The sequence below is a fragment of the Beta vulgaris genome, chromosome 3 (assembly GCF_026745355.1).
Source record: "Beta vulgaris subsp. vulgaris cultivar EL10 chromosome 3, EL10.2, whole genome shotgun sequence".
Lineage (NCBI taxonomy): Eukaryota > Viridiplantae > Streptophyta > Magnoliopsida > Caryophyllales > Amaranthaceae > Beta > Beta vulgaris.
In genome coordinates this window covers 49,839,457-49,911,545 of record NC_079204.1, presented here as the reverse complement: position 1 = coordinate 49,911,545, position 72,089 = coordinate 49,839,457, and the positions used below count along the sequence as shown (strand labels likewise).

Sequence of the window (72,089 nt, the reverse complement as noted above, 5' to 3'; positions counted from 1 at the left end):
GTGTCCCGACCACAAACTAACGGCCAAGCTGAAGCGGCTAATAAGATAGTGCTCAAGGGGATCAAAAAATCCCTTGACGCAGCGAAAGGGGCTTGGGTAGACGACCTGCCTGGAGTTTTGTGGTCTGCTCGGACAACGGTAAAGGAAGCAACGGGACACTCCCCGTTCGGACTAGTCTACGGTAGTGAGGCAGTACTACCCATAGAGGTCGGTATCCCATCACCTCGGATCACCTTCTATGACTTCGAGCAAAATGAAGAAGAAAAGCCTGTCAACCTCGACCTGCTGCCAGAAACAAGGGGCAACTCATTGTTAAGGTCGATCCGCTACAAGCAAAGAGTAACTCGGCAGTTCAACCGTCGAGTCAAGTCAAGGCCGATCCAGCTCGGAGATTGGGTGGTCAGGAAGGTCGAAGCTACGGGGCTATCCCATCTGAAAGGCAAACTAGGGGCCAACTGGGACGGTCCTTACAAGGTAACCAAAGTCATCAAGCCTGGTACATTTCAGCTCGAGAATCCTGAAGGCATACCACTTGCTCGGCCATGGAATCTGGATAATCTAAAGAAATACTATGTATAGTCAATTGCAATTAGGGGCATATAGCCGAGATACTGGCCAGACGTGGCATGTAGTCACTCGGTTTGTAAGACTTAACCAGTCAATCTTCTATGTTATAAAAAGACTTAACCAGTCAATCTCTAAGTTATAAAAACTTACCAGTCATTTCAATTGTTCAAAAACTTAACCAGTTTTAATTGCTCGAATTTAGCCGACAACTATATTCTTCGAAACTTAACCAGTTTCAATCACAAGTTGTTCGAGTTAAATCCGACCAGTACTATCAAGCAAAACTTAACCAGTTCGAGAATCTATACTTGAAGCAAAAATTGCAATTGACAATCATAAAAGGTGCTCGGATAAAATAAAAGAGACTTTTTCATTAAAGTTAGAAAAATATTACATCCTAAAACCTTGGTACTACCAAGGTTAAAAGCAAAAAGAAAAACAATACAAGGCAAAGCAAAGCCTAAACTACAGGGGGGTCGGTCTGATCATTAGTACTCCCTGATGCTCCTCAGACCTGGCCACCCCTTGGCCCTGATACCTCAGCCGCCTCCGCATCTTCATCATCATCATATCATCGTCATCATCCGAGAGGGCGATGCGCAGCTCGGAGAGTATGGCCTGATCCTCCTCCTTAAAAGAGCTTCGTAGCTCCCCATGACCTCGGACCAAGGAAGAGAAGGATGCGATCTCCCAGGGCCGCTTTCATCCTCTTGAGGGCGTCATCTACCCCCATTTCTGGGCAGTAGAGCCGACCTCGTTGACGAACGTTCGCAGGCCTTGGTCTCCTTCCAACCCGCAAACCATTGGTCCTCGGTCTTGGGAGCCTTTTCGCTCGGCAGTTGGAACGCAGCTCGGTATCTTCCCTCGCCTCTCAACTCGGGCTCAGCAGCCGTCTTGGCAATCACGCCTCGTCCCTCTCCTTGATGAGCTCTGCTTGGCCAAGTCCCATGGCCCGCTCGGCCTTAAATCTTCCTGGTCCCGATCAATGCAGCGTTGGCGTTGACGAGGTCGGCCTCGCTATCCTTTGGCCCTCCTTGGCAGCGCGGAGCTCCTCGTAGTGCTTTTACTCGAGCCTCCAAGTCAGATACCTTGTCGGCCAGGTTCACCTTGTTCCGAGCCACATTGACCAGCCGAGCAGAGAACTACAATAACAAAAGATCAGTACTTGGCAAAGAAAAACGGCGAAGTTAAAAGCGAGAGGGCTCACCTCAACCCAGCTCGGAAGAGGTCGTTCGTCTCCTCCGGGCCGCTGGACTGCGCAATGTATTCCCGGTCGGTGGGACTGTACAGGCACTCGACCGCATTCATCCAACGGGTGTCGAGCCCGTGGGCATCCAATTCGGCGAACGGTTTGGCCAAGCAAGGTTGAGCTCCTCCGGGTCGTCATGAGGGCGAGAGTGGCCGGCGTATATTGAGGACTCTGAACCGGTCGGAAATCCTCAGAATGGACCGAAATCCGAGTCCTCTCAGACCTGTCTGCCCGCTCCTCCGGTCGGGGGCTATTGACTTCGACAGATTTGGCCTTTTTAGCCTTTTCGTCCTGGGACTTGGCCAACGCCTTCTCAGTCTTGGCCACTTTCTGAGGATCCCGCTCTTTCCTCTTCTTGGAAGCCTTGGGCTTCGACGGATCCTGCAAAGTTTCAAGATCAGCTCGGAACTAACAAGAAAAAGTACTCGGCCAAAACCCGAGACATACCTTTGGAGGGTTGGGAACTCCGATTTTCTTTGCCTTCAACTCGGCTTTGAGCTGGGCCGCCCTCATTGCTGCATAGTTCAACTTCTCAGCCATTTCAGGGTCGGATTCCAGGAGACGCGTCAAAGGAACAAGCTGCAAAGAGAACAATTGTTATGAAGTTGCAATATAAACATAAACAAACATGCAAAATGACCCCCTCGGCCGATTACCCCTGGGGAATGTCCGGCTAAGCCCGACCGCCGACAGCAATTGCTCGCTCTTGAACAAGCGGCAGCTCGGTATCCAGTTGCTGGCTACATAAACCTCCCCCCTTGAACAATTTGGGCCTCGGTTTGTAGGTAAATGGCCGCAATGGCTTCCTCCTCGGACATCTCCGGAACCCTGAAGTTAAGCTCGTGGTTGGGTTCGACATCCGGTCGGACTGTGGGGATCCCCCAGTCCCCTCCAAAATAGACGAAGGCAAACTCCCTCCTAACCCTTTCTGAGAATGGGCAAGTCGAGACTACCTTATAACCCTGTCGGGCTGGAAATACCACCAACCCGGACCATTATCCCCCGCTGACATCTCGACCAATTTAAACATGTTGCGCCATAAGGTGATGGTCGGTCGGACACTCAGCATGGCACATACTGTCTGAACCGCAACAATTCCTCCCCAGGAGTTCGGAGAGATTTGACTTATACACAGATTATATGCATTGAGGAGGTCCTTCACAAAGGAAGTCAGCGGAAACCGGAGCCCCATCTCCATAGACTTGTAATAACGCGGTACAGCCCGGAGGGGGGTGAGAACAGTGTGATGGGCCCTGGTCGGACAAGCATATAGGGTCCCTTATCTGAAACCTTGCAGCCTGCCCCCTCGGTCATCAAATAGGGCCTTCATCAGTGCAGGGAGCGGAAACTTAGACCCCGGTCCTCCTTTCGGATCCGGATCCGGAAACTCCGGTCGGCCAGAGGTTGACACTTCTTCGCTATCCGACATCGTCACCCTCACTACACCATCAGCAAGGTATTTATCTAAGTAACTGGCTTTAGAAGAAAAGGCCAGGGACACTTCCCAAGGGAAGGGAACAGCGCCCCGGCCTCTTCCTCTAGTGACGATGAGGGGCTCGGAAGCAGAACCGCGTCGGGAACGGCCGAGGGGTCGGGGCAACTTATTAAGGTCGACACCAACGTTATTCCCATCCCCCTCACCTCCTCGAACCGATTATAGGGAGGTGAGGTCGGAGGTATCACCGACTCGGACGATTCTCCCATTTTGTATTGACAAGGGAGTCGGCCGAGGTTATTGAAAAGAAAAGCGAAATAAAACTAAAAAGCAAGAGCGTACTGGTCGGACGACGGAAACCGGAGAAATTGCAGAAACTTAGAGAGAAGCGAGAGCTTTTAGAGAGAGAAAGTGAAGAATTTTTGAGAAGATTTTGCACAAATGATTTCTCTCTCCTCTCCGTACATATATATAGGCGTGCCTCGGGACGCGTCTCTCCATAAACCTATCAATGGCCTCACATGGCCAATGGAAGATGAAATCAAAATTTCCAGAAAGTCCATCCAGCTCAACTACCCAGCTAAAAAGCCATGTGGCAAGCACTGGTTTCCAATCAAAGCTATCCGGTCGGCCTCTCCAGGGCATGTTAGCCCCTGTCCGAGCAGCGCCCGTCAATCCAGCACCCGGTCGGTCAAGATGGGGCACCCTCACCCTTTGCCCGACCAGGTCTCTGCTTGCCTTCTTCACTTAGCCAAATTTGCTAAGTGCTAGGGAGCATCCGGTCGCCTCTCCAGGGCATGTTAGCCCTGTCCGAGCAGCGCCCGTCAATCCAGCACCCGGTCGGTCAAGTTGGGTCCCTCACCCTTTGCCCGCCAGGTTCTGCTTGCCTTCTTCACTTAGCCAAATCTGCTAAGTGCTAGGGAGCATCCGGTCGGCCTCTCCAGGGATGTTAGCCCTGTCCGAGCAGCGCCCTCACTCAGCACCGGTCGGTCAAGTTGGGGCTCCCTCACCCTTTGCCCGACCAGGTCCCCGCTCGCCTCCTTCACTTAGCCAAATTTGCTAAGTGCTAGGGAGTAACAGCCCGGATTTTCCCGACCAGCTTACAAAGGATTAAGCACAGCGAAAGAGACTCTAGTCGAGATAACCCGAACTATTACCATCACACTCACCGAACTACATCGGAGAGTGTGGAATTCAATTCCCAACTCTATTCAAATAATATATATAACTATGCTCTGATTCTCAGACTCTATTCTATGAATTTCTACAGAAAATCGACAGAGTTTCCTTTAATTGAAAATAGGACAACGCTAAAGCGAAAAATAATGAACCTGTTACAATTTTAATAAATAAAATATTTTCAAATCCAAAGCTCAACATCTCAACGCTTTCGGGGCACAACCGCAGAGAATCAGGAGCACTTGCTAGCGATTCTTAAATAAAGAAAATATATTATAGAAATTAAACGATAACTATTACAGTGGAGCGTCCTCACTTCAATAACAAATATAATACTGCACGATCTCGTATCCGCTTCAGCTTGCAAAAGAATAACTCACGCTTCAACTGAAATATAAGATACTGCACACCCAGTGACAGGCCACAGAATGACAAAACAACGTACACACATCAGCAAAGCTGAGTACTAACCCATAAACAAGAGTAACACATGCTTTGGTGGCTTTTACTTAAAACGACTCAACAGTCAACATAAGTTCAACAATCACATTCATCATAGCATGCTTAGCAGCAATAATCTTGTTGAACATACATATTATATTTCTAGTTCCACATTTCATATACTTCATTAATCATATGGTAGCAAACACGCTGAGGTGACTCCTAACAATGATACGTTTCATATGTTCTCATTTAATCAACCTTTTAACTTACCACGATATGATTCCTTATCGGGAATCCATTATCGATATAACTTTCATACTTTGAAATGACATTCCTTTTTAACCATGGGGAAAGAGAACCGGCGGAGGAGACAAAGCTTGCACTCCGACAGTGGGGGTCGTCACCCAACCATTCACTTTACTTTTGGCAATAACGGACTAGTCCGGAGTATATTTTCCGCTGATTTCATCAGCCATCCACAGGTTTCACATTACCTGATATATCGCCGATTATCGCCCACAGAGTAATGGGCAGGTTTCCCTATGGGGCCCCCAAGGTTACAGTCCATGGGGCACTGTTCATGTCACCTCATCCGTCGACTCAGACGAGGCTACTTTCCCCTTTCAGATTCCTTTATGTATCGTTCATAACTCAATCGTCATTCTTAGAACTATTTCATAGTTATAGTAATCCTTGACAATCCTTGCAACAACAAGCAAGGCTTTCTCTTAGAGAGTTATAATCACTTAAGTATTTCGAGGCCAATATAGTTATGCATTTCGATTCAACTCAATTACAATTACAAAACATACTTACCACACAAGTAACCAATCATATTCTGTAAAATACTAACCATAGTGACAATAGGTCTCTCAGCTAGAATTAACTAGCGAGAGTTACTAACCCGATTCCACACATCACATACTTTGCATATAGATAGTTACATCTACTTCTCTGTTACTTCACTGATATCTATGTAGATTATCTCAATAATGATAATAATTGTTATCAAACACCATCGATAATTACAATAAGTCTCTCTCTTAGAATTAACTAAGGAGAGTTAGCGTAGATTCCACAACTCGAGATTCATGAAACAAAGGTCGATTAGACCTAATCAATCATGGGCCATGTTATCTCGTAAGTTCGATTCCAATACCATTATAAATGTCACAATTAATGGATCATATTCTTACTTAGCATAGCGAGTCAAGCTCCCTTCTAATTAGAAGCATTTAATTATGTAACTCAAACTACTTTAAAGTAATGCACAAACTTGCACTTACTTAAGTAATCTCATAAACCAACTTAGTCCTCCGAATTCTAATCAATCAACATCACTTTATTATATTATTCTATTTATAGCTATCCAACTAAAATACTTTATCATACACATCTTCACCAATCTACTCCATAGTTAAGTAATCTAACTTTCATACTCTTCATATTATTATAGTAATTAGTTAATCCTTTCTTTGACTTCATGTGAGGTTATTAATGAGGTTGACCCATTTAAACAGTCTACTCAAACTATTCTTCCCCATAGTATCATTGATAACTCTAATCAGATTTTCATATAACTAATCTTTTATTTATAGAATTACCCCCAACCAATTCTAAAACATCATTCTAGTATAAGTAGAACACTTATCACAAACTTACCACATCAATCAACTTATTAATATGTATATACTTTAACAAAATGATAACGTACAATTAGAATTCTAATTATACATTAGGTATGCCACCTTCCACAATTCAGTGAACTTCCATCAACAACGTAGAAGCAACTTTCATGTATCGTATAAACAAAATCAATAACATAATTTCATTACTATATCAATCTGGTACTCAAGTCGCCTTTAAACGCTAATAAAGACTATTTAAGCCAAAACCAGAACTTCTATATCATATTAACAATGAATCGAACAACGTACTATTCTAATTGATATCATGAATATTATTTAAGGATTAACAACTTTCTATTATCATTAGAACCAAGCAATATAGATTAACTCTTGATAGCTCACAACATTCCAATACTTTAACCATTAACAATATTTCTCATCTAGTTCATTATATAAAACTAACTCAAATAAACCATTTTCTTAAATAAAGAAATCATCCCTCATGAATAATCTAATTACAACTCATTGATTAGCAGACAACTAAACTGACATGTTCACCCTTATGCTAATAACCTTCTAAGAACAATCATGGCTCTTCAAATAACTCTTCGCTTCATAACTCAATTCATGATTTCACTTTAATACTATTAAGTAATATCAATTATCCTTTCTCACTAATTAACGAATCAAATAAACCAATCCAAGTAATATCAGTAATCATATCTTGTCACTCTTACTGTAAACGATCCTACGAATTTAAATTACAAACTCTAGTAAATAAACAATTCAATAGATTACTTACTATCCAACGTGGCGAGAGTAAAACTTCAGTCACTCAAACAGTCAAACTAAACCAACCCTTCTAAGTAAACTGATTTAGGAACTTATAATTACAAATCCTCTCAGAAATCAACATTACACCAATTTAATTTATTACTTAAGTAAAAGAGCTTCCTCAATCTCAATTTACCACCAACAATTCACGAAAAGACATTAGAACCCCATTTATGAAATCAACTAGCACAAACACAAATCAATTTTGATATATTGATTCATAACCAATTCACAATAATTCATCATCATATCAACAATAATTCAATATTATCAACTACATCAAACATCAACAACTCATAATCAATTCACTAATCTTCAATTAGAATTAAAGAAAAAAAAACAGAATTAGTATCGAAGAAAGGAGAACACGGTGTAGTACCTTTGGTACTTCGCCGACCACCGACACGCCGCTACCACTGTAGGTGGCAGCACCAACAAATCGACGCGGCAGGGAGATAACACAACTGCAGCAACAAAACAATGAAAGGAGAGGGAAACACGAGCAGGGCCCCTTTCACAGTCGCACCACCAACGAGGGTTGTGCGACCAACCTCCGGCAATCAATAGCAACAGTCGCGACATCACCGACCAACCGCGAGCAAGCAAAGCACTGGCAAACCGACACACCGACAACCAAGAGGAGGGAGAAAACTGCAAGCAGAGGAAATAGAGAAGGGAGAAGTGTCGCGGGATCTCCGGCAACCTCAGAAAACGCCGACGAAGGCGCGTTGCAGAAGAGCGTGAGAGAAACGGTGGGTTTGACGGGGAGGAGAGAGAGAAACGATTTTGGGGTTTTCGGGATTTTCACGTTGGGGTTTATGTTTCTGAGTTTCTCCAACCGTAAGAAAAAGATTGTTAGTTTTACTTGACTTTCCAAACCGACAAAGGGACGAAAAAGAAAACAAGGATAAAAACCGACTTTGGTTTTATAATTGGTCAAACACTACTTGAGTAGTTGCATAAGACCCAAAATGTAAACTAATAATAAGAAATAATAACCTCATAAAATTAAACAAATAAATATATTACAACACGACAAAATAATTCATACTCCAACTCAAATAAAATAAGATTTTAGGAATGTAATTAACTTAATAATTATGATTAGCCTTTAAATAAACGCTCTTAAAAACAGGGCTATTACATAGGGAGCGCCCGGTCGGCCTCTCCAGGGCATGTTGGCCCCTGTCCGAGCAGTGCCCGTTAATCTAGAACCTGGTCGGTCACATGGGGCTGCTTTACCCATCGTCCGACCAGGTCTCCACCACTCCCCTCTACGTGGCCAATACAACCAAGTACTCGGGGGCACCTGGTCGGTATCTCCAGGGCTCATTAGCCCTTGTTCGAGCTGCACTCGTCATCTGGAACCCGGTCGATCACATGGGGCTACATTACCCTTTGTCCGACCAGGTCTCTACAACTCCCCATACTCGGTCGGTAAAACCAAATATTAGAGGGTATCTGGTCGGCTTCTCAAGGGTCATTAACCCCTGTCCGAGTCACGCCTGCCTATCCGGATGTGGTCGGTCTAGCAATGGGCTCCTTGGCCCCTGTCCGAGCCAGCTCCCTCTCCAAGGACCTGATCGGTCACGAGCTGCTTGGGGCTAAGAGCACCCGGTCGGTACCTTCCCGACCTGGTCTCCTTCCGATCTCCCTTCATGGAGGTCGACCTAATTGGAACTACGAATATCATAGACCTGGTCGGCGCCTTCCCGACCTGGTCTCCTTCTGATCTAACTTCATGGAGGTCGGACCAACTGATCCTTCGGATCTCACTTCATGGAGGTCGGACCAACTGAACCCGCGAATCAGACCTGGTCGGCGCCTTCCCGACCCGGTCTCCTTCTGATCTCCCTTCATGGAGGTCGGACCAACTGATCCTTCTGATCTCACTTCATGGAGGTCGGACCAACTGAACCAGCGTATCAGACCTGGTCGGCGCCTTCCCGACCTGGTCTCCTTCTGATCTCCCTTCATGGAGGTCGGACCAACTGATCCTTCTGATCTCACTTCATGGAGGTCGGACCAACTGAACTTGCGAATCAGACCTCGTCGGCACCTTCCCGACCTGGTCTCCTTCTGGCTTTTCCTTACTGAGGTCGGTCAGATGAGAAAACTTTACGCCACCAAGAGGCTTCACCCGGTCGGACGGCTCTTCTGCCTCTTCCTGGCGTGGGGCTAAATGTTTGGTCCCATTAAATCCTTCCAAGGAAATCATGCTGCGTGGCGCCGCCACCTAAGGATCGTGGGCCCCACCAGAATCACCCTTTGAAAAGGTATCACCAATCCCCAAGTGAGCTGTCATGTCCAGCACACCACTTTATGGAAACTCTCACCACTATAAATACCTCTTGTCCCATCAATGCAAAGGTATTGAATACTCACCTAACTAACTTGAGTTTCTCACTCTAGACTCTCTCTCTACCTCAATCATCAACTGACTTGAGCGTCGGAGGGGCGATCCCGGAGCAACCCCCGGGGTAGTTTTTCTGTGTTTTGCAGGTTCCCGGTGAACTGATAACCAGCCCTGCTCGGATCTAAGGACTTGTTCAGCACAGACTATTAACCTTAATTTCTAGACAGAAACACTATCATTCCTCCTCTTATCATTGTCGTCGTTCTGTCGTATGAAGTTAACTATAAGTATCAATTTACCTATTTCACGTGTTTGGGGCCACTCTTCAACTGACATCGCTGCCTGCTATTATTGTGACTAGTGAGCTCGAGTATCAATTTATGAACATCATTAAATATAGAAGAAATAATGCAAAGCAAAGCAAGTTTTGTTGCATTCTTATGGAATCAAATCGACTAAACAATATCAAATATAAATATACATGCAGCAATAATGTATGAGTGAGGCTATATTGATAAAATCTGATGCCCATGCAAAAATGTACAGGCCCCGCAAATCTACTTTTTCAATTTCAAAAATTGCAAAGTATCGGTTATGTAATCCCCCGTAAATTTATGAATTTTATAAATATATTTAATGTATAGATATTTATATTTAAACATAATTTAGTATTGAAATGATTTATTTCTTCAAAGGTTGACTATTTGAAAGTCAAAGGAATTATTTTAATGATTTAAAAAAGTTAAAAAAAATTTTTTAGGCATGCTTTGAAAAATATTTGAAATACTTTTTAAATTTGGAAAAGGATTCTAAGTGGACTTGAGGAACCCAAATACTATTTAGATTAGAAAAAGGACTCTTAGTTGGGTATGGGGACCCAAACCTAATTTCATTAATCATTAAACTCTATTTGAGCCCAATCCCCTTTTCGTAAGCCCATACATATATCAATAAACAAATAACATGCTATTTTTAAAAGCCTTTATTTAAAAGCTAATTATTACTATTGAGTTAATTATGTATTGAATATTCTTATTTTATTTGAGTTGAAGTATTAATTTTACGAGTATATATATATATATATATATATATATATATATATATATTATATATAATATTATATATTATATATATATATATATATATAATATATATATAATATATATATATATATATATATATATATATCATAATATTGTGATCCATCAAATGGATGTCAAGACAGCATTCTTGAATGGAGAGTTAGATGAGGAGGTTTACATGAGACAACCGGTTGGGTTTGTTGTCAAAGGTCAAGAATAAAAAGTTTGAAAATTAATTAAATCTTTGTATGGGCTAAAACAAGCACCTAAGCAATGGCATCAAAAGTTTGATGAGGTAGTGTTGTCTAACGGTTTCAAATTGAACGATTCAGACAAGTGTGTATATAGCAAATTCGTTGACAATGGTCATGGTGTAATGATTTGCTTATATGTAGATGACATGTTAATATTTGGAACTGATTTATCTCAAGTTGAGTTGACTAAATCTTTTCTTTCGTCTAAGTTCTCAATGAAAGATTTGGGGGAGGCGGATGTCATTCTAGGAATTAGAATTAAAAGAAGCAAAGGTAAATTGAGTTTGTCTCAAACTCACTACATCAAAAAGGTTCTTAAGAAATTTGATGTTAGTGGTTGCTCTTTTGTATCAACACCCATGGATCCTAGTAAGAAGTTACTACCTAACGAAGGTAGTGCCGTGCCTCAACTAGAGTACGCGAGGGTGATTGGATGTTTGATGTATGCTATGACGAGTACTAGGCCGGATATCGCATTTGTGGTAGGCAAACTCAGTAGGAATACTAGTAATCCTAGTATGCAACATTGGCAAGTTATTCGTCGTGCCTAAAGGTATTTGGGGAAAACCAAGGACTATGGTTTATCCTACAGTGGATATCCTTCGGTTTTAGAAGGGTATTCGGATGCAAGTTGGATCTCTAATAAAGAGGATCACTCTTCTACAAGTGGATGGTTATTTCTACTTGGGGGAAGTGTTATTTCTTGGGCTTCCAAGAAACAAACTTGCATAGCGGATTCCTCCATGACTAGACTTCGGAGTTTGTCGCTTTATCATCCGCAAGTAAAGAGGCGGAGTGGTTAAAAAAATCCCATGATTGAGATTCCTTTGTTGCCAAAAATGATATCGCCGATAGTGATAATTCATTGTGACAATGATGCTGCTTTGGCAAGGGCATATAGTCAAATATATAATGGTAAGTCAAGACACATTGGTGTGCGGCATAGTTACATCGAAGGACTTATCAAGGATAGTGTTATCACTGTTGACTATGTATGTACAACGTATAATCTAGCAGATTGTTTTACAAAGGCCTTGGCTAGAGATAATGTAAAGAGGATGGCAATCGGTTTAGGATTGGAGCCCCTCGAGAATCACAAATGAGGGAATCTTAACTTAACGCCTAATATAACGTTGGGTCTTAAGTTCAATAAGATTAATTCCTTCATTTAGATGATTGTAGAACTTTTATTCATCCTAAGTTGTAGTTCTATCATTGTGTTGTATAAGGAGGTTGTATATATAGCTTAATAGGTCTCTTGTTTATGCTTTTCACAGTAGCATTAATTTTAGAGATCTACCTATGTAAGTGTGAAGTTTAGCCGCTTCAAGGAGATATTGGGGCATAGCTTTGATACACTTATGAATAGATATGGACACAAGGCTTTATCTGTCGGTTTATAATGAGTTTAAGTCATTTATCTTGTGTGTATAGTATCTTCGAGTTTCCATTGTATGTGACACCAATTGTATATGGATACTTGAAATGTGTACTGTACTATATGGAAGTTCAAGTTTTATACACTTTCATTAATGCATGAGATGTATTTGTTTGTAATGATGTATGTGCTAATTATACAATTAGATACTCTAAATGGGGGAGGATTGTTGGATATTTAGAGTATCGGAGTGTTGGTTTTCATGGTTCGTTGCGTTAAGTCACATAGAATAAGGTGTCGTGACTTGAAGTAACGTGTCGATTAGAGTTGACTAATGTACGTAATACATTAGTGAAAGAGCGCTCGCTCGGGCTCCGAGAGTTCGCACGAAATCGGCAGGGAATCGAGGAAAAATGCAAAGTGAAGAACGGGGAGAAGGAGCGCACGCTCCTCCTTGGAGCGCTCGCTCCTTTGAGGAGCGCAAGCTCTCATGTTTCGTTCTTGGTTTTTGCGGTTTCTCGAGTGACGGTTATTGCTATGTTTTGCTTCTATTAAAACGTTGCAAAGGCTCTAATAAGTCATATGAGATATATGTGAATGAAAAGAAACCAGAGAAACTCTCTCAAAGTTCCATAAGCACAAGTTTCCTTCATTGCAACACATTCTTACTCTCTTACTCTCATTTGACGAATTTCATAACGAGCGTGATCTTCGTTGTTCTTCTTTGTATCTCGAAAGTGAATTCCTTGTAACCCGTGCTCAGTGTAGGGTAGGAATATTGCTTTTGGAAAAGTGTCCCAACACGACTAGAAGATTCATTGTTCATCTTGTAATCATCTTTGTCACCCTCATTCTACTTTATAGTTATGTCATCTTTACCCAATTTGTACTTATTGTTCTTTTTTGTGTTAATTTCGCTTTATCATTGCTTGCGAATACATAATTGAGTATGCCACCAATCCTAACAGTTCCAACAGGTTTTAGGATCGATTCTCATTTCTCACCCTAGGCAAGTTGGGATCTCATTTATTCCCCCAACTTGTCAAAGTTTCTCCATACCTTATAGAAAAAAGAGTTTGTCTTCTAAGAGACCGCCTACTTTTAAATTGAAATTAGGCAATGGTAAACACCAATATTAAAAAGAGAATCAGTCCAATAATGACTAGGATAATTTCTTTCGGTGACTAGTGTAATCCATTTAGTTACTGGATTTACTTTTATATTAAAATTAGACCGTCTCTTTTAATAATTTTTGTAGAAAAAAAATCCTACAATATTATAACCCTAAAAGTACCATAACTCTATAAAAAACGGGACCCGGTAGCATTAGCTACGAATAGCAGTGGGTTCACCCAGAACCTGACCCTGTTAGGACTTACCTAGAGCAAAAAAAAAAAAATCGGGTCGGGCCGATCGAGGGAGTAAAAATTCAGCCAAAACCCACCCAAAAATCGAGCGGAATGGAGTTGATCAGCTCTAGACTTACCCCATTTTTAAGGGTTTGGGTCCAAGTTTTTCAGACCAATGGGTCTGGATCGGATTTAGGTCTATACATTGTCGGATTAACTCTGCGATCGGGTGCAATGGTACCGGACTCAGATTTGACCCATTCATAATTTTTTCCAAAATTGCAGAAGTACAATTAATATGCTCACATTCTCTAAAAAATGAAATTAATTATGAAATGCAAGAAGATTAGAAAATAAATAATTTTGATATCATTGTTCGCAATGAAGTATATGATACTTAGGTTCCCATCTTTGATATTATATTTTTTTAATAGTATTGTGTACTAGAATTTTATATCGAAAAAGGTTTAAATAGTGTTTTTTTGAGTTATAATTTTATTACTTCATTATTAACTACTTCCTCTGTTTTTTTTTTTATAGATGGTACATTTTCTTTATATAATAGATGTTACATATCAAAAATGAATCTCCTTTCAGCGTAAAGATCTCAAAATACTATTAAAAAATTGGTGGTCTCCCACCTTTTTCTTTAAAATACCCATATTTTTTTCTTAACAAATGTTTTCTATTCAAAAAGTGGTGGTCCCCTATTTCGTCTTTCTACCTTTCTTGAAAACTCTCTACGCTCTTCATATAACATGTATAAAAAACGGAGGAAGTAAGTATTAATAGTTGTGCTTAGCACTAACATCGCTATATGTAAAAAATAATTGACGACAAAATATATATATTAAAGGATATTGACGATAAATTTTTATTAAGGACCCATTTCAAATCCATTATTATTTTGGACCCGGGACCCGCTAAACCCAACAGGTTTGGGGAACGTCTCCATTTTCTTAGACTAAGTGGGTCCAGGAGGGTTGGGCCTACTTCAAAAAAATTGGGTGTTGTTGATCCACCCCATATATGATTCATGCCATCCCTAGCTAGCATAATTGGTTGTATAATTCGTAGATGTGTTTTTGCATATTCCTTTACATTTCGTCCAACAAGAAGAGCTCCTCTAATTCGATATATTCTTCTTTAAGATATTTTTAAAAAATAGCATTCAAAAAATTTAGCTTTTTTATTTTTTTAAAATCTTAATATGCACGTGCTTATTAGCTAAATTGCCTAAATAGCAATTCTTTTAAGTCTAGAGGAATCTTTTCCATTTTACCGATTTTGATTTTGTTCGATTTTTTTTTTCGAAAAAAAGGGAAGGACAAATGAACCGCAACTTAGACGAAAAGAAATTAAGCAACTTAAACACAAAGAAACAAAGTGACTGACAAAAAAATTGTCCATAACCTCAGAGCAATTAATGGAATATTAAATTCATATGACCCCAAACACGTGAAGTTGGCATGGCAGGTATAATTTAAAAAACAAAGAAAAGGTTTGTAGGACCTCCTTTATGTGGTATCGTCTGTTTTTCTGTTGTTTCCCATTTTCTTCCTTATCTTCTTGCAACAAATAAAAAAGTTGCACTAGAGAAAATAACAAAAAAAGAAACAAAAAAAAAACAAAAAAAATTTAAAGGCTGCCGAACCCGAGATTGTTATCGACAAATGATCAAGTGAGTGACACCCCCCGGCCCCCACCCCCCCAACCGCTCCAAGATCAATTTAAGTGATTTGTCGTGCGTGACAATGTATATACACCACGTGGCACTTCTGTTACTTCACTAGAATCGTCCAATGTGTACATAAGTCATGTCAATTAACAAAAATAAAATTAGCTTGTAACAAGATTTGAACCTGTGAGCTCTTGCTATTGTACATGAATCAATTACCATCTCAACCAACTTTTAATCATGATTTAAGTGTCCAAATTATTATAATTGTACTTCTAAATGTTGAGTTTTCCTTAATATATTTTAATAGAACTGGAAATGGAAAAAACTACATATCAAATTCGATAAACAGGTACCAACCCGGAACAATGTTCTAGCCCAAATACTAGTTAATACTTTAAAAATAAAGGTAGAATAAGAGTATACTAGACTAACATACTTTGTTTCCTAACATGATAACCACTTTCACACCTACTTCTAGTTGAAATTTGAAAATGGCTAAAAACTCCTCATAACTCGTTATTAGGATTTCGTCCCTACAACAGCACACATGACCCATCAATGAAAGTGTAGCTCCTTGTAAACTTTGTGCTCCCAATTCCATGGTTTAGTTCGACAATAGCTCTAATACAACTAAGTGCAAAATCAACAAACCTAAAAAAGAAAAAATTAAAAGGGGATTCGAAAAAAGATGAGCTTCAATGTGAAAGAGTCCACCATGGTGTGCCCGCAGAGGAGACTCCAAGACATAGTGTTTGGCTCTCATGTCTAGACTTGATGATCCCCACGCCCTATTCACATACCGCTAGTTTTTTCATCTACAGTCCACAAGAGGTGAATAATGCATCCAAAAGTTTTGACACGCAAATTTTGAAGGAGTCTTTAAGTAGAGTTTTAGTGCCATTTTATCCATTAGCGGGGAGATTAAAGAAGAATGAGGAAAGTAGTCGATTTGAGATCGATTGTAATGCGGCAGGCGTCTCATTTGAAGAGGTTGAAACAACGCACGTTCTTGCTGATTTTGGTGACTTTAAGCCCACTACTGAACTTCGCAAGTTGGTCTTGCCTGTGTGCGACTACTCGGGCGGTCTCTCGTCGTTCCCCCTACATTTGGTGCGGGTCACTCGCTTCGAGTGCGGGGGTGTGTGCATTGGCTTCGGTAACAATCATCTTGTGGCCGATGGAATTGGATATGCATACTTCACCAACTCATGGGCGAGACTTGCAAGGGGGCTTGATCTCGATGTTCAACCCTTCCATAACCGAGCTCTTTACCTAGCTCCTCGTCAACCACCTCTGGTTGACTTCCAGCATTTGGAGTACGAGGCAGCTCCACCAGCCAAGGGCTCTGCTAATCACGGTGAGTTATCAGCTAACTCTGCACTAGATCGTCTCTCCTTGTCTCTTACTATTACACTTGCTCTTTTCTAATAATCCCTCTGTTTTTTATTCTCACACTTCACTATGGAGAGAAACGAAAAAAATTGCAAAACAAGAAAAAAAAAGAATATTTGGTTTTGGAAAATGTAAAAGAAGCATTAAAATATTGCAGGAGATAAAAAATTAAGGTAGGTTAAGGTTTTGGATGGATTATTAAAATAGGTGGTGAGTTATATGAGATAGAAAAGTGTAAAATGTTTATGTGATTGGTTACTATGTAACAAATAATTAAAAGTCTAACAAGCAATTAGATAAAAACGGCCAAAAAAGAGAAGCGTAACAATTAAGAAAACGGAGGGAATTTGTATCAATTATTCATGTTTGCCAATGCATAATTATTAGAAAAACTGATTCACAATAATATGAGTTATGAGTTATGACTGATATGTGTTGAATGATCAATTCGTAACATATTTTTCTTCTTTTTCCGAGATTTAATATGGATTAATGGGTAATTGAATTTACTTATTTGCTATCAAAGCATGAAAGCATAGCCAAATAGTTCTTCATATAGAATATTTTACTATGGCTAAATCTTTGATGTCATTATAAAATTAGGTGATATATCAAGGGAGTGCCTATTCAAACTTTCTAAACATCAAATTGATACCCTAAAGTTAGAAGCAACATTCTCATCCCAAGCAATACAAAACTATAAGCTCAGTACTTACGAGGTGCTAGCCGGGCATGTGTGGAGGTGCGCATGTAAAGCCCGTGGGCTAATAGGGGAACAATGCGTCAAGCTCCATATACCAACCGATGGACGATCGAGATTACGAGATCCCACCCTACCACAAGGATATTTTGGTAACGTAATTTTTTTTACGGCTTGTACTGCAAAAGCATATGATATCACTACCAAGCCACTGTGGTATGCTGCGAGTAAAGTTCACGAGGCACTAAAAAGGGTGGAAAGAACAGAGTACTTAAGATCAGCAATTGATTATCTAGAAATGCAACCTGATATAACCAATCTTGTGCGTGGGTCTCGTGATGAAAACAGTCCATACTTCTCAATAAACTCTTGGGGTAGGCTTCCCTTTAATTTCATGAAGCAGATTTTGGGTGGGGAAAGCCCAAATTTATAGGTCATGGTGGTATTAGATTACAAGGCCAAGCATTCTTCGTTCCAAGCCCAAGCAGGGATGGCAACTTTACACTTTGCATTAATCTTTCCACTATCCATATGCCTTTGTTTGAAAAATACTTGTATGACTTCAAATGTCTTGCCAGCTTATAGATAGGAAAACGGTACATCTATTATGAAACATTTCAATGATGCAGGTATTGAGTAATAATATGGTATATTTATGATTGTGTGTGACTTCCTCATTCTCAAAGAGTAATTGTCAACCATTAGAAAATAAATGTGGTTTGCGCTTTTTGCGCATTTTTCTAACCATGGATTGAAATTTCTAATAATGTGTAATGTTTTCTAACTCAGTTTAGGCTTTCTTGGTATTTTTCTCATCACATATCTTCAACAACATTTTGTTGGGTAAATCAAGTTTATCACAAATTCTTATATGTGGGTAGGCTTGGCAGGCCTATGTATAAAAACTCATCCTCTTCTTCCTATCTGTTTCTTATGATTTTCTTATTTCTTTCTCATGGTTTTTCATTTTCTTCGTCGCTCGAATACTGATGGCTTTGCCAAAAAATCGAGGGAAATACTCCTTATTTACTGCCCAAATACGCACAGAATTGAGGTGAAATTTGAAGCCTCCGTTCTCCTAGCATACTTCTACTTTTTTCGGAGTTTCTTAAGCCTAAACTGTACTAATCTTCGTTTAGTTTAACGTGTTAAAATTTTATAATGTTTCGTATTGGTTTGTTAAAGTTTTGAATCATGAGTTTGAACTTGGTATGAAATCTCTGAAACTTAACCAGATGTAGTTAAATAATAACACTAACGATCTATTGGAATTGTGTTTTTGCGTCAATATTTAGCTAACTGCTTATAACATATGGATCTAGTTTGTGTCAATATTTCACTGCTTATAACGTTGTAAAAAAAAAATTATTGTATGAGTCGCCTTGTTTAAATCATACAAGTAAACTCGTTTATTCATACAAGTAGTGTTATTTAATCTATGAGTAACCTCGTTTAATTTGATGAGTAACCTCGTATAATCTTATGAATAACCCCATTTATTCGTACTAGTAATCTCATTTAATTATATGATTAACCTCATTTAATCATGCGAGTAACCTAATTGTTTAGAAAAGTAACTGCATTTATTCAAATTGATTAGTTTCTCATTGTATTTTCGCATTCAGTCATACAAGTAATATGATGATTTAAGATCTATGAGTAATCTCGTTTAATATTATGAGTAAACACATTAATTCATACTAGTAACCTTATTTATATATACGAGTAACCTTATTGAATCATACGAATAACCGCCCATTGTTAACGAAAGTAACCGAATTTATTGAAACGAGTAACCCCTTTCATTTATAAGAGTTATTAGTTTCTCATTTTCTCGTTTAATCATACAAATAATGTCATTTAATCTATGAGTAACTTCATTTAATCTTATGCGTAAGGATCTTATGAGTAATCTCATTTATTTATTCGAGTAGCCTCATTTAATCATATGAGAAACTCCAATTGTTCACAAAAGTAAGTGCATCGATTCAAACGAGTAAACCTTTTTCATTCATAAAAATAAACTATTTAGTTTCTCATTTTCTCGTTTAGCCGTAAAAGTAATGTCATTCAATCTATGAGTAACCTCGTTTAATTTTATGAGCAACCTCAAAAAAATTTATGAGTAACCCCATTTATTTATACGAGTAACCTCAATTAATCATACAAGTAACCCCAATTGTTCACAAAAAAACCACATTTATTTAAACGAATAACCCCATTCATTCATAAGAGTTAACTGATTAATTTTTCATTCATGAAAATAAAATGATTAGTACAGTAACACCTTTTATTCAAATGAATAATCTCATTCATCGACAAAAGTAACCTCGTTTATTAATATGAGTAACCTTATTTGTTCATAAGAGTAACCTCATTAATCATACAATTACCCAATTTAATCGTACGAGTTACCCCAATTTTTCACAAAAGTAACACCATTTTTTCATACGCGTAATCTCAGTTGTTCATAAGAGTGAACCGATTAGTGATCCTTTTTGTTATAAAAGTAACCACATTTTTTATAAGAGTAACATCCTTCTACTGTTACAAGTAACCACATACTTTTACAAGTAACTTTATTTGTCCAAAAGTGTAACTCCATTTGTTCATATTTGTGCATATAAGGATCAACTTCAAAAGGTTATATCTCACAGCACACTTAATATTTTTAGAAGATTCAAGATGCTGATGAAAATTTGGATCGATAGCTTTCCAATGCCTAATCAAAAGCTCGATTCCAATTAAAAACGAGTGACATATGATCTTTTGAAAATGAGATAACATACTGATATGCACGCGCGCAGCCACACTTAAATTTATAGGTGTGGCCAATGGTACACAAGATGGATTAGAAGTTTATTGCTTACCAAAATTCGAGTACAATCTAACTCTTCTCTTGAGTTAAAGTTTGATATTAACTTTCGAGAATAATTAGATTAAGTACACATATAATTCAGAAAAATTAGATTATTAAGCTAGCGAGTCAAGTTTTGTTGCATTCTTAAATCGTAAGTATACGTACTTTCTTTATCTTTATTTACTTTTTTTTTTTTTTTTTTTGAAAGGAAAAGAGAGCCAAGATTATATTAAATCTAAAGCCACCAAAGTTTGTAAGCTTTGGGGAAAAGAATTCATACAGATTACCTCAGACTCAACAGCTACATCCCATCTAGCTACAGAATGGGCTGCCGTATTACCTGCTCTCTTAACATGGACACACTCAAAACAAGAAAACGAATCTTTCATCTTTTTGATATCATCAAAGAGGAGAAAAATGGGAGCAGCTCCCTCCTTTTGTTCACAAATACTGCGTACCACCGACAATGCATCACACTCCAAGAGCACCTTCTCAAAACCCAATCTTTGCGCAAGTTCAACCCCAAATCTGGCAGCACCTGCCTCTGCCATCGCCGGATCCCAGTTCGCCGACAGCCGCTTCACTCCCGCTGCTTGCAGAACGCCATTTTCATCCCTAATAACACAGCCAAACCTCACGCCATGCCCTGGCAGTACATGAGCATCCACATTTACCTTAACAAATGATGGAAGAGGTGGGAACCACGAGGACACGAGAGCCCTTGTCGGTACAGCAGCCTGCATACACACCTTCTCTTGGTATTGCACATACTCCTCATTGTGCTTTGCAAAACCAGCGGCGACCCGTATAGCATCCAAATTAGTAGCCCCCTCAAAAACCATTTGATTTCTGCAAAACCATACCGCCCACGCAAGCGACGCGAACCGCGCAAGTTCCACCTTACCCAGCCTCGCAGCAAACCACGAGAACCGTGCCGCAAATGATAACACAGGAGCCTCCATTAGCATACCCCGAAATTCACTATGCATCCATACGTCCAGCGCCATCGTACAATCAAAAAGAGTGTGCATTATCGTCTCTTCGCCACCATGACAGATTGGGCAAATGTTCGAGGTACGTATGTGACGTTTAAAGAGCACATCGAGTACTCCAAGACTACCCTTACACGCCCTCCACAGGAAGTGCTTTAACTTAGGCGACCCAGCCACGCTCCACACCACCTTCCATAACTCTCTCTCCCCTTGCCCATGAAATAACTCCCAAGTGCGCAAGTGACCCATTCTTGCTAACCAGTACCCGGATTTCACAGAATAGATGCCATCTAGAGTTGGCCACCAGTACATAGAATCAGCGCCCCAGTAGGAAGAGAGTGGTATATCGAGCACTCTCTGCCGCTCATCCTCTTGGAAAATCGAGTTAACAGCCTCGATGTTCCAGCAACGCTTCTCCGCATCAATTAAATCAATCACCTTCAACTCTGGATCGCTATCCGGCAAAGGTGTAGGCACGAACTGGACACCATCACCCGAAAGCCACGAGTCCTCCCAGACTTTGATTGAGGCCCCATTCCCCACTCTCCATTTCAATCCCTCAAGGAGAAGAGATTTTGCACCCACAATACTACGCCAGCAATAACTCGGATCAAACCCTCTCAGTGCTTCCAAAAATCCCGAGTTTTTAAAGTAACGTGCTTTATAAATCACATGAAGGGGAGAAAACACATTATCATATAATCGCCAACACTGTTTGGCTAATAATGCTTGATTGAAACATGCCAAATCTCTGAAGCCCATTCCCCCCATAGCCTTAGGGAGACAAAGAGACTCCCATTTATGCCAATGAATTTTCCGGGATGTAGTACTAGAGCCCCACCAAAACTTTGCCAACACAGCATGAATTTCAGCAATGAGTCCCTCTGGTATCTGGAATATACTCATCATATAAGTCGGAATTGCCTGAGCAACAGCTTTGATGAGAACTTCCTTGCCGGGTCGAGAAAGTAACTTCTCCTTCCATCCTTGCATTTTCTTCCAGATTCGTTCTTTAAGGCAAGCAAACACTACCTTCTTCGATCGCCCTATAATGGTAGGTAAGCCTAAATATTTCTCATGCCTATCAACCTCCCGAACCCCCAAAGTTGCCACAATATCATGTCTTCTTTCCATACTAACACATTTGCTAAAAGCCACTTCTGTCTTGTTTAGATTAACTTTCTGTCCAGATGCTCTTTCATACGTTCTGATTATATCAGCCACTTTAGAACATTCCTGCAGACTAGCTCTAGCAAAAACAATACTATCGTCAGCAAAGAAAAGATGAGACACTCGCGGTGCACCCCTACACACCAAGGCACCGTGTATATGACCCTCCTGAGTTGCTTTCGTAATCAATCTTGAGAACGCATCTGCCACTATCAAGAATAAATAAGGTGAGATAGGATCTCCTTGGCGGAGACCCCTAGAGGGAGATAAAGCACCAGAGATACCGCCATTGTATTTAAAAGAGAAAGACACACTGGATATACAGTGTATAATACGTTGTATCCAGTGTTGACTAAACCCCAATCTACACATAACTTTCTCCAGAAAACACCACTCCACTCTATCATACGCCTTACTCATATCCAGTTTAAGGGCCACAGTACCATCTTTCCCCTCTCCCCTCCTTTTCATAGCATGAAAAATTTCGAAAGCAATTAAAGCGTTATCAGTGATGAGTCTCTTCGGAACAAAAGCACTCTGGTTTCCAGAAATAATATGACCCAATATAGGTTTCAACTTATTCGCCAACGTTTTGGAAATAATCTTATACAAGACATTACACAAACTAATTGGCCTAAATTCCGTCATACGTTTCGGATCATTAATTTTCGGAATCAGAACAATGCAAGTGCTATTTACCTCCGCGAGATTTACCTCCCCACGCCACCAACTCTTCACGAAGTGGATCACATCAGTCCCTACTATACTCCAGAATTTCTGAAAAAATAACGCATGCATTCCGTCAGGCCCGGGAGCTTTATTAGGGTGCATCTGAAACAACGCCTCCTTGATCTCTTCACCAGTGGGTTCAGTGTCCAGTTTAATGTTCATCTCCTCTGTCACCAGCGTCTCCAACCCCGCCATTGCTGCATCAAATTCCCGCGGATTTTCCGACGTGAAAAGCTCCGAGAAATAAGCAGCAATAATCGAATCCATCTCCTCCTTTTCGACCCTCCAAACATCATCATTATCCAAGAGTCCCTTGATGCAATTTCGCTTTTTACGTTGAGTAGCTTTGTGGTGGAAATAACTTGTATTGTTATCCCCATCACGCATCTCATTCGCTCGTGCTCTAGCATGCCAGTAACTTTCTTCTAACTTACGAAGCTCCTTTAACTCCTCACTAATATTATAACAAAGCTGCAAAAGATGACCATCAAGCTGACCCCTCTGGACTTTTTGAAGCCTAGTCTCCGCATCTTTTATTTTTCGCCTTACATCCCCAAATGTCACCGACGCCCAAGAAGAAAGGGACGACGCCACCTGCGCGATCCGAGAACTAACCGAGTCACCTGCTCCCATCCGCCACGCCTCCGAGACCACCCTACTACACTCATCACTAGACAACCATAAAGCTTCGAAACGAAAAAGTCTCCCTTGCTGCCGTTTCTCAGGTCTCTCCCCAAACTTAAGAAGAATGGCTCCATGATCCGAGTGACAAATGGGAAAATGTATCACCTCCGAATATGGAAATAAGTTACACCAACCATTATCTGCAATGAATCTATCCAACCGTTCGCGAACCAAAGTTTCCACAGAGTTACCCCGTTGCCACGTGTATATGCTGCCCCTATACCCCAAATCTCTGCATTCACAATCCTCCACAGCTTCCCTAAAAGAATCAATCTGCCTTTCCCTTCGAATAGCTCCGCCCTCCTTTTCATTCATACCCAGAATCTCATTAAAATCCCCGAACATCACCATTGGCAACTCACTACTAGCTCGAAGCGTTCTCATTAAAGCCCACGTCAAATGTTTGTTTGTTACCTCCGGCCACCCATAAATACCCCCCACTTTCCACCTCGGGACATTATCTCCATCCACCACCTCTGCCTCCACATGATGGTGAGAGTACGAGCACACATTTACTCCCATATCACGCCACCAAAGCCCCAAACCACCCGATCTACCATTACTACTAATGCACAAACCCTGACTAAAACCACATCGATTTCTAACTAACTCTAATCGCTGAGCATCAATTTTTGTTTCCATCACAAACACCATCTTTATCTTTATTTACTTGCTACATTTGTTTTTGTACAGTTATCAAGACGTCTTAAATCGTGAATATCTCTTATTTCATTCAAGTAAAAATTATTCAGAAAATTGATATTATAAACATACACATCTAACATCAACACACATTACTATATTTTTACTCATATATAAAATCAAAATATATAGTCGTTTAACATCGATGGTTTATTTTTCCAAAATAGAGATCTAGAAAGTAAATATAGACACAGGGAGTAACAAATATTATACTGCCATGCATATATATAAGCAAGTAGAAATCCTACTACAAGAGTTCAGTTACTCAGCTAAAATATACTTTTTCCTATGTTCTTTTATATTTACCATATTAACTTTTGATATTTTTCACATATTATGCTATGAACATTATCTTCTGTTATTTATACATAAAAAATGGTGATGTTAGATCTTGATAGGATTGTTTTATTACATACCCTTTGTCAGTCAATAAATGACACATTTTCTTTATATGAATATGCTATAATAAGTGACACCAAGTTTGAAATGGTAAAAAAAATCATTTTTATTATAAATATGTCACTATATAAAAGCAAGAGGGGGCAACTACTTTTTTCGGGAACATTCCTTCAAATATCTTCCTTTGTTGTAGTCTCAACTTTCTCTCTATAGGTTCCTTGGTTTTCTCTCACTTTCTCTATGTTTCACTTATTGAGAAATGAAGGAAATATTTCATGATATCTAAGCATAACTAGAGATATCAATACTTATTAAAGTTGTGTGTTGGTAAATGTGTAAATGATTATCGGTACAACTTAAAAAAAACAAGAGCTAGGATGAAAATGAGAAAGTTTGGTGAAAGTTATATTATTAACAAGCCAAAGGTTGACTTTAAATAGTACAGCAAGAGATTAGCCTACGCCTATAGTTTGTTACAAAGATTAGTTTACAGAATAATATCTTCCCATATTATAGGGATATGCTAAGAGATAATAAGGAATACAAGATTACATTATAAGAGATAATATAGGAAGGAATCTGTTAGTTGACTTCGTCAACTCTATCATGGCCCCGCAAGACGGACGGCCGGCGGGAAAGTCCGATCTTGGATAGCAACATATGAAGGCGTGGTCGGGCCAGTGGCTTTGTAAGAGCGTCGGCCAGTTGATCATCTTGAGCGACATGGAGAGATACCACCTTGAACTTTTTCGCGAATGAAATGATAATCGACCCCAAGATGTTTCATGCGAGACTGGAAAACAGGATTAGCGCTGAGACGCGTGGCACCAACATTGTCACAGTAGATAGCAGGAGTTGTAGTGAGAGACACACCAAGCTCATGAAGCAAGTTGGTGAGCGAGACAACCTCGGCGGCAGTTTGAGCGACGGAGCGATATTCAGCTTCGGTGGACGAGCGAGCGACTGAACGTTGCTTTTTGGAGCACCAAGAGATGGGGTTGCGGCCAAGATAAACAATGTACGCCCCTGTGGAGATAAAGTCATCACGGTCGCCAGCCCAATCAGCATCCGAGAAGGCATGAAGGTGGAGTGGTGAGTTAGCATGAAGAGTGAGGCCATGGTCTATCGTGCCTTTGAGATACCTGAGCAACCGTTTGAGAGCCTGCCAATGAGCAGTGGTGGGGCGCTGCATGAACTGAGCAAGGCGATTAGTGGCAAAGGCAATGTCGGGGCGCGTTAGCGCAAGATATTGTAGACCGCCAACAAGGGCCCTGTAGTCCGTGGGACAGTCGAGAGTAGTGCCGGAACCCAAGGTGAGCTGGTGATGTGGTTCCATGGGAGTGGAGACGAGCTTGGCATCCACCATGGAAGCTTTTTCAAGTAAGTCCAGGGTGTACTTTCGTTGGTTGAGAAAGAGGCCGTGAGGGCATGGTTGAACTTCCACACCAAGAAAGTAGGAGAGGGACCCAAGATCTTTGAGCGAGAACCGTTGAGCCAAGTGATAAATGAATGTGGAGACATGAGTGGAGTCCGGACCTGTAACAATAATATCGTCAACATACACAAGGACATAAACTTTGTTAGTGGGGTGAAAAAAGAGGGAAGTGTCGGACACGGCGTTGGTGAAGCCACAAGCAATGAGATAGGTACGAAGCTCAGTATACCACGCCCGGGGGGCTTGTTTGAGACCATAGATAGCTTTGCGAAGATGGCAAACATAGTCAGGATACTGAGGATCCTTAAATCCCGGGGGCTGCGCCATGTAGACATCCTCAGTGAGGGTGCCTTGAAGAAAGGCGTCATTAATGTCCAGTTGACAGAGGGACCAACCGCTAGTGACAGCTAGGCTCAGGAGAAGGCGAACGGTGGATAATTTAATTACCGGGCTGAAGGTTTCGGTGTAATCTAAGCCGGGACGTTGATGAAAGCCTTTGGCGACTAACCGAGCCTTGTATTTGTCAATGGTGCCATCGGGTTTGTACTTGGTTCGGAACACCCATTTACAACCAACAATGTTTTGCGTGGGGGTGCGAGGAACAAGATCCCAAGTTTTGTTATTGAGAAGAGCCGTGTATTGGGTGGTCATGGCAGCATGCCACACAGGTAGGGTGAGAGCAAGTTTGACGGAAGTGGGTTCGGGGGAGGTGAGTTGGGCTGAAAGATTGAGTTTGGTAACGGGCTTGTATATGTGGTGGGAGGCTCGAGTGTTGTAAGGATGAGGAGGGAGGGGAGGAGAGGGAGAAGGAAGGTGGGCGGAAGCGGGAGACGTAGCAGGTGGGGGTGAGGGAGGGAAGGCAGGAGGAGAGGATAGGGGGGAGGGAGGCGTGGGTGGAGGGGACTGGGAAGGGGAAGGCGAGGCAGCAGGGGTGGGTGAGGTGTTTGCGGCAGGAGAGACGAGGGTGGGGAGGGAGATGGAGCACCACTCATCAGGGGTGGGGCGCGAGAGGGGTGGGGAAGACGGGTTAGGGGTGGCGAAGGGATAGATGTGCTCGACAAAACGCACATGGCGTGAAGTATAAACACGATTGGTGGCGGGGTCAAGACACCAATATGCATGTTGAGTGGGCGAGTAACCTAGGAAGACACAAGCAATGGATTTGGGATCGAGTTTGTGGGAGGTGTAAGGACGGAGCCAAGGGTAGCAGAGGCACCCAAAGTTATGAAGGTTGTAGTATTTGGGAGGATGGCCGAAGAGTTGAGAGTAAGGGGAGAAATTGCTAAGAGAGGGGGTGGGCAGACGATTTATTAAATACGCAGCCACTAGAAGAGCATGAGACCAGTAGGTAAGGGGCATGGATGCATGATGAAGTAGGGCGAGGCCAGTTTCAACCACATGACGATGGCGACGTTCAGCATAGCCATTATGTTCAGGAGTGTGGGGAGGGGAAGTGAAGTGAGAGATGCCATTTAGAGAGAGATAGGGAGTGAGTTTTTGAAATTCACCACCATTATCGGAGTAGAGAGTGAGAATGGGACGACTAAAGTGTTTTTCGACAAGAGCACGAAAGCGGTGAAAAACGGCCTCCGTGTCGGATTTGTGTTTAATAGGGTAGAGCCATATGAATTTGGTGTAATGATCAACAAAAATAACATAATATTTGTAGCCATCAAATGAGTAGACAGGAGAAGTCCATAAATCACTGAATAAAACTTCTAAAGGAAAAGATGTGGTGAGAGATGAGTCGCCAAATGGCAATTTGTGACTTTTATTGATAAAGCATGAATTACAATGTGAATCGGGACAAGAAGAAATAGATAAATGAGATAACAAGTGCTTTAAAATAGTAGGGGAAGGGTGACCAAGGCGATGATGAAGATCCGAAGACTTGGAGGTGAGGGCGTGGACTTGAGGAGCAGAGGGGAAGGTAGTCGGCCATTCATAAACGCCGTCCTTAGCTGGTCCTAGGAGTAGTGTTTTCCCCGAGGTGGAATCCTTGACACAAAAAACATGAGATGAGAATTGAATAACAACATTGTTATCTTTGCAAAGCTGAGAAACAGATAGGATGTTTTTATGCATAGCAGGCACACATAATACATTAGAAAGTGAAAATGAATGTAGAGGAGAGGAAAGATGAACTGAACCAATGTGAGAGATGGGTAAACCTGAGCCATCACCGATGACTATTTCATCAGTGCCGTCATAGGGATGATGCAGAGAGAGATTAGCGAGGTCGGCTGTGACGTGGTGAGAAGCACCACTATCGAGAAGCCATGGGGACGAGGAAGAGGAGGGTGAGGGAGAGGGGAGAGCCACGGCAGTGTGGGCTTGGGGAGGAGTATGAGTAGTGCGAGGTGGGCGAGGGGGGGTGCGAATAGTGGGATGAAGGGAGCGGAAGGTGGGACAGTATGTGAGAGTGTGACCCTGGACGTTGCACCATTGGCAACGTCCTTTGAAAGGATTGCGAGGGTTCTGATTGGGCGAGGAGGGGTGTTGGGTGAAGGTGGGGGAAGGGCGAGGGTGAGTTGGATTGGCAGTGGCAGGGAAGGCGGAAGAGAGAGAGGGAGTAGTAGTGGTATTGGCAAGCTCCTGTTGAATCAATTTTTCATGAAGTTCCTCGAAGGATATGGAGGTGTCACGAGCGCGAACAGCATCAATAATAGGTTTAAACCCGGGATTGAGACCATCGAGAATTTGATCGGTAATATCTTCGGGATCAAGAGTGGTGCCGAGGAGGGCAAGTTCATCAACAACACGTTTGATGGCTTGCATATAGGTATCAATATCACGAGTGGCTTGTGTGAGATGTTTAAATTTGTGTTTGAGTTGTTTAATATGCCCGCGAGAGGGGAGGGCATAAGTTTTGGAGAGGATATCCCATGCATCTTTAGAAGTAGATGCACGAGTGATTAGAGGTCCAAGAGAGGGAGAAAGGGTTCCGGCGAGGGCACCGAAGAGGAGTTTGTCTTGACGGATCCATGAGACATGGGCGGGATTAAGAGTAAGCGTACCATCAACAGAGATTTTGGCTGGAGGACAGGGAGTAGATCCATCAATAAACTGATGAAGATCATACCCAATAAGAAGAGCAGACACTTGAGCCTTCCATATAAGATAATTGGAAGAAGTAAGTTTCTGAACAGAGTGCACATTCACCATGACAAGGGGTTTGGTGGGATCTTGAGAGTTTGGAATAAGGGAGGTTTCGGGATTCATGGTGAAAAAAAACTCAAGCTCTAGATACCATGAGAAAGTTTGGTGAAAGTTATATTATTAACAAGCCAAAGGTTGACTTTAAATAGTACAGCAAGAGATTAGCCTACGCCTATAGTTTGTTACAAAGATTAGTTTACAGAATAATATCTTCCCATATTATAGGGATATGCTAAAGAGATAAGTAAGGAATACAAGATTACATTATAAGAGATAATATAGGAAGGAATCTGTTAGTTGACTTCGTCAACTCTATCAGAAAAATCTATGATGATCATTGTTATTCTAATATGAACATGAGGCCAACTATAAGAGGGGGATGAATTGTAGTTGAGGAGAAATTTTCGAATTTAAATTGCGGAATATAAATAACTTAGAACAAAAGAAAAAATGCACACGAGATTTTTACAAGGAAAACTTCCTAAGCCTAATAGGAAGAAAAACCTTGACCCTAAGGGTTTTTGACTCAATACTTCTCTCAATTTAATAGCCCAAAAGACTCTCTTTACAACCTATTACTGGACCCTTCTCTGTTCCTCTAAAAACTTGTTCCCAGTCACTCAATTCCCCTTGAACTGATGACACTCACTTGACTTCACTCGAAGTCTTCTCTTTTCTCTCTTTCTTTTTCTCTCTTGATTAAAAGGATAGTCTCATAATTTTTTCTCACTCAAACACTAAAAATATTACAATGATATGTGATTATAGGAGAAGAAGAAAATACTGAAAAACTTTCTAAGTATTAGATTGTTATGCTAGAAACTTGTGTTTTTCTTCGAACAATTCTTCCTTTATAAATAGCTGCAACAGCTTCACTCCACGTTCTCCCTGTTGTATGCTCGCTAAAACTTAGGGATCATCATAACTAGCTGCACTAATCCCAAGATTTTTGCAATGAGTTTTAACCACCTTCCACTAGCAGTTGTACGCAAACAACCATCGAGTTTGTTGAGAAAATCTCGCACCACTTTCCTTATTTGTTGGCACGGATATTTCAACCTATAGCAAAATAACAACAACAAGATCTAATAACCTTCTAATCTCTTTATCCAAAAGATTCTAAGTTACTATAACTCTATTAAACATATCATATAATAAAAATTCAAAGTGTATAAAAATATATCTTGATTAGATTAAAATAATTAATCTTTCTTCACAAGATATAAAAATTAACATGGTAATATTTTTGGAATTTTATATTTTTCAACTTAAAATTATACAAGTCCTAATTATTTGACATCATTAAAACATGTAATACGAACAGTCATAATATATATGACCGTTTGAAATCTCCATCATAATACAAAATTTTAAAAATACAGATCCAAAATCATTATATAAAGCATTAGATTTTCATAGTCATATGTATTATGATCACCATAGAGATGTTGGTAAAATTGTATAGGATATGAGGAATCAAGTGGGTAATTTACGAATTCTATTTTACACCTGGTGTACATCAAACATGGTACATATTTTCTCAAACCTTGGGGGTGGTGGGGAATCAATCTAAGGGAAAGGAGGATAATCCTAATAAGAAAAAGGGGTAAAGGGTTTGAAAAAACACACTAACCAAACACTCACAAAAGGAAACAAGGAACTCAGTTCCCTTTCCCTTTCTTAAAACCCTCCAACCAAACGCCCCCTAAACTAATTATATTTTCTCATTTGAGAAGTAATAATTTAGTAGGAATTTTTGCTATGGAATAACGTTAAGACATCTCATGACAGTTTAAGTTTGTTATAGTACTACTATCTATTTGCACGTATACGGATATTGTGGTAAGAGGAGAGCGAAGTGTTGTGTAGGTAAGCTGGTAAGGTAAGAAAAAGTGGAGGAGACTGATATGATTATATGAGTAAAGTAAGAAATAATAGATACTAAAAGTGACATATTTTTCATGAAAAAAGGGAGAGTTGAGGTGAAGTAGAATAGCTGGAGTAAACTAATAATAAATATTGTTAAAATCGATGAGAGAGAAAGTATTATCAATTTAGAGAGATGATACACATACACCAAGTGTATGTTTTTTTTTTTTTTAAGGTAAGATGAAGTTCCTTGCAAGGAAGGAGGAAAATTGGGGATCCCCATCTGCAAGGGATGCTAAGACTCGATCCCTTGACCTCTAGAATTGGAGGTGATGCCAATACCACTAGGCTATCACCTGCTGCTCTACACCAGGTGTATGTGGATCACACATGCATTGGATGTATGTGTTATTATTAAAATGTATATCTTTTGTATGTGTTACTATTAAAACGTATATTATTTCTAAAGAAAAAAAAAAGTACAAACTCACAATCTTTTGAACTTGTTTTGTTATTCAACGATATTTGAATTTACATAATACATAGATGATTGAAAGACTATATTTGGAATTGAATTTTATTACATGGTAGGGATGAAAATATAACAATATTTTTCTACAAACAAACTAAATAATTGAAAACGACAAGAAAATTTAGTAGAAATCAATAGAAAAATAGTGAAGATGAAAAAGATTAAGCTAATATATGAATAATCTGAAGAAAAAATTACAATTGTTTTTTTTTAGTTTTAAAGAAAGGATTCATACAAATCTAAACAAAGAAGATTTCATAAAATAAATTTTTTATGAAGATAAAGAACAAATCATTAAAAATTATCTGTCGAAACATTGTAAGTTTGTAATATTTTTAGTAATAATATACATTTTAGTAGTAACACATACATCCAGTGTATGTATGTCCCTCATACACCCAATATATGTATAGCCTTTGCGACCAATTTAAAAGAATATATCAAAACTGAAAGTATAACCACTTGAAAAGAACATAGGAGTATAATTGATCATTGTTTTGTTTCTTTTATAGTTCTTATTGTTGTAGAGTTAAGGTAGAGTTGATCAACTTGAGCACCTGAAAAAAGATTGAGCTTTTGGCAGAATTTTTGGGCCCGATTACCGAATCTGTTCCAAAATGTCTCAAATTTTCATAAACTTCTTCAGGCTTTCGTCGGCATAATTCCATGCCAGAATGTAACTTTTAGTCTAACTTATCCTTGTGTCCAAAAAGGCCGACTAGCCCAGCTTGAACTAGCTCATCCGGATTTTCTCAAGTTTGGGCACAAATTTTGGGTTGAAAGTTAGGCCCAACCCAATTGAGCATTTGAATTAACCCCTGGGCCTGATGTGGAATACTTTTGGGGGCAAGAGTGCGGCAAATTTATTTGTTCTATCCGAAATTGAAAATCTTGCATCTCCTCTAGTCTGGCTATTTCAACTCAATCAATGGACCCTATTGATAAAAAATGATAATAAACAGAGTGCAAGCAACAATTTACGAGGAGAAAAAGACAAAAATGTAATTTAATAAAAAAAAAGGCTAAGCGTTTAAATGAAAAAACCAAAAAGCTTGTTTGATAAACAGAGAATTTGGTTTAAATTAGAAGTTTTATCCAATTTAAAAATTGACTAGTCAAATATGCTAATATAGGTATTTTTTTTAATGGGAATGAGGAAATTATCATGAATAAAACGATATACGACATCTACAACCATAATAACCCTTACATAAAAGATAATGTAAAATATAAATCTGAAAGTTGGCATCCGCGCTACTAAAGTAGACGCTTTGGGACCGCTGTCGTGATATGGTAACATTGTAAAGTCTAATTTTCAATGACTCAACATCGTTAAAGCCTGATGTAATAGTAACTTGAAATCTGGCTTTCATCTCGATATTATTGATTTTCAACCAGAGAGTATGATTTCTCATATCTGCAAAACGATGTTTCACCAGTTCCACAAATCTGCAAGACGAAACTTCCAAATCTATATCCTTGGATCCATACACAAAAAAAGGACTAATTGTCCCACCACGAACAAGGTGACTATAAATTTCATGAGGGAACAAAAGCCATCACACAGATAGGACTTATTGAAACCATAAACCTAGAAAAATAAAAAAAAAAACAAAGAAGGAAAAAAGAAAAGGAAGGGGAAGAGGGCTCGACGCCACCAGCGAGGCAACATCTGCCGAGCCCCCCATCACTGGGGTTTTTTGTGGAGATGGGCTCCTTTGAAGAAAGGGTTTGCGAGAGAGAGAAAAGAAGGAAAAGCGGCTAGATCGCTAATATTGGTGTTTGATAAATAGAGAATTAGAAGACTTTTTGGATCAAACCTCTAATTCTTGAAAAGCTAACTAGATAGATGAGCTTTTCAATGAGAGAGAATTGGAAATATATATTGAGGTGAAATGAAACTTAAACTAAATCTCAAACTTTTTTTTAAAATGGTAAGGAGAATTCCCTTACAAGAAAGATTTCTTCTTGCAAGAATTGAGAATCGAACTCCTAACATGGATGAAAGGAAGGCCTTTTAACCAGTAGACCAAGCTTGATCCTCAAACTCAATCTCACTTAGTTATTAGCTAATTGCCAATCACTCTTATACAACACGCTAATATCATAAGTTAGTCAAATTCGCTATTACAATTAACTAAACTTGCTAACACAATCTAGTCAACAGATAACCGATATTCGCTAATTACTAAACAACGCAAAAACTTTATAATACTAAAATTATTAATCACTATCAATCGTAGTACATGGCATCCCCTAAATGATTCACTTGTCATTCTCATATTTTCCACCTTCCAAATTTTTTTAATTAAAGTTTGGCAGTGGTTTCCCCTCTCATTCTCTTCCACACATACTCATCACTACTTGTCAATTTCGTTACACTCTAAAATTCTTTTTACTTCCTGAAATCTCTATACTTTCCACTGCATAACTCATGATAACACCTCATGTGGTTCACAACACTTCATCTTCCCTTGCCCTAATCAAAACCCCATTAAGTTTTAACTAATCATAATCATTATTAATAAATAATCATGCAACTCAATAAACCCTTCCTTTTCTCTCCACTACCCAAACCAAAAACATGTCATCAACCACTATGATCAACTCTCAAACACCAACACCAACCACAAGCACAAGTACACCACCCCATCAAAACAACACCAACGACGACGACGACGACAACGACGATGATTTTCGAGACATCCACGCTTTAACACCACCACAACCGTCGCCTCTCCCTGCGCCTCCTAGTCGACAACGCGTGTTTGATGCTAGTAGTCGTCGATCATCCAACCTTTCGGTGGGAAGCGACATCACCAACTCGAGTGAGAATTTTACAACTATGAGTCGGGAGTTCAACGCTCTTGTCGTAGCAGGTTCTTCTATCACTCACACTGATTACCATAACGGTAATCAAGTTGGTGGGAATGGGTATAACGGGAATGGGAATGATTGGAACAATAATAACAATAATAATATAAACTTGGATAGAATTGGAGAGGATGAAGGGGATATAGAGGAGACTAATCCTTTGGCTATAGTAGCTGATATTAATCCTTTGCCTTCCCCTGGAGAGGATGGGAATGGGAATGGGAATGGAAATGGAAACAATTCGTCATTGAGTTATTTGATGGGATCAAATAGTACTATTAACAATAATAATAGTTACAGTAATAGTAATAGTAATAGTAATAATAATAATACTGGCGGTGGGGAGATCGCCGTACATAGAGTAAAAAAAGAAGAGGTGGAGACTAAGATCGCGTCGTGGCAAACGGCTAAGATTGCCAAGATTAATAATCGGTTTAAGAGGGAAGATGCGGTTATAAGCGGGTGGGAGAATGAACAGGTTCTCAAGGCAACTTCTTGGATGAAGAAAGTTGAGGTATGTTAATTTCTTTTCTCAATTTTTTGGATCTTAAAATGATACAAAGAATAGGTCTATGCTATGAAATTTATGTATGTTTTTTTTTTGTTGGGTATCATAATATGAATTAATTTTGTGTATGATTGAATGATCCTTCACTAAATGAGTAAATTCAAATGTATAGTTGGACGTAAAGTGTGACTAGTCATAGCATCATGATGATTTGTAAAGTTGATTAGTTAAACACGGATAACTGATGTCTGATGATGATCCTAGACAGCTAGACGTGTGGATCAACATGTGGATTAACAAAAGTTACTTTAATTCTAATAGAAACATATCTTATCTATCAAAACTTTCTTCCAAAAAAGTGCAAATTAGTACGTACAATTCTTGCTTCTTTTCCTCCTGATTAGGTTATTGAAAAAATAAATGAAATTTTAACCCAAAATTCTTAGAACTTGACAAATTAGCTAAAAAGGTTGGTTTAACTTAACAAAAAAAATGCTCCATATAGACTCAAAATTAGCTGGCTTACCAATAATCAATGGGTTCAGACTGATTGAATTTTGATAGGTCTTGTTGATTGTTTGTTGATCAAATTAGGAAGCTAAGCGAGGTGTAATAGGCAGAAAATTACTTATTTATCACTGATCAAACCTACTTTAGGAAGCGAGGTGTGATAAGCAGAAAATTACTATATATTCATCCATTTTTATTTAGTTCTTTGAGGCATTGATATTTAAATAACATATAATTATTTATTTATGAGATTTATTACAATACCATACACGAGAGGGTGTATGTTACACTTAAGGTTACTTTTTGTTTATTACTTATTTGGAGCTATGAGCAATGAAAAATGAACAAATAAATAGCTTTAAATGTGCCTGATTGTATAAAGTAAATGCCAGATATAGTTATAAGAATTTAGAAAAAGAGTATATGTCTCAACTCTCAAGTATGTTTATGGGAAATGTAACATATATGGGAATATCCGGTTAGATTTTCACTATGTTACATATGTAAATGTAATATCTATACTAATATATTAAAAGGCGTGCGCAAACAAAAAACGGTGTCACGTGGCGCTCTCCTTAAAGGAGTTTTACTCCATATAATCCACAATAATATAAAAAAGATTAGAAATTGCATAATATAAGATTTGATCTCAAGACCTCAATAACATATACTTAAGTCTTAACCACTAGACCAAATAACATTTAGTGTTATCATCTTAAATTATAATATTAATAAATAAATTTTTTTCTTACCGGGGCGTAGCCCGGGCATAATAACTAGTTATCCCTTGATTAGTTGGTCTTGTTACTCTTATACCATATGTGAAGTCTACCATATATACTATTCTTTCAAAAAAAAGTCTATTATATACTAAAATAGAAGCACCAAAATTTTTGTACCTCCTAAAGTTCCCTTCTAATTCATACGTTAGTTTTCCTTCTAAATTAAAGTTTCTCTTAATTATATCAAATATCAATAAATGCTTGTATTAAAAATATAACTAAGGATCTTATTAGACATTGACTAAAATAATACAAAAATAAAAACTAAGAATTTTTTTTTCATAATTTAATTTTAAAACTGCGCATTAGTGCTCAGGGATTACTAGTGTTGTTATGGGTAATGGACCCTACCCGGATCCGTGGATCTAGATCCATTTTTGACGGATCTGGATCCTCAAAATTTGGACCTTATGGATCTGGGTAGGATCTGGATCCTCCTTGAAAACAACGGATCTAGATCGGGTCCTAAATTATTACCCAGATCCAGATCCGTTTACCCATTTTTATAATATTATTATAATTTAATATTATATTTAGTAATATTATAAATTAGTTATTACATGTAAAACGAATTTTCACTTGATTTTTCGGATTATTATTCTAATTATTGTGTGATTTAGAGGATAATTAAGTTCGAAAATTGGGTTAATAACTAATCTACAATTTGATAATTGAATAGTTGTAAGTAGCTGCAATTGTTATTTTCAAAATTTTAATGTATTTTTTGGTTGATATTAGATGTCTTTATTATTTAAAATCTTTAATTATTGTGAAAATTGGTTAGTTTGAAGACAATAGGCAAAGATCCGTTTAGGACCCGGATCCATAGGATCCATACGGATCTGGATCTGGATTCTCATTCTTATTACCCAGTGGATCCGGGTAGGATATGGATCCTTTCCTAAAAAAACAGATCTAGATCTGGATCCGTTTTTTTAGGACCCTGTCCAGATCCTACCCATTGTCATCTCTAGTTGTTATATCAAGGAACACTTGTTTTCGTCATCACCGTGTTCTGAGGTTTGAGAAGAAGGTTATCAAAATTAGATATGGATTTAATCGGCTTCGTGTTTTGGTTGGCATAAATAAGTCAAAAAAATTTGCGATCCGAACTCAACTTGTTTATATAACGGTTTGAGATGTTTACATGACCTACTAATAAGCCTAAATCTTTTATCTCACGTTTTTGTACTATTAGATTGTTCAAACAAACTTTTTATTTTTGAAAAATAAACAAGGCAAAGAATAATTAATATCACCAATCAACATCAATGAGATTGAGTGGCACAAATAATGATGCAAGCAAGTGGGAGAAGATATATTTTTCCATTTAAGTAGACAATTTTTTTTTAAGAGAGTGAGGGATAGTCCAACTGGTTAGAGTTTCTTTCCCTGTTCCATGAAATATTGGGATCGATTCTCATCACTTATTCTTATGGCTCTCTAAATGACAAAAACAAAAACTTAAGCTCAAACTTCAAACGACATAGCTAGTAGTTAACAGCGAACGTAACCCCAAATCAATCATCAAAATGCCAATCAAAATAACAAAAAATTTGAATTGAGTATAGTCCTCGTAATTTGCATTTTTTTTGAAAGGATTTGCAATTTATTTGCTATATTCAGAATCAACCTTAAGTCAACATATATAATCCAATAGATTAAAATTCTCAAATAACCCGCTAAATTTTGATGGTTCAAGTTAGGTTGGTAGATTGGATTAACTTTTACTCAGTTTTAGGATTTTCTAATTATAACTAGTTGGGGGTCCATACTTACCAAAAAACAAAGAAAATTATGCGAAATGTACGTTATTGAAGTTTTCATTATTTCCTATGAAAATCAAGGACGCAAAATTTTAATTGGTTTAAACTTTGAAAGTAGGAGCATGACATTCTTGTCATAACTCTACAAAAACAAAAAAAAGTATCTTATGTGTTTTATACGCGTTAATGACATATATATGCCGAATTTAATAAATAAGTCCTTTAGTTAGTTTAACAAGTTTTTATCAATCATACTTGTAGAGTTGTAGTTGATGCTGGGGTCAGATTGCCTCGAAAATTAGGTCTAGAAAAGAAAAGAAAAGAAGAGCTACGGTCAGCAATCCACAATGATTCCATAGAAGGTGGTTGATGGGCCTATTTATTCTGGGCCCACTAAATCGACAAATTTATGTCAAAAAATATTACTTATTATCATCAATCAGGACCCCATAAGATGATAGGTGGATGGGAAGGAGTCGTGGCACTTCTTTGTGGCAAGAGACATCGACATTAAGACCTCATTTTTGGCCCAATTCAACCAAAATAACTTTTCTTTTTAGTATCGGTTAATTGTTTTAAAATTTGTAGTAACTATTGGTTATTAAGTGTAAGAAATTACTTGTCAAGCTAGATTATAAAACAAACAATATTAGTTAAATATTTACCTCATAAAAGTGACCTCTACCGACGAAGGCATTGTTCTATTATCTTTTCAAAAGCACCACCTCAATCTATGGAAGTTTTTGTAGACGTAGTTAGAGGTGCTTATCGAACGAGTCGAATCCGAATAGCACCGGATTCGGCTCGAACTCGTTTAACTTTTTATGGGCTTAGCTTGACTCGTTAGTTCGACGAGCTTGGGGGATCGGAGTCGAGCTCGGCTCGAGCTCGTGATTAGTTTTTGTTGCTCGAGCTCGACTTGTGAGCTCGATTAGGCTCGAGCTCGTTTTCAGGCTCCAGCTCGGGTTTGATTATAGATTCGAACTCGTTTAGGAAATTTATTTTGCGAAATATCTGTATTGGTGGACCGTATCGGAATTATCGGTGGACCGCAGGAAATCCAGAATTGGGAATTTTGGTGGACCAAGGATCAGATCGGAACCTTCGGTCGGGTCGGGTCGGGTCCAGATTTTGGACCGACCCTGGCTCTGCACAACCCTATTCACACTAACTTAGTCGTCCCTTTTCTTCGCCTTTCTTTGTTTCCCTTTAAATCTCGAACTAGAGGAGACAATTCTAAAAAATAATCTGATGATCTTACCGAATGGATTAAACTAGATACTAAATAGATTTTAAAATGTGATTTAATTGGATTAAGTTGTTCACTAAATAAATTAAGCTAGTCCTCTCTATATTTGTAAAGGTTGTCCATTCTTTTCTTAATATTGGACTCGTATCGCTGTTAAATTTTAAATTAAAAGTAGGCAGTTTCTTACGATATCAAAATCACGCTAATAACTAAAGACAACACTTAAACAAGCCCAAAACATGAGACTAATACCTTATATTTAATAAACCCAATAAAAATAAATTCTAATTTGCTTAATAATTCCTTGGGTTGTAGACTTGCATTTTTGTAACATTATAGCATATGATATGCATAATCATGCCTTATCACATGCCAACTCCAACTTAAAACTATACAATAATATGTCTAGATGTCATTTAACTTAGTTGGTAAAGTCTTGTGAGGATGATATCCACAACTTGACATCAAATCTTAATATATATTATTGCATTTAGTCGTTCTCAAATACCAATATAATAACCCATATAGGCATAAGTTCATTTTTGGCAAAATTGAGCAACTAAGCGCAATAATGTAGATGGGATTCAATCCCAAAACTTGAATACTACCTCTCATAAAATTTTACCAATTAAACTAGATGGCATCTACTGGGTATAACATTATTATTTCATGTAACTAGATGTTGAACTATATTCCAAGTTCAAGGCTACATTCCATGGCCTAATATATATGTGAAAGTATTAGGTCAGACCGTCTGACCCAAACATTTGGTCAGACGGGCTGGCCCAAGTTCATTACAGAACTAGCAGATGTAGTACACATCAAAATCTCCTGCTGGCACTGCCAATATTTATAAATTTTGATGTGCTTGAGCCTCGAACTAGCAGAAGATTTTGATTGTATTAAATCAACCAACATTGTTGTATAGTCACTTACCCCCTATTTTGCTTGCTATATCTCTCTCTGCCTCTTCCTCTTTTTTCTCTCTCTTTCCAACTTTAATCATCTTCTTCTCGTGTATTTCCATGGATGCTGAAATAGAAAAATCGAAGGAGTGCTTCAATTCTCCAAGACATTATCAGCTTAATTGTTTGCAAGGACTGGTATGCTATAGTCACTTACCCCCTCTTGTTAGGGAACACCTTCTTCACTCCTTGTCGTCTTCATCGTTGTCTCCTGGTTTCCATTTCCTTATTCAAGACGGAAGCCTGCTCGATGCTAAGCTAAAGCAGGTTAATATTGTGTTGGTCACTTATCCCCTCTTTGTTAGAACTAAAAGTCATGACATTGTGAATTAAAGTTACAAAGAAGGCAACATATGCTATGGGTTAATACTTCAAGTAAAGGTTAGTTTCATTTAGACTTAAGTTACCTTCATTTAGACCTATAGTTACTTTCAGTTAGACCTAAGTTGTTGTCAGTTAGACCTAAGTTACTTTCAGTTAGACCTAAGTTACTTTCAGTTAGACCTAAGTTACTTTCAGTTGGACTTTCTTTTCTTTCAGTTGGACTTTCTTTTCTTTCAGTTGAACCAACTGAAAGAAATAATGGGCCAACTGAAAGAAATAATGGACTAACTGAAACAAAATGAAGACTACCTAAAGAAAAATGTAGACTACCTGAAAAAGAATAAAGACCAACTGAAATCCAAGTAAGTCTAACTGAAGCACAAAAACCCACTGAAAAACAAAGAAGACTAACTGAAAACAAAATGAAGACTACCTGAAAAAAAATTGGAACCACCTGAAAAAAAATGAAGACTACCTGAAAAAAAATTGGAACCACCTGAAAGTCGTCCAACCAAGATTATGGTCGGACGAGTCCGACACAATACGTTCTCAATATATATTACTCCCTTCCACTGAGCTAGTGAGCTACCACAAGTTTTAGTTAGAGTGTGATTGTGCGACAAGTGCACCTTGTTTACCTGTTGAATTGGTCAACTTTGAAATCAGAACAATATAGGAAACAATATCTCTAAATTTTGGATTGTCCATAGATAGATTAACATCAATATAAAAAAACATTTTAAACTTGGAATTTATAGCATAAATATTATTTCCAAATGTTTTTTGGTTAAAGTAGTCTTATTATACGTGGAAGTATAATATTTTCCAATTTAATTTTCCTAATATTTGAAATGACGTTTATGTAGAGAAAATTGGAGGAGAAACGAGCAAAAGCAACGGAAAAGATGCAAAATGATATAGCAAAAGCACATAGGAAAGCAGAGGATAGGAGAGCATCAGCAGAAGGTAAGAGAGGAGTCAAGGTAGCCAGAGTTCTTGAAGTTGCCAATTTAATGAGAGCTGTTGGAAGACCTCCTGCTAAACGCTCCTTCTTTTGAGCTCCTATAAATTTACAAAATAAACACATTTTATTTTGCATGGAGTAATTTGATATAGTATGACAAATTGACAATATATATATAGTACTACTAAGTAGTAAGTACTATCAAATATTATCAAAATCAACTAAATATTAAATGCTCCATAGTTTAGTTAAGGGTTCCTCTGTCTTTTGGATACGGAGTTTCCTCGTTTTCTATGGTGGTGTAGGTAGTGTGGTGTGTATTAAGAGAGAAATCAAATTAGTTATGTTATAATCATTAGTCACATGTGTGGAGATTTGAGTTTGGATTCTAAAGGTTCATTGAGTGATTGAGTCATTGTACAGTTTGTTGATTGTGCGTTACAAAGAAAATGATGTATGAAATATATGATGCATATTTTTGCAAAATTGAGATTTGAGACATGCCTTGATCTCTCCTATTATACTTTATACTCTCAAAATGAAGAATTCATTACTTCCGCCATGCATTTTTTTTAGGATCTTCTTACTTTTTTTTTTTTTTTTTTTTTTTATTGTACAAGTGGAGAGAATAATTGTGTTAACATGATTAGGCTAACCCTGACATTCTATATATATATATATATATATATATATATATATATATATATATATATATATATATATAGTGTTTATAATACAGACCTATGACTAGTAAAAGACCATTATATCCTTTACATATAATGTTACTCTAATACACCCCTCAATCTTTACGGGGTGAAACAACGGATAGATTGGTACGAGTTTAGTAAATAAGTCACTAAACAGGCCCTTAGTAAAAATATCAGCAATCTGAGATTGTGTGGGAACATGTCGAACAATAAGATCTCCTTTGACAACCATTTCGCGAACAAAATGATAATCGACATTAATGTGTTTGCTTCGATCATGATGAACTGGATTGGCAGTGAGATAAGTAGCAGAGACATTATCACAATAGACGATCACATGATGTCGAAGAAAATGCATGGCCAATGGCAGCAAGAAGTTGTTTGAGCCAAATGGTTTTTGCAGCTGTGTAGGCAACGGCCCTGTATTCAGCTTCAGTGGAGGATTTGGAAACAGTATCTTGCTTTTTTGAATGCTAGGAAATAAGATTCTTCCCAAGAAAAACAGCATAGCCAGTAGTAGAACGTCGCTGTCAGGTTATCCTGCCCAATCTGCATCAGAGTAGGCAATAACAACAGTAGGAGAACTGCTGCTATATAAGTAGAGACCGAAATCCAATGTGCCCTGCAGATATCTGAAAATTCTTTCACAACATGAAGGTGAGTAGTAAGAGGAGCATGCATAAACTGAGACATCATATTAACAGCATAAGCAATATCTAGACAAGTCATAGTTAAGTACTGCAATGCACCAACCATACTCAATAATCTGTGGGATCAGCAAGAAGTTCTCCATCAATTAGAGATAATGTTACTCCAGAGACAACAACAGTGGTAACTGGTTTAACAGTAGGAAGATGGAATTTACAAGTACCATTACCAACTACAATAGAACTAGAAACAGTGTAAGGAGTTTTAGCAGAAAACTTACCATCCAAAGGAGTCATATGAGATGCAGCTCCCGAATCCGAGTACCAGACTGAATCATTAGCTTCACTACTAACAGACAGTGCAGCTAAGGCTCGAGTGACACTTTCAGATGAAGAGGGAACAAAAGTGGAATTGAATCTTTGAGGACAGTAAACAACTTGATGACCTAGAAACCAACATAAACCACAAGTATCGGAAGTAGGGGTAGAGTTTACATTGCTACTTGATGAATTAATCCCTGCTGAAGACAAATCATTAGTAATAGAGCCTAGGCAAGGCATACTATAGGATGACAAGTTAGAATATTTACTCATACCATTGGAGCGTCCCCGATTAACATTGTTGTTGTTGTTTTCAGAGCCACGGGAATTATTGTTACCCCCCATTGCCACCACCATTACCACGATTATTCTGATTACGATTATTGTTACCCCCACGATTTCTGTTGTTTCTTCCCCTATTCCTCCCTCCTGAATTAGACTTGGAGGAGGAACTAGAAGACTGCTGAACAGCGAGTAATGCATGATGAGAAGAGGAATCAGATCCATCCTTAGGTTGCAAATCATCAAAACTAAGAGGGAACGGATAATGCAGCAAAGTAATAACAATTTGGTCATACTTAGAATCACGATCCAGACCAAAAAGAGTGTACTGCACTAAATCCTGATTCGACACAGGACACTGAATGACAGCAAGAGAATCAGCAATCACCTTGATCTCACGTAAATAACCATCCATAGACTGGGAACCAGTCTTATTTATTACGAGACAAATGTCCCTTTAATTCCATAGAATGAGCCATACTTGCATGCATAAATCTAGATTGTAACATATTCCAAATATCCACAGAGGTGTGCAAATCATGAACATCAACAAAAACATCGTGAGACAAAGTAGCAAAAATCCATGATTTTACTTGTTGATCAATACGAAGATATTCATAAAAGTGCACATTATGAGCAGAATTACTAGATTCATCAATCACAGTAGCAGGAGGAATAAAGCAGTACCATCAACAAGACCAAGTAATTGATGAGAAAGCAGCAGGCAAGTAATTTGCGTTTTCCATAGGAGATAATCCTCGGGAGAGGAAAGAGTAATAGTTACCTAGTTTGTGAGATTAGGAGCAGACAACTGGGGGAGACTGAACATCGGGGAGGGGACGGAAGAGCCGACCGACGTCGAGGAAGTCGACGCAAATTGAAGTGTCAGGTGTGTGAACCCAGTCAGAATTCATGGAGTAGAACGCTGTTGTGGGTTGTTGTAATCCCCCACATTTTTAAAGGATTTTCATAAATATATTAAAGTATTTATGTAGTTATATTTAAATCCAAATGAGTTTGGAAAATGATTTGACTTTTAAAAAGGGTTGACTATTTTAAAAGTCAACTAAAAATATTTTCATAGCTTAATAAAATTGAAAATGTTTTAATTAAGCATGTCTTAATAAATCTTTAAGTATTAAAAGTATTTATTGAAAAAGAAGTTTAATGGAATCGAAACTCTTAAAACGATAAAAAGGAAAAGAGTCCTATTGATGATTAAAGTCCTAAGATGATCATCTTATTAGTCATCAAATCTTTTTAAATCTTATCTCTTTTCCTAAACCTAAAAGGATTAGCCTTTATGTAAATATCCTAAAACCCAATTATTTTATCCCACCCAATTATTTTATATATATCACGCCATTCATATTTTTCCTCCTCCTCTCACTCGACATTTTTCTCTCTCCTCTTCCTTTGTGCCGTGAGTTCCATATTCCTCTCAAAAATCGTTTCTTCTTCGCTAAGTAACGTTTCTTGTTGAACAAGAAACGTCACAAATATTTTCTTGAAGCCAAGACTTGCTGCCGCCACCCTTGCTGCTGCACAGCTGCCGGCGCCTCTTCCTCCTCTGTTTGGTTGTTTTCTTTTCTTCTTCTCTAAGATTCCATTAAAGTATTAATTTTTACATTATTTTATGTTATTAGCATGTTTATGATTTAAATTATGATTTTATATGAAGAATATATTTTCGGTTTTCATATGTATAAAAAAATAATTTCAGATTTATTATTTTCAGTTTTATTATGAAAGATATGGTTTTTAGGGTTTTAAATCACTAGAAACTATATTTTAAAGTATGAATATGAGTTTTGATTGAAATATGATTTTTATATGCATTAAATATATTTTCAGAAGGTTTATAAATTTTTATAAATGCTGGAATTTCAGAAAGTTGTATTTTAAAGGTTTTTAATGATTTTTAATCACTAGAATAGTCGTACTATACTAGGGATTAAAAATAACGAAGGTTTAATACATAAAAACGATTTTAAAGACGTTTAAAGTTGCTGTAAATTTTTAGTTCAAGTATTTACTTGGTTATTTTATTGTTCTAGGCGGAGAATTCATAGTAGGGGACTTTTAGTTCGAAAAAGTGGCCTACCGTTTCGTTTACACAAGGTACGTACATAGTCTACGTGCTATATGGTTTAGAAACATGCCTTAGGGATGTTTTTATTTATTAGTATCATGTATAGGACCTTGTTGTTCATATATATGATTTACTGAAATTGCTTTACATGTTACTTGCCTGTGTGCTACATGTAAACTAAGAATATGTATGAGTATGACTGTTTGTATGGAAGTTTGATGCAAGCAGATAAGTTCAGTTTTTGGTATTAATTCGTGAGTGAATTAATGTAAGTAAGTTGGAATCATGTGTTACATAGATTCTTGGAGATTATTATTTATCTTATAAGAACCGTGGATCTTATTTGGTAAGTATGATTATACCTATATAAAGGTACGGATTTCTGTTGGCTAGGTTCAACAAAGGATAAAAAGAAATAAAAGGAGTCTTGATTGATAAGTTGTGAACACTTGTTAATCCAAAGATAAAAAGAACGTTGTTATGATTATGTGATTATTGAATTGTGTGTTATTTGGTTGTTGTGGTGTCAACACAAGTAATAAATATATTTAACGTAAAGTGAAACGAGAATAAGTTATAGACTTTAGACTGGTGCACGTCTAGAGTTGGACACTAAGGGTTGGGATACATAGTCCGCCGTGATATGTATTTTCAGGTTGGATTGATCACCATTCCTCTTTAGTTCAAAGGTTCCTCGATATCGCAGGTCATTCTGGTTTCGGAGTCATGACCGTATTTCCTATTTTTGTTGGTCAACTCGTCCAATAACTATTCCATTAAAGTAATAAAAGTTGGGTCAAGTGTAGTTCAGTAAAAGTTGTCTGTAGAGTATTATTTACTTATGTTATTATTTATTCCTGCAAGTTATGTTTGTAGTATCATGCTTAGGATTATTTATGTCTGATATGTAGTACTCAGCTTTGCTGATTACGTGCTTGTTTGTGTGTGTGATCATGGCTTTGCCTATTGATCCTGTGATGATCCTTCTGGTGAGCAGAGTCAGTATTGCATTGACATTACAGGTTCGCAGATGCATCACATTGGGAATCTGGAATGGAGAGGCTTATACTTAGCATTAGTTTAAGTTGTTTTCGTAGGACATCTTTACTTAAGTTTGAGGTTTATTTAGTTGGTGTGTTTATTTTCAAACAGTTGTCATTTATTTCATAAGTTTAATAAAGTTGATTTTATTTTTAGTAATTGTTTTTCCGCTGCAAAATTCTGAGTAAGCCGAAACGTTATCACACGGGCGATAATGCCTGGGTAATTCTCTAGATTTGTTATGAAAGTATTTTCTAGAAAGAGAGAATTATCGGGGTGTTACAGTTGTGCGCCGGCGAGCCAGTAGGGGCGGGGAAGGTTGCCGGAAACGTCAGCGTTGGGCTGGTAAAACCAGCGGCGGACATCGCTGGCGAGGGGCTGTGAAAGCCGACGACAGCGGCAGGCATCAGGTGGGATGTGGCCGGAAAAGCTGGGTCGCGGGAGAAGAGCGACGATGAGGTGGCAGCAGAAAAAGACGGGGCGGCGGCAGAGGCGGCGTCCATGACGATGTGCGGCGACGGGCATTAGGCCAAAGGAGAGGAAAACAAATTATTTGATTTTTCCTTGGCTGTGATACCATGTACAACTGTGGAGAATAATTGTGTTAACCTTATTAGGCTAACCCTGGCATTCAATATATATAGTGTTTACAATTCCAACCTATGACTAGTAAAAGACCATTATTCTATCATTTACATATAATGTTACTCTAATCATTCTATCATTTACATATAATGTTACTCTAATAGTTATCAAGAAGTTTTGTACTTTTTTTTGTTTACATTTTGTAGATGTTATTGCTGAAAAATAAGTTAAATTCAACAAAAAGAAAGTTCATCAAGATTAAGCAAGATTATTAAATTCAACAAACATAAGACAAGTCATAAAAGATTAATTAAGTTCAACCAATATAAGTTGATGAGATGAAACCCTTCCGATAGATTATTATTTATATCATTTTAAGTTACTGCACTACTAAAAAATACTACACATTTAACGACCAAAAATCTCGTCATAAATTAGTCATAAAAGAATTTTTGTGATGGGATTTCCCGACATGCTCCCGTCATGAAAGGGAGTCGTCGTTATTGAATATCCCGTTGTAAACCCATCACAAACGACATTCATGAAGGAACAAGTTTCCCGCCGCGAAAGACCAAGCCTTAGCGACGGGACAAAATTCCAGCCATAAAGACCAATTACGATGGATCAACATCCGTCGCTAATGAAAATTTCTCAAGACTATCAAAAAAACTAAATTGAGTAGTTCTTTCATCTTAACTTACTTCTACTACACAATGATAATAAAAGTAATTCCAAATGCTAACCAATTATTCGAAAAGATATATATTTATTGATAAGTCGATTTCAGTTGCATATAAGTAGGTTTTAAGTCTCATTTTCATGTAGTTTTTAGTGCATCTATCTTAGGTCTAATTGAATGATTTTAGTAGTTTTTGAAATATTGCATTATTTTGAGATACTTTTAGCTCTTCATTGTGATTTTTAGGTTCTTGTGACCGGTTATGGCAAAAAGAGGATAACATGGTTCATAGATGGTGTAGTTGGCGGTTCTCGGATGCGAGACGATGAGTTGAGTGCTTTGGGATTGAAGGAATGATGATTTTTGAAGAACGTTGCTTTCGCGAGACCAAGCACACTTCTGCTTGACCGATTCATAAGTCGCACGCCCAAGCGGATTGTTGCTTGCACGTGCAGATATGTGAACAAAAAGGAGAAAACCTTATGTCTCGCGTGCATGCACAAGCAGGATCTCACTTGCCCATGCACCATGGTGCATACCCGTGCGATTGTCCACTTACCCGTACAACCTGCTTTCTGGGAATAATTCCGTGATTTTATTATTTCCTTTTCTACTAGTTCTTGTAAACAATATTAGGTTTTACTAAACATACTTTTGAATGGTTATGGATGATTAGAAAATATAGTATTACTTTTTAGAGAGCTTTTTGAGAGAAAACTCCATTATTAGACCTTAATTACTACAAGTTCGCTACTTTAGATTGATTCATTCAAGTAAAGACTAAGTTTTTCTAATTTTCTCTCTTTCTTTATTGTTATGTCTTTTAAATTTATTTCTCAGTTGCTTTGTTATTTCAATTATGAGTGAGTAGTTCTATAATCTAGGGTTAAGTTCAACCCTGGCAATGAGTACTATAAGAATTTCCCCCATAACCCCAATTTAATGTGATCAATTGTCCTTGCTTGATTGAATTGTGCTTAATTTCATTATCATATATACTAGGGATAGGTGATTTTGAATTGATTTCTTATGTCTTGTTTTTAGTGGAAACTGAATCTAGATGGATTTATTGATTCAATCAAGAGTATGAATATGTCTATGGAAGTAAGTAGATAGGATTACTAGGAATTTGTTATGATGTTATAATTAATGTCTCTTTCTTGCATGATTCCGTGAGAATAGGTATGATTGCTTGTCTAGAGTAGCCAGAGGTACTCGGGAGAGATCTTTGGTATTGTTAGGGTGCATTACTCCTTTTGGATCATAAATTATGTTTATTGGGATGGGAAATATTTATGTATTATTCGTCCTAGTGGTGATACTCAATTCCAGGTGCTTTTATTGATTGATTCTACCTCGTGTTTTATTACTAGTTGTCATAGTTTAGCGTTAGTATTAGCTCAATATCTCTTTCATTGTTGTTTGTCACTTGTTTAGTTAGTTTCAGTCGAGATTTCTAGTGTTTGATACTGTTTGTCTTTGTCGATTCGACCTTGACTTGTCCTGCTATATAGTTAGGTGGTTAGTTAGTAATTTTCTTTGTTAGGTGCGACACGCCTATCAAATTTTGTGAAGTGCAAGGTCATTCAAAATGAGTGCCAATACAACACCATGGAAACGATATCTGAGCAAGCTAATGCCCTCCTAAACACAAACATAAGACTACAAAACAACTCATACTCAAACACATATAACCCAGGTTGGAAGAATCGATAATGTCAAAACATTAATTAAAAATCGAAGATCGATTCATGATCATTGTTCTCGAGTCTTATTCCATTATCATTGCAAGTGCTCGTTTAGAAATTAGGATACCTATCCAAATTGCTTTAGCTTTGCCCACCAAGCAAATGAAAAAGATAATCTGTAAATATAACTCCATTTATATTATATATACTGCATAGTTTTTGGCCCCAATTTTATTCAATAGGTCGATTGTGTGAGCAGTTTACTGTCACCTTGTTTGATCCAAGTGTTAAAAGAAAAGGTACCGCAAATTCGAATTAAAAGAAATGGCGAAATATAATCCTAATCATGTATATAAGATGACTAATCAGAATCTCAGAATTAGGATACAGTCTCTTAATAAAAAAATGAAAAAAGTTTAGGTTATATTTAATTCACCTTATTATTTATTTCAGATCAGATTAGATCATATAAATAAATCTAAATCAGATCATATTAGAGTATCAGATTAGTAAAAATAAGGTTAAGTAAACAGTCTAAATTAAACATCAAATTCCAAACTTCAGATATGTGATATCAAATTTTCGTGAATTTATACTTTATAAAGCTTACTATAAAAAAAATTATTTTATTTTTTAAACTTTACCTTTTTGTTAAAACATAAATATAAAAAAGCTACTTTTTGCCAAAAAAAAAAGTGACATGTGATTCCTGCCATAGAGCGAAAAATTGCATTGATTTACGTGTCCCGTTTAGTTTTTCTCACAAAATTACAATTGGTTATTGATAAGTAAAAAAACTAATATGAACACGGTGCACACTAATTAGTGTGCATCCGATCCATATCACGTGAGTTTAGGATAGTGTGTATTGATATGATATAGTGTATGTTAAAATGATAAAGTGTACCTATGTATAATATAGTATATCTATTTTTGATATAGTGTATCTATTTTTGATCATCTAGTGTATGTTTCTGTAATGTGTTTAAGTAAATATTTTCCTATAGGATATAGTGTACCTAGTTATGATATAGTGTTCCTATAGGATATAATGTACCTAGTTATGATATAGTGTACCTCTGTATGATATAGTGTACGTAGTTATTATATAGTGTATCTATTTTTGATATAGTGTACCTATGTATCATATAGTGTATCTATTTTTGATATAGTGTATAAGTGAGTACTTCTTAACCGGTCACGTGCCTGGGCTTGGTCCACACTATTTTTAATGTGAATCGGGTCCATGCAAGACAGATTGATTGATAAGAACCTCTGTTTTGTATTTGAAATCCATGTTATTATTATTCAAACCCTGTTCGTGTGTTTGAAACCCGTGTTTTTGTTAAACCAAACCCTGTTTTTGTATGTAAAAAGGCCGGAATCTATTTTTTATCAAAAAGTAAACATGTAATCTCTGTCATAAATCAACCATTATTTGTGTGTTTCAAACTCATATTTTTGTTAAACTAATCCCTATTTGTGTATGTAAAATATTGAAATGACAATATTAACCTCATTAATGGGCAAGCTACCCACTCACCATTAGCATTTTATCACTCCTCAAGGAAAGGTTATTAGGAAAATGAGAATCCCACAAAAAGACAAAGAAGTAAACCTCACCGATGAAGTAATGACTTGCGTCATCCAGATATTTGTATTAGGAACAAGGAGCTAAGAAGGCCGAAAATTCACATTAGGTTAATATATTTGTCTGAACATTATTTTATAGATCTCTTCTGAAAAATTATAAAGTTCAGTTAATCCAGCCCGATGGCCCGAACAATTGTATATGAGTATGAATACAAATCGCTTAAATCCAAAATATAACCCGTTTGACCAAACTTTTTCGGTTATATATTAGACATATTACATATTCATCAGTATATTAATCTATATACATATCTAAAATCCAAAGCAAACCCTCTTAAAAAAAATTAAGCAAACAAATTTCATGCTGCCACATGTTCTTTCCCCTCTCAAGCAATTGACACAATTAAACAATAAAAATATGTACTAAGACTCGAATCCACAACCTCTCCTTTGAGATACAATTACACTAACCAACTAATCTACAAGCCTATGTTGATTATTTATTGTAAGTGGACGTAATTATACTTCGTAAGTTGACACACAAATTCAACTCCTATATTATAAATGAGTAAATGAGTAATACAGTCTTGTGTTACAAGTTATATTACCTATCAAATTTATGTTTACCATAATATATAGTGATAATAAAATATCAAATCAACTTTGTTGCATTATAAAAATCTCTAATGGATTCACCAACCCTTAATTTATACTTAGCCTTTTACAAAATACAAAGACACGATAGTATTACCACCTATTCGAAGGAGAAATTTGAGAAAATTATATTGTAGTTAATTTCAATTAATTATAGACAGGAATGAAAATGGAACGTGTCTTTATGACTTGAAAATGATATTAAAAACTTTTTCGTGTTGAATCAACTAATTTGAAGGACTAATCCATTGTATGATATGAGTTCGTGCGCGGATAACTATTGATCTTAAAGATATAGATACTTATAAACTTATATAGGACTGATCTGTTTAATATAAAAAGTTATTGCCCTTTAGACCTGAGTAACTTTTTATCCTAAATGGGTCACTTTTTTAATTATATACAAGTGACTCATTAAGGTAAACAACTAATCTTTGTTTAAAAATGACTCATTTTGACATAAAAGAGTAACCCATTTGCGAAAAGTGAATGATATCACAATAAATTCATTATGAATCCAGTATTCAATAATATTAATTGAAAGTTATGAAGTATTGGAGGTCGTCACGTCTCACGTATCATCTAAATGTATACACTGATATGGGGGCATATCATTCAATTAATTTCAAAAAATAATAAACGAATTACACACAATGACCCGGAAAAACAACTAGTTAGTTATTATATCCGAGCTATAGTACCCCGAGTAAGGAAATTTTCATTTATTAATATCATCCTTTAAACAATAACACTAAATAATACTTAGTAGTCTAGTGGTTAAACCTTTAGTATATAAATTTCTATATGGAATACATGAAGTAAAATAAGAATGGCACGTGATAAAGTTTCTTATTTTAAAACACCTTTTAATATAATAGTATATATTGCAAGAATAATTTGCTTATACATGTGATACAATTTATGTTATACTTTATACACCTTGGTCCCGACCCCTCTTTATGGAAATCGAATCCACGACTTGTAGGTGGAAGGTGGAAGGGCTTACCACATTTTTCACTTTCTCATTCTCATCTTTGTGATGATCAATACTCATTGAATATTAACCTTGATACATGAAAGGTTTTCAATTAGATGATTGTTTTTTGATTCATATGAGCTACGAATGCAATACAAAGTATAAAAAAAGGGAGAGAGATTCAAACCTGTGACCTATCGTTCACAGCACCTCAATTTTAACCACTAGGCCAGGACATCTTTGGTGCTCAATTAGAATGGTTATAACTTAGAAGACAATGACTACTAAGGTTGAATAGTGGCAACATTAACAACCTATTCGAATTATTAATGATGATTCTCTCAAAGGTTTAGTCATAAAACCTTGAGGAATAGAAGGATTGTCAGCTCTTCTCTTCCTGATAGTGGATGTCCTTGTTGAGCATGTGTTTTGATTCTAGCTCAAGCTAGCTAAATCTTCCTCTTTGAAACAGTAACTCTAGGTCTAATATATATAGATAGATGGAAAATAATTCACTAGCTTCCTACTTTATTAAGAAAATATAAAAGGAAACTAAATAACTAATTAAATAAAAAATAATTTATTATCAATTAATAAACTAAAATGACTTACTAATTAAATTTGACAACTTTGAAAGCCCAAGTCTCAACATCTAATTAAAATAACATAAGCTAAATAAATCCAAGACGTAAAACTCATACTTTAAGAGTCATGATAAAAGCTTGTAGTTCTTAATAAAAAATAAAGTAATAAGCTTATATCTCAAGCCCTAGTTCCATTCTGCATCAGATTTTCACTTTCTTGATTAATAAAGAAAAAACCTAAAAACTAATTTACTATTATATCATATGTTGAACAATGTTTATCTCTGAAATCAATCCTATATAAAATGTTTATTCTTTAACTAAAACTAATATCCGAAAAGAATAAATAAATTATAATATAACTAAGAATGATAAATCTATAACATGTATTTTGGAAACTTTACCCTCCAATACATACCATATCAAAACAAAACAAAAAAGAGGAGAGATACATTCATGTAACGTGGAGTTATTTTTACTCCATCTACTCGTCTCGTGTTTGTGTATAGACCCATGTGGGCTCTAACCATCCGTTTGCAAACATCAAAATCATATCTTGTTTTGTTCCCATCTATTATCTATACATAATACACATACGTACATAGTACACTCACCTATAAGTTCCAACTCCCAAGTGATCACAATCCAAAATTACGCTATTCCCATCACAATTCACAAGCACCCACATTCTCACACACAAAAATAAGAATTAGATAAGCATGGAAATGGAGATAATATACACTTCCCTATCTTTTTTTGCAATCATATTCTTCCTTTACAAAATAATACTTTCTAAGCCAAAGAACAAGAACCTCCCACCAAGCCCACCATCACTTCCTATATTGGGCCATCTACACCTACTCAAGGCCCCCTTCCACCGTACCCTCCAATCCCTCTCTCAACGCTATGGCCCAATCTTCTTTCTCCGATTGGGCTGTCAGCCCGTTTTGGTGGTCACCTCCTCTTGGGCTGCCGAGGAATGCTTTAGCAAAAACGACATCGTTTTTGCCAACCGGCCCAAGTTCATAATAGGTGAACATTTAGGCTACAACCATTCCCTCCTTATATGGTCCCCATATGGGGACTATTGGCGGAATCTCCGCCGTGTTACAACTATAACTATGTTATCCTTACGAAGGATAAATGAAGCGGGTCCCACCCGAAAAATTGAGATTGATAACATGATCTCCGAACTCTTACAGGGTGGGACCCGAAAAAGGGTAAATTTAAATGCTATCTTTGAGAAGGTGGCAAGGAATTTTATGATGAGGGTAGTCAATGGAAAAACATGGGAAAAAATGATCATAAGACCACCTTCTAATCTTATGACTATATGTGATTTCTTTCCCTTTTTGAGATGGGTTGGTTTTAATGGGATAGAGAAGGAGCTAAGGAAATTGAAGAAAGAGAGAGATGAGTTTTTACAAAGTTTGGTGGATGAGTGCAGGGAAACAAGAGGAGGAATTTCTTGTGATGAACAAATTGGGGAGAATACAAATTTGATTGAACAATTGCTGGACTTGCAACAATCTGAACCGGAGTACTACACTGATGATGTTTTGAAAGGAATCATTTTGGTAAGAAATATAGTTAGTTATCATTTTAGTTTTCTTATATTATTGGAAATTTACTTGTGTAAATATGTATTATGTATACCTCCTACGGATCTAGAATCGAATCACGTCTACATTAATATTATTAGTGGCTTATTTATTCCAAAAAGAATAAAATAGGAGCAAAAAATCCCAACATACGACAACATTCTAATTATAAAATGTGGAAATTTTGATATGATCGAGAACATACTGAATCTCCAACTAATGACATTAAAGGTGATAAAGAACCGAACACCCACGGCCCCAACCATAAAGGTCGAAGTTCTTATCACTTAGGAGTACCACTTAATCCTTATCTAGTATTATGGTTTGAGAGAGAAAAAAACTACATAGATAGAAATGGTTGTAAGGCTATTAATATAAGGGGTGAATCTTGGACAAAAAACTTGCTAGGGTGGTCAAGTTTAGAACAATAATCTTTACATGAAAGTTGAATCTTTAACAATTATATTATATCCAAATATATACATATATGTAAATAATTCAAAATACTAATTGACTAATTGTATCCAATATAACCAAAAAAAAAAAAAAATTGGGGTCACGTTCCTGCCAGGTCCTATTAAGACCCCCCTATATATACTTCTTTCGATTTAGAATTACAATATTTGGATTTACTCTATTCACCTACTCCTAGTCAACATTTATCATAATTTATGTACAAGGATAAACAGAATCATGTAAGATTGTGTTGAATTCGTTTTTATATGTACTTTCATAATATCTATTTTTTATACTTGAATAAGCAAATAAATTAGTGTATTGTTTTAAAAAAAATTTGGGCTCGCTTTCGGATTCCGTAGTAAGATGAATTTCCTCTAAGCTGCCCTCGTATAGGGCCACTCATCCAAGGGCCCAACAAGCCTCAAACACCGCCCTCCCCCTTCGAACAATATAGAAATTTTGCTTCCACCAAAATTTGAACCTTGGTCTCCCATGTGCGAGATAGAAAGCTCTTTTATCCATACTTAATCCAAAAAAGAAAAATGAAATTTGTCAGCTAATCAATCGAAATATAGCTGCTACACCAAAGCTAGGAACAAAGAACCAACCAGACTGACCTAGTGGATAATACTCCATCCGTTTTATTTTAATCTACACACTTTGACATTTTACACTATTCACAAATTTTACTTTGACCATCATTTGTGATTTATAAGCGAACGAAAATATAGTCATGTGAGATCTGGTTAGATTCATCATAACATGTATTTTATTAATATGTACTTTTTATAATTTTTACAAATACAAACTAAAGATCGATATATGTCCTCAAAGTTTTGCATTGACATGCGTAAAAAGTGTAAATGTGTAGATTAAAATGAAACGGAGGGAGTATAGAATAGAGCGAATAAAGTATCTCTTTCTTATAGATTGAAAATAGTTCATTAGATAACTGAACTTTATGGAAAACCTTTGCTTGTATCAAATATTTTTTTTCACCATAAAAAAATACGTTATTCAAATATTCTAATTCATCCGTTTCGTTTTAAATACAACAAATGAATATTTTATATCTCACAAATAACACCCATTTGTTGTATTTAAAACGAAACTGAAAAAGTATTTATTTTGAGGAGTTCGAAAATACTCTAGTGAAAATAACCACTAGAATGTATTAGAAGTAGAATATTCATTTTAAGTGTACGTACGAAGAAAGCTAAAGAGAATACCACAACTTTAAAAAAAAAAAAAGTATATTCTCTGCTAATTTTATGGATGCAAGTTGATTTTGGTATTATTTATGTAGTACCTTTGATCAATAATTTTAGACTAATATATTAAAACAAAAATTAGCATGTAAGATATTAATGACTTTATTTTAATATATATTTTTATAAACTAGTTTTTATAATATTTATATATTGAAAAATATATTTATTAATAGTCGAAATTGTAGGATAATAAGTGTAAAAGTCAAATAGTAAATATTAAAAAGAAAGTGTCAATATGTGTTAAAACTTAAAACTTTCAAATGAAAGTTCGACATCAATAATTTGATCCATTGTCACAAAGTCACAACCTTTCCATCAATGTCATTGTTGGATAGGTTGTGAGTTTGTGTCAATTGATCAATTATCATTTTGAAAGATAGAGAAAACTAAGATAGGTTCACTATCGCTATTCACTACTACTTCCGAAAATTTGGCTCCAAATATTTAAGTTTATATGATTCACATTACACAACTAAATTATAATTAGTTATTCCTATCTTAACTATTTTGAGAAGAAGATAAAATTGACTGTCGAAGTTTGTGAACTATGTTTCGACTTTTTTTAAGTGGTAAATTTTGGCACCCACTTAGACGTTTTTATATATCTGATTTTAATTTTCAACCACTGAAAATCAAATATACTCTCTTCGGTCTTTATTAGTTTACTCATATCTTTTGCACAAAGTTTTAGGATAAACAATGTTGTGGACATAAAAAGAAAGAGAAACTATTAATTTATGTTAAAATTGAATGTATGTGTGATGGAGAGTTAATGATCTTGTTTCAATAATAGAAACAAAAAAAATGATTAAACTAAGGAAAATGATATACATAGCCCTTAGGGCTATGTATAAGGTGCTTAAAATAGAAATAAAATATTAAATCAAGCATTTATTACCTCAATTGATGTGAAAATGTATCTTGAATTCTTAAACAGTTTTAATTTAAAGAAATGTATTTGATGCTTATATATAGTCCTTAGGGCTACATATATCATTACCCTTAAATTAATAAGGGACGTTTCCAAAAGAAATACGAGTAAACTATTAATGACCGGAGGTAGTATAATTCAACAATTTTTCGACCTATCATGGCCCATGGGGACGAAACCCTCCTAATGCTGCCTTTACCCTTACGACCTTGATTTTGTAATGCGCCAAAAAAAAAACGGTCCCTGATCATGAATTGTAATGGACCTGAAACTCAGAAGTTAATTAATTTTATGTGATTGGCCCTAACAAGATTTTTGGAGCCGGAATTCAATCTATTCGAGCCAATCTATATAATAATTACTCTTGTTTGAACTTGGCCCTAAGTCGACAGAGTTTTTAATTTGTTTGTTCAAGATTAGCTCATTAGAGATTTGTTTAATTTAACTTATTTTTGGTCAACTTTTTTTTATAGGTATTTATTTATTTTCTTAAGTTTTGAAACATTTTATGAACTTTATTAACTTTTCTAAACTATCATAAACTATCCTGACCTTTATGAATTATGAACATTTCTTAATTAATATGAACTATTCTTAACTTTTTTAAATTTTTTTTTCCATTTTACATGAATTTTCCTTTATTTTTTTAAATTTTCAGATATATAATTTTAATGGAACTATTCTTAAGTTTTCGAACTTTTCTTAATAATTCCTTTTCGTCTTTGAAATTTTGTCAATTATTTTCCATCTCTCTGAACTATTCTGAAAAGTAAGTAAAAGTAAATTCAACATTAAAATTACTCATAGTTTATGTTGTTCAAGAATAATTTGAGTTTGCTCGTTTAAATACAAGTTTGAGTTTGAGTTAAGTACAGAGCAAGATGAAACAAATTAAAGATCCATATTGATTTACAATTCTTCTAATAAGTGAATCCAATTAGTCAGCGAAGTATTTCTTTTGTCCTATTATTACAACATTGTATTTTGACACTTTTTTTAAGAAAGTCATGTGAATTATTGAAGAAAGATAGAGATAAATAAAAAGTGGGACTTATATGATAGGAGACAGATAGAGTGAATTATCAAAAAATGAAACGTTTAAATAATGTAAATTTTCTACTAAAGAAAAGTTGCAATCAATATATTTAGAAAGTAACAACAAAATATTCTAAAATCAAAAATATTTCTTGATTAATAATGATATTAACTCCTTAAAAACGTAGCTTGGTATTTGTATGGAGATTTTATGTAATAGTAACAATTATAAGAATAACTAGAAGTATTCCTTACATAATTATTAGCTAACAACTCCTTTAAAGCTTCCATCCATACTAGAGATGTCGAGCCGGATCAAAATTTTCTAAATTAATTAACAAAATAAGAGAGAGAGTTTCTGGCTAAAGCCTCGGCCAACTTTTTCGTGCCAAAACTCACTAATTCGAGTCGGGTTCAAATTTTTAACCTAAACCTTTGAATTTGGATTGTTCATGGCCCGTCCTTTGTACCGAAAAATCACTTTGGGGTTGGCCCAAATTGCAGGCCAAAATATCATGTCCAAAACCCGCTCATTATTAAGTCGGCTGAGCTGGGCATGAAGATGTCATCAATGTTAATCATATCTAATCCCAAACAATCAGTAGCCAAGAGAATTTATTAAGTGGGTGCACCATAATTTTAGAAAACTGCAAAATATAAATAAAATGAGAGTGAAAAGTGTAAACTTAGAGACTATTCTAATTGTTTTTTTTTTTTTACAGGAGACTATTATAATTGTTAAGTGTTGAAAAATAGTATAAATTGGCTCCAGCAAGACTAGATTACTAATGTGGAATGTGGCCTTGAATTCCCAAATGATAACATTATACAAAACTGTTTGTAGTCAATCTAATAAGAAACAAGGCTTTTATTATATAATCACGTAGATATATAGGCGCAGCCGCAACCATTAGCAAGTTAGCATGGATCCACCACTAAATAGAAGAGTACATAAGAACCTACATGCATTCTTGTGATTTTCTAGTTTATTTACTATGAGATGTAGCCTAAGCAATCAATAAAAGTTGCATGTCTTTATCCATGCTTAGTTCATCTGACTAAGGTTTAAAATCGAAAGATATTATAACTCACTTTCCATTATGATTAAATAATTAGACGTAACTAGTACAAACAAGAAATTTTTTTAATTGAAGATAACATAACCTAATCATTTGTATTAAATGAGATACTGCTACATCTCACTCGTTTCAAAATACTTGTAACACTTTGATTTTTACGGATCGTTTTTTGTAGGTTTTGATTTTGGCAGGATCTGAAACGACTGCACGCACCCTAGAGTGGGCAATGTCGAACCTCATAAACCACCCCGCAGTCTTTGCCAAAGCAAGAGCAGAAATTGATGTTAATGTTGGTAAGGGACGATTAGTTGAAGATTGCGATCTATCAAAGTTAAGCTACATACGTTGCATTATCTATGAGACTTTAAGACTATTCCCACCAGCACCACTTCTAGTCCCGCATTATTCATCCCAAGATTGCAACATTGGAGGATATGATGTGCCAAAAGGTACTATACTATTTGTCAATGCTTGGGCATTGCATAGGGATCCTAACCAATGGGATGACCCTACTGAATTTAAGCCAGAAAGATTTGAAAAAGAGAAAGAAGGGTTCAAGTTTATGCCTTTTGGAATTGGTAGAAGGGCTTGTCCTGGAAATAACTTTGCTCTTAGAAATGTTTCTTTAACATTGGCAACTCTCATACAATGCTTTGATTGGGAAGCAACCGAGGCTGGGAAGGTGGACTTGACTGAAAAATGTAGTGCTGGTGCCGTCATTGTCCCTAAGGAAAAGCCTTTAGAGGCTACATGTTGTCCTCGCTCTTCAATGGAGGATACTTTCTCACACAAATTTGACAATGTATCAGTATAATATGTGTGACAGTGTGAGCAAGTAAAAGAGGTGGTGGAGAAGATGTTCGTTTCTAAATTTGAATTTCTTAATCGTATGTATCATTATTTTTATCACCTCTATGATAAGCGAGTCTACTGAATTTATAGTATTAAGTTTAGTGTTTTAATTTCCTATATATTACTAGTCTACTATTATAAAGGTGTAATTATAACAAAGAATGTCTAGTAGTTAAGATAAGATCTTTTGTATTTTATTTTTAAACCTAAATAGTTGTAATAAGCCTAATTACTTTTTCAAACTAAATTTGGTCATGATGATCAGGTGTACGGTGTATTATAGTTGATCAATTATAAAACACCTCCAAATGACGGGATTCTAGGTCCTCGTAAATCACTCCTTCTGAATTTATAAGGAGAATCTTTAAATCATATATATCATCTTCTCAAATTCATCGATTGACGATTTTTTCCAAAACTCTTAGGTATTTAAAGATTCAAATCCAGCGTAGGCACATACATGATACACTTCCACCCTACCAAATCAGCCCACACTCCAATGAAGCACTTATGTTGCCTCTCTTGTACACAACCATTGTGGTCACAACTGTAGGATTATAAGTACTATAAGCGGGATTTCACGAATCATATTCATGTGCACTTAAAATGGGATCTCATGCATGTACAATTAAGGGTCATATAATTTAAAAATAACCTTTGATGCGTGAATTCCACAAAGCTCGTCAAGATTCCGGAGAAAGAAACTCAATTGTGATTCCTCTACTTGGTTTACCAATCCGGATCAACACTCAACCAATGCTAGTTGGAGGGAAGAATGGCTCTTCTTTTCTTGGAGTAAATATTACGTGACTTTGAGAGAAAGAGAAAATATTGAGAGATATTGAGTTCTTTATTTTCTGATTTCCTAAACTAATTATAGGAATAATTAGGTTAGGAAACCCCTCCTCTTACTCCTCTTTGTCGGGCCACACCCTAGAGTCCCATGCGGGGTTTGGGTTTTTCTTTTATTGATCCAAATTGACTAATGTATGACCTTGTAGGATCCATTTAAGTGGGCTTTGAGTTTCTTATTTACTAACCCAAAGTTTTATAGCATTCTCTAGCAAGACGTAAAGACGATCCAATTAAATAAATTATTATCACCATAATATGATCCATATTATATTTATCAATTGCAATAGAGTCGAAGACATAATTCCTTCAATCTCCCACTTGTCCGAGAAGAGTGTGCAATATTCAAATTCCTTAAGTCTCTCAGTGTCTAATTTGATAGTATGCCCATATCTCTATGTCACTCATACTAGTCTTCAAATTATTCCTTGAAATCCGAGTTTGAATTAACAAATAAATGATCATCATATAATCCATTTGAGCATGGCCATGCATTTTTCAATTTTCACTCTCCAAGGGGCCAATACACCCATCTTATCTCATATTTTCTCATGAACATAAAACAACAAAACATGTCTCTACATTGTAACAAGTTTCTCCAAGCATACTACTATCTAAAGCCATTCTAACATTTTTGCTTCAAGCCTATAGCCCTAGCGTGACATTCATACTTGGGTTGAGGTAAAGGTTTAGTGAGTAGATCAGCCACATCCTCATCCGTGTGAACTTTTCAGATTCCGACATCCTTCCTGTCAACTATCTTGTGACGGTGGAAGCACTTGTTTTTTCGCGGGTACTTTTGGCTTGGCGGTTGGCTTAGGTTTTTCAGTAACAATGAAAACTTGCTTGCTTTTTTCCTTCTTTCCTGCCCATTTCTTCTTGAAACCCTTTATCTTTTGAACCATCAAAACTTCCTTCTTTGGTTCTCGGGGAATGTTCCTCTCAGCAATTAAGTAACAGCCTATGCAGCTCTTGCAAAGTCTTTTCAGACTCATTCATATTGAAAGTCATCTTGAACTGATTGAAGTTGTTAGCCAATGAATGTAGAATGATGTCAAGTAGGCAATTTTTTCTTGTAAGGGAACCCAAGTCATTCTATGCTCTCAAAAATACCCATCATTTTGAAAACTTTTGGGCCAACAGCTTGACCCGACTTCATGTGACATTTCAGTATCTCCCTATTGGTCTTATACCGCTCAATTCGAGCTTGCATGTGTCTGGAACATGGCCCTCAGCTCTTGCATGATGGTGTAAGCATCCTTGATTTCGAAGCTCTTTTGGAGGTCCGACTCCATTAGACCTATCGTTAGCTTGCTTAGCACGATATTTGTCTGCTTTAGTTGATTCATCAGTAATCACTAGAAGTGGGGTTTCTAAGATATCCTCTCGATCCTCAGATCTCAGAACGAGTCTTAGGGCTCTTTACCAACTAATAAAGTTTTCACCATTCAGCCTGTCCTTTTCAAGAAACGGACTAATGTTGAAAGCAGAGTTGTTGTTGTTATTAGTCATAGTATCTACAGACATAAAACAAAAGCAAAGTTCAATTTTATGTTTATGAAAAAACCTAAAAAACATGCAAAGGTTTCTAGAATGGTCACTCTATTCAATTTTGATGTCCCAATTTGAATAAGTGAATACAAGATCCTATCAACATGCAACACTAAACAGATTAAAGTTACATTCTCAAGGTAAGTAAACTCTTTTACCGATTATGACATCTTATAATTCTTGTTTAGATAGGAAAACATCGCATGCTTAACTACTTCAAAATCCAAAAGGCTTTTGATGATTTTGTTAAGGATAACCAAACGACGTAGTAAAATTCGCAATTTTACTTTATCTCCCAAAATAATGGTAATACCCTGTGGAGGCATGACCTATTATTATTAATTTAGGGTTAATAAGTACTTTATGTTTAAGCTAACCTTAATATTTGCGGGACCTAAGTTTATTTATGTTGTTATGAATTAGCTAGTAAACTCTAGCCCATTGATAATCAACATGCAATAAATTTATAAGCATTTTAAATAATGATGGTAAAATGCAAAGTTAAACATGAGCTAGTATGACCCCTAATCCTAAGAACTAAGCATCTTGATTGGGCACCTCCTTGGACTCTTCATGGATCTCCATCCACCTTAGTCATGGGCCTTCTCTTCTTGGGCTTGTCATAGGATTACAACATAAATATCAAAATAATTTAAATAATCTTTAGCCAAATCAAATAAATTACAAAAATACTTAACAATAAGCAAATCATATTTGAATTACAAAAATACTTCACGATTCACAAATCGTATTTTAATTTATAACTTAAATTTGGGTCATACTAGTCATTCATAACAATTATATCAAATATAAAATGGCACATAATAATATCACATATTATAATTTCCAATAATCAAAACATCAAATATTTTTAATTAAACAAAGAGGATAAAATATTTAAGCTAGTAAACCTAACTACCTAAAGATTTATCCTAGCTAGTAAATCTAGCCTACTAATTTTAATTAGATTAAAGAATCGAATTATGGAATTATTTTTAGAAATAGTAAAAAATAGTTTAACTAGATTTTTGCTTAATATTCTGAAAACCTGTTTTTACAATTTTCAATTTTTTTTTTTGAAAATCCGCAGCTGGGCAACAGCAAAATCGTGGCTGCCCAGCCATGCTGCTGCTGCTGCCGCAGCTTAACCGGGTCGACTACCCCACCCCAGCAACCACCGGAGCAACCATCATGGCCCACCAGCCGGTGGTTTTGCCACCAAGTCGTGGCTGCTACCTCCTCCCCTCATTATTTTTTTTTGTTTTTGTGGAAATAAAACTTAGTTTATAACTTCTTGTAAATTTAATTTAGTGATTAAATTACATAAACTTCTTTATGCCTAATTTAAAATATTAATTTAAATCTCTATTTTAATTAATTTAAGGGCTATTCATATAAATTAACCTCAAATTCATACAAAACTCCTTTTGTGTGAATTGATTTGTCATACATCAACAATTTTAAATATGAAAACAAGATTAATTATATGGATATAATTTTTGAATTTAACATAAAATCTCCATTTTAATTAATTTTAAGGTTATTTACATAAATTAATCCCTAATTCATATAAAAATCTTTTCACATGAATTAATTTTCATACATAAATAATTTTTAAATATGAAAATTATAGTAATAATATAAATATAATTTTCAAAATTTTTGAAAACTAGAGATCTACAATTAAATTTTGAATTTCAAAAATTAGGGTTTTAATTTTTAGAATTTTTGCCATCCTTTATTTTATTTTCGGATTTCAAAAAATTAGGTCTAAATTATTCAAAATAGTTTTCGGCCACTTAATTTAATTTTCGAATTTCGAAAAACATTATGTCGAAATTTTTAAAAAATCGGCTATTACTTTTAAAAATTAGGAAAATTAAATCTCTATATAATTATTCCAATTAAATAATATATAGTTCAATTCCTACCCTTAATCAAATTAAAATTAGCCATGAGTAAATCAAAATAAATCATATTATAATGACCAAAAAACTATATGCAAGAGGCTAAAACTGATACCAATGTAGGATTATAAGTACTATAATCGAAATTTCATGAACCATATTCATAAGCACTTAAAATATGATTTCGTACATATACAATTAATGATCACATAATAATTTAGAAATAACCTTTGATGCGTGAATTCCACAAAGCTCATCAAGATTCCGGAGAAAGAATCTCATTTGTGATTCCTCTACTTGGTCCACCAATCCGGATCGACACTCCAACAATGCTAGTTGGAAGGAAGAAGGATTCTTCTTTTTTGGAGTAAATATTATGTGACTTTGAGAAAAGAGAAGAGAGAAAATATTGAGAGATACTGATTTCTTTATTTTCTGATTTTCTCAACTAATTAGAGGAATAGTTAGAATAGAAAACCCCTCTCATTACTCCTCTTAGATTGCCACCCTAGAGTCCCATGTGGGCTCTAGGTTTTTCTTTTGTTGATCCAAATTGACTAATGGGTGACCGTGTAGGATCCATTTAAGTGGGCTTTGGGTTTATTATTTACTAACCCAAAGTTATATAGCATTCTCTAGTAAAACGTAAAGACGATCCAATTAAATGAATTATTATCTCCATAATATGATCTATATTATATTGAGTAATTGCAGTAGAGTCGAGGACATAATTGCTTCAACAACTGCACCTCGGCACTTCCTACAGTCGGTATGTCGTTGCAAGGCCAAGGCACCAACAACCACTCGCACCCATGACCGTCTACCACCCCTTGACGAATCCCTCAACACCACCGACCAAGTGGCAAGATCGAGCTCCAGCCTAGAAAAATTGTTAGGCCAAGTGGATGAGGGCATAAAAACTGATAATCTAAGATGTCTAAAAAAGAAAGGAGCCAAACAAGAAATAAAAAGTGAAGGCGCTTAACATGAAATAACACGTGTTGGCTTCAATGATTCTCCAAGTGTTCTAATAATATATACTTCCTACATTCGGAATAAAAGAAACACTTCTCTCTTTTATGTGAGCGCTCTTTTAGGAAAGTCAGAATGGAGGAAGTATAAAGATAATATTACCAATGCTAAACTAGTCATCAAAGTTAGGAGCGCCTCTCTTCAACTTGAACCTATTTTTTCTCTCTAGTCGTCCCCATCTTTTCCCCCCTTTTCCCTTCATTAGTTAGGGGATGCATGCCATGGATGATTTCATCCATGGTAAACCCATTTTTCCTCTCTTGTTTCCGATTTCTAGTTTGTCCTTTTATTTTGTTGAATAAGTTAGTCTCTCTTTATGAGAGTTTCTTGTGTCTAGGTATGAGAAGTTTAGTCTACTTTGTTGTGCTGTCCCTATTGGAGTTGTGAGTGTAGCTTGTTTGTTTGTAGGTGTGGGAAATTGTTCTTATTAGTTGAAATTCAAGATTATGATCAACATGAAGGAATTCGAATCTCGGATGTGGTCAACATGGTTAGATCAAAATGTTCTTCTCCAAAATATGTCAAAGCGATAGACTTGTGCCGCAATATTCGATCTGGTTCATTCTACTTTCCTCGAAGACGAAATTGATTTGATCTTATTTAATTATATTTTATTTTTCTTTAATACATATTGTAGATATCGTTTGACCTTGAATTATTGAAACTTCTCTTCAAAAAGAATTCCTTAATTTATGGATTTTTGGATTACGCTGTAATCTGAACCTATACCAAATTCAAATTATTAGTTCTCAAAACACCTCAATTGACCCATTTTTAGAAGTTCTCGAATGAAACTGTGGTATCCAAACATACCATTAGATTAGTCTTCAAAAATCTCCGATTCCATTAACGATCTCATATCAACAGCAACTAGTTTGCAGCTCATCCAATTTGTTGTTTCATCATTTCAGCTGTTCTATTACTTTCTTTCTCTTTTCCTTTCGTATTAGTGCTTTTCTATTCGTTTAGTTTCTACTTATCCACTCAAAATAGCTAAATTGCCATGGTATGAGACATTTCACGCATCACAAATGTAGCACAATACATACTGAGCAATGTTTGATGTAATTGGTTGGTAACTCATCTTGTCATCTTGAAGTCAAAAGATTTAATCTTCTCAACTACGTTATTTGAAGAAGAGAATCATTTCTCCGTACTCTCAAGTGCCTAACCGGCAAATATTAGATCAAGAAATTGTAAAAATTGAAATTTGATCAAGGTAATATTTTTTACCAACTTTATACAAAGAGAAAAAGTATAGAAAAATATAGTCTTGATATCTACCTCTATCAAATATTGTCGGGGTTGCATGGTGGACAAAATGACAACCATTAATTAAATTAGAGAAAGAATCTAGGTTACTTGCCCCTACGTCTACAATCTCTTATTTTATCAATATTATCATAACACTTGTTTTACTTGGTAAACCTTTTTCCCAATTACGCATACAAATCTTCAAAAAAGATTATTAGAATTAGATGTACTGCCTTTGTACTCTTTTCTGTACAACTTGGAATTTTATACATATGAAGCTCATATTATGAATTAATTGAACTTTTGTAAAAACACCAAAACATTTTTTTTTTTTTGGTTTAAACATTACTTTTTGTTTGTTATTTTGTTCCTCTTTCTAACCCAAACAAAATTTCCTTCCTCGGACACTTCCCAACTTGTTTTTTAATACATAAATAACATATTATGGCCAACTTGTTATTTTCACATGAAACTTTTAATCAAAAAATGAGAAGCTTCATTGCAACCGCAAAAATATAAGGATACAAAACAAACAAACAAACAAACAAAAAAAAAACCCAAAAAAACCGGGTATTTTGGGTTGTGTTACAGTGAATTGAATACGCCCAAAAAGAGAGGCAGCCAGCAAAGAAACCCCACCTTATTCTGTTAAGCCAACCCTTTCCTTCCTTCCTTCCTCCCGCTTACTTAAATTTCTTCCCATTTTCTCTGTTTTTTGCCTACAAATATGGGAATTCTTCTCCTTTTTTCTTCCTACTTTTTTCATCTTTCTTCTGATCTTTTTCCATCTAAACTTTGCTTTGATTTGATTATTACTTAAAGTTGTCATCTTTTTTACCCTTTTTAATCAATCCCACAAATAGGGTTTTCCTTTTTTCCCTTTTTTTGCAATAGGGTTTTCTTCTTTTTGCTTTAAAACCCCGCAAAAATTGTCTCTTTTTGTTGCATAAAAGAGATTTTCAACATTTTTGGTATTGGGTCCATTTATATTTGCCTTTGATCTCTTTGGATTTAGTTGAGATTTGGGTATGTTCTCTTTTTAATATATGCTTTTTGGTTGATTTTTTCAATGTTAATTTGGTAAACTCTCATCTGGGGTTTATCATATATGGTATACTTTTGCCAAGTTTTTTCTTTTTATGCATTATTTTGATTTTTTGTGTGCATTTGTTTAGGCTGCTGAGTCTCTTGTGTGAGTAAGAAGATTTACTCTATGGTTAGTTCATTGCTATTATTCCCCTTTTATTTCTTGTTAACTTACTGTTCAAAAGAATTATTAGCTTCAAATCTTTTGAAAAAAAAGATGATTTTTATGGTTAATTTGCATCTGATCTGGGTTGTTTTTATATAGGGTGAGGCACCAGCTTTTCTGTTTGATGATCTGCTGAAGTGTTCTGGAAATGGGATTGATTTGGTTTGTAGGGGTAGAGAAACCACAACTATTGTAGGTAAAACAAAGGTAAAGCAATTTGCCAGACTGAAAATCCCTTTTATAGGAAAAAAATTGCCTTTTGTTTGAATTTGTGCTGAAATTTGTGTTTCTTTTGATGGGTTTGTTTTTAGTATTTTATCGGGGACTGTGATGATTCAACATTGTCCATTGGAGTTAAGGTTTTTGACAATTTCTTGGGGGAATGGTAAGTAATGGATGTTGTTTTATTGAGTTAGTCATGTTGGAGTATGTTTTACTTGTAGCTGATGGTTGTGAAAATTGCAGGGTATATCCAACAGTTTTGGGCACAAAGCCAACCCTGACTTCTGATCTTTGGGCTCTGCCACTAGGCGAAGACCGGGTTTTGGTTATTAAGAATGGTGCAATCATGGATGATAACCTTTGGTTTCTTGAGGTGTGTATTCTTATTTATAGAATCAGTTTTAACTTTTATGGTTTTGAGGTAATTAGGATGGAATGACAAATTTAAGAGGGCATAAGTTATGCCATCTGAAGTATTTTGTGTGAATATTGTGTGCTGATGGTTTCTTGGAAAACTTCTTTTGTGCAACTCTTATTATGGTGGTTGTGATAATGAATGTAAAATTTATTGATAGGTGGACACACCAATTGTCAGACATCAGAAGAAGCTGCTGGGTAGTAATGTAGTAGCTTGGAGTAAGGGAGTTATGGGGTATGCTGGGAAACCTATTGTGATTAGCGGTCCTTCTGGTGTGGGCAAGGGTACATTGATAGCCAAGCTTATGAATGACTTTCCTTCAATGTTCGGATTTTCGGTGAGCCACACAACACGTGCTCCCAGAGAAAAGGAGATAAATGAAATTCATTACCATTTTTCGGAGAGAAGTTTAATGGAAGAGGATATAAAAGATGGGAAGTTCCTTGAGTTTGCTTCAGTTCATGGAAATTTGTATGGGACAAGTATTGAATCAGTGGAAGTGGTTGCTGATGCAGGAAAGGTGAGTACAATCTTTTGCTCACGTCTATGATTTATGTTTCTCTGTGATTCAATCGAACTGTATAGGATAGTTATATGCAAGTGGTATTTCCTTTTACCAATACTTCTTAAAAGAGTTTAGCTCTTGGGCTTATGTATGTCACCGAACCTTGAGACTAGTATATTGATCTTAATGCAGAGATGCATCCTTGACATTGATGTTCAAGGTGCAAAGGCAGTGAGGGCTAGTTCTCTTGATGCAATCTTTATCTTTATCTGCCCTCCGTCGTATGAAGATCTTGAGAGGAGGCTTCGTTCTAGGTAGACTTGAGCTGCTGCTGATAGAATGCATTGTTTTCTTGCTGTTGTGGTTTAAGCAAACTTATCGCTTCTGCTACTTTTGAATAGGGGGACAGAGACAGAGGAGCAGATTCAGAAGCGTCTTCGCAATGCGAAGGGAGAGCTTGAACAGGGAAAATTACCAGGACTTTTTGATCATATATTGGTCAATGATGACCTTGAAGCCTGTTATCAGACTCTTAAGGTGGTTAATGCTAATCAAAAGACCTTTCTTTTAAGTCTAAATATTTTGTTAATGAAAATGCTTATGTTTTATTTGGTTTACAGAATCTCTTGGGCTTACATGAATCTGCTGACAATACAAACCGATCTGGTAAAATACCCCTTTAAAGTACCTTAGGTTCATAACTTACATCTTATTAGTGTTTATTAAATTGTGTTTCCTTCATTATACTGATGAAATGCTGCAACTCATTACTCAGTCTCAAAGAAGGTTGGTTTTCCGCTAGTGAACTCGGTATCAAAAGTTGGTAGCAAAATTTACTTAAATTCTACAAATGCAGAGCTTGGAACTGCATCGAAGAACTCGTAAGTTTCTCTGGCGTTATAATTCAATGAGTTGTGATGGATATGAAAATGCTCATTTCGTTTTTTTATTGGGTTGAACAGGTTTGTGTTGGATGTCTCTTCACTCAAAGGAGGGGCACCCGGACGGACACGAGGGTTAGATCTATACTCTGTTTACCCATTTGGAGCATTTACCAATGGGTTTGGGAAGCTGAGTTGACACCCATCCAAACATGCTAACCACCCGACTTAATTTTTCAATTTTGGTCATTTTTTTCATACCCTTTATTTCCTTTACCATCAAACCGAAAGCGGTCACTATTGCCTTCAAATGTCACTTTTTGAAATTTTGATGAGAAATTTTCGAGAAATTTCATTGAATTAATTTGACTATTTGAGTAATGATGCATTTATCATCTCTCGTTCACAGAAAACTTGTGTAAATCATGGATGATTAACCGTTGGATGTTGATGTGGTTTGAAGTCATACATGGTTAGTGTCCAATTGTTGGACTCGGCTATCTCACGAAAAATGTGTTATGTATACCCATATCGGAGTGTAAATGCCTAAATGGTACTTGAAATGACAGGAAGATTCTGATTAGTTTAGGAACCTTCATACGTGCTCCAAAATTTCTTTAGGATTTGGCTGATTTCCATAATCCTCCGTAGAAATTGTGAGTTTTAGGTAGAAGGAGAAGCATCTATTAATTCAACTACAACTTGCAAGTGACTTGGTCTAAAGAGACTATGTTGCTGACAGAAGTGGGGAGGCGCCTTTGTTTTTCTTTTGGCCGCTTTATACAGCTAAAGCATGTTCTTGAATCTTGACTACGAAATGAATTATCCATTTGCTTGAAAGTTGATACCCCAAATTACGGCATAGTTGACGAAGTAGTGATGTTCTAGATGTTAACATCAATAAACCCAAAAAACAAAACAAAAGAAAAAGAGAAGAGACGTTAACATCAATTTCATTTGACACTTGACAGTTGTTTCAATATTAAAAAGTTGCCGACTAAGAGCAACTCCAATGGTTGCTTGGAGGTCCTAGCTTGCAATTTTCTAAAAGTTAGAGCTAGTAGCTTTATTATTGGAGAGAAATTTAGCTTGTTGCTTTGTGAAGCCAAGTAGCTCCACAAAGCTACTTGCTTTGTC

At 36.5% G+C, this 72,089-nt stretch overlaps 4 protein-coding genes across 5 annotated transcripts; all 4 read left to right on the top strand.

Moving 5' to 3' along the window:
* Window positions 1-15,863: 15,863 nt before the first annotated feature.
* LOC104889289 (shikimate O-hydroxycinnamoyltransferase) lies at window positions 15,864-18,197 on the top strand. Its single transcript, XM_010674484.4, is given in 4 exon segments — window positions 15,864-16,161; window positions 16,164-16,793; window positions 17,432-17,916; window positions 17,919-18,197. Coding segments are annotated over 4 exon segments (1,347 nt in total). The 5' UTR covers window positions 15,864-16,124; the 3' UTR covers window positions 18,114-18,197.
* Window positions 18,198-34,258: 16,061 nt separating this feature from the next.
* Window positions 34,259-42,498, top strand: LOC104889288 (remorin 4.2). 2 transcript variants are annotated; one of them, XM_057393148.1, is made up of 3 exons: window positions 34,259-35,447; window positions 40,790-40,980; window positions 41,904-42,043. In XM_057393148.1, exons 1-2 carry the CDS (start codon window positions 34,644-34,646, stop codon window positions 40,973-40,975), a joined length of 990 nt encoding a protein of 329 aa, XP_057249131.1. In that variant the 5' UTR covers window positions 34,259-34,643; the 3' UTR covers window positions 40,976-40,980; window positions 41,904-42,043. The 2 variants fall into 2 exon arrangements, with proteins under 2 accessions (XP_057249131.1, XP_010672785.1); XM_010674483.4 differs by lacking the exon at window positions 40,790-40,980 and having other exon boundaries at window positions 34,310-35,447; window positions 41,904-42,498.
* Window positions 42,499-54,463: 11,965 nt separating this feature from the next.
* Window positions 54,464-61,336, top strand: LOC104889287 (cytochrome P450 81Q32). Its single transcript, XM_010674481.4, has 2 exons — window positions 54,464-55,427; window positions 60,402-61,336. Exons 1-2 carry the CDS (start codon window positions 54,570-54,572, stop codon window positions 61,038-61,040), a joined length of 1,497 nt encoding a protein of 498 aa, XP_010672783.1. The 5' UTR covers window positions 54,464-54,569; the 3' UTR covers window positions 61,041-61,336.
* Window positions 61,337-68,286: 6,950 nt separating this feature from the next.
* Window positions 68,287-71,312, top strand: LOC104889286 (guanylate kinase 1). The gene is made up of 11 exons (XM_010674480.4): window positions 68,287-68,700; window positions 68,850-68,890; window positions 69,026-69,133; window positions 69,238-69,311; window positions 69,392-69,521; window positions 69,724-70,086; window positions 70,264-70,385; window positions 70,473-70,608; window positions 70,692-70,737; window positions 70,847-70,952; window positions 71,034-71,312. The coding sequence occupies exons 2-11, from the start codon at window positions 68,888-68,890 to the stop codon at window positions 71,149-71,151; spliced, it is 1,206 nt and encodes a 401-aa protein (XP_010672782.1). The 5' UTR covers window positions 68,287-68,700; window positions 68,850-68,887; the 3' UTR covers window positions 71,152-71,312.
* Window positions 71,313-72,089: the final 777 nt, after the last annotated feature.

Bases quoted from the DNA above. Each gene is read 5' to 3' on its own strand.
- LOC104889288 (XM_010674483.4), top strand. From the start codon at position 34,644: ATGTCATCAACCACTATGATCAACTCTCAAACACCAACACCAACCACA. The intron at 35,448-41,903 runs GTATGTTAATTT...ACGTTTATGTAG, and splicing joins CTTGGATGAAGAAAGTTGAG to AGAAAATTGGAGGAGAAACG.
- LOC104889287 (XM_010674481.4), top strand. From the start codon at position 54,570: ATGGAAATGGAGATAATATACACTTCCCTATCTTTTTTTGCAATCATA. The intron at 55,428-60,401 runs GTAAGAAATATA...CGTTTTTTGTAG, and splicing joins TTTTGAAAGGAATCATTTTG to GTTTTGATTTTGGCAGGATC.
- LOC104889286 (XM_010674480.4), top strand. The intron at 70,609-70,691 runs GTGGTTAATGCT...TTTGGTTTACAG, and splicing joins CCTGTTATCAGACTCTTAAG to AATCTCTTGGGCTTACATGA. The intron at 70,738-70,846 runs GTAAAATACCCC...CTCATTACTCAG, and splicing joins TGACAATACAAACCGATCTG to TCTCAAAGAAGGTTGGTTTT.